This window comes from Daucus carota, chromosome 1, assembly GCF_001625215.2.
Source record: "Daucus carota subsp. sativus chromosome 1, DH1 v3.0, whole genome shotgun sequence".
NCBI lineage: Eukaryota > Viridiplantae > Streptophyta > Magnoliopsida > Apiales > Apiaceae > Daucus > Daucus carota.
Window position 1 is genome coordinate 28,034,073 of NC_030381.2, and position 72,089 is coordinate 28,106,161.

Genomic DNA, 72,089 nt, shown 5'->3' on the forward strand with positions numbered 1-72,089 from the left:
TATGAAGATTTAGACTTAAATAAGATATTAAAATTTTATAAAATGATGACTCTTTACTTACAAATGTAATGTTTAAAAAAAATATTTATGAGTTTGAATCAAATATGAACGATAGATCGTATTGAGTATTCGGGTAGGATTATATTCGGGTAGGATTATATTATGAAAAATGATATGAGACCTAATCTAAGCAGCAATATAGGAGTGCTCATACAGATATACAGATATAAGCTGCTCATTAAGATATAAGCCGAGACACCGGATAGTCCATATCAATTTAAAGCGCTAATGCCAGAACACAACTGCTTTATTGATGTATTTGCATTAATAAAACTTACACGGGGTACATAAAAATGAATATATAATATTCCCATAGCTCAGGAATCATATTCAGGTTTGCCGTAGCAATAGAAAAACTGCAAGCCATATACAACAAATACTGAATATAAATTAAAAATAGGTATAGCTATAAATCATGTTTGTTTATGATGTGTCTTTATGTGAATGAGCCTACTGTCTGATCACTCTGTTTGAACTGAGGACAAAATTCTCTTCTCCAGCAACGGTCGAGTTAAGTCTTCCAGCTGCCCAGCCATTGTTTACTGGACGTGCTGGATCCCCAATAACACGAGTGCCATCCACTTGATCTTCGAATTCAGGAAGACCCTTAGCTTTCCTTTCCTTCCTTACCTTTCTAGCCTCGTCTCTTTCTTTCCTTAGCCAGCTCTCCACAGTTCTCTGCATTTCCAATAACCATTAGAAACACATCAAGTAAATGCAGTCATGTCTCTGAATTGAAATAGTTATACATATGGTCGTGTTGGATTGAGTTATGATCACTTCAGATTATATTTTCAATATTACAGTAATTTTTGAGAAACTATGGTATTGCATTTTAAAGTTAAGTTTCAATGATGCAAGTATTTGAATGGATTGTAGAATGTTTAAAGAGTACACAAGAATCACTGATAGTTCAATTGAACAAATATATGTTCCTCCTAGAGGATAAAAAAAATTATATGCAGCAAAAAAAGGCTCAATAGTCCTGATTCTAATCATTGATGAATCTCATTAAAGAATAACCAAAAACTGTAAGAAACCACCATATTTGAATTGAAACAAAGAGATGACATTACAATATCAAATCAATAATGAACATAGAAAAGACTTACCATTAGTGACAATTTACTGATTTTCTTAACTTCATCCATAGGCATTGCTAACTGCAGCTTCCCATGAGCCACATAAACCTGAAATGAGAATGCCTTAAAATTTATAGAAGGCATATAACTCGAACGCAAGCTTGAGCATAACTGAAAGAATATTGCTTACGATATGAGAAGGCCAACTCTCAAGGCCATCGAATATATGGGTTGCATAGATAATAGTAGCACCGCGCTCTTCACAATCCTTTTTAAGAAAGCTTAGAAGGTCAGCCCTTGCAAGCACATCTAGATCAACTGTAATTTCATCAAGAAGAAGAACCTACACAGATAAGAGTGATGGTGTTATAATGACTTCGTGATAGAGATCTTGAGAGGCACTTCGGTTGAAGTTGTTACCTTAAATGGCTTTAACAATCCCATACATATTTGCACTCTTCTTCTCTGGCCGTCTGATACCTTATGTAATCTCCACGACAAATTAACATCTAACACCTAAAATTCCAAAATAAAGCACCATAAAATAGATGAAAAAGGTACGATAATACCACCTGCAATTGACTGTAAAAGAAAACAAGGGAAATAAATTCATTGATTTTGCAGCAATCATCAGAAAGGAAAAAAATCAAATACACTTCATCTTCTTCTTTGGTATCTACATCTTTACATGGTTAATTGAGTTAATTGATATTAGTGGTAGATTTTGAGGGTGAAGGCCAATTATATCCTTTTCTGATCTGTGGCCAAATAATACCAATTGGATACACATCTTCAATAGAAGATTGTTTGATACACATTTCTGTGCAGCATATTTGGCCTAATATGTGCATATCTCACTGATTCATAATTATTGGGCATGTACACTTACAACGCGCTTAATCACAATCCGAACGTGATGATAAAAACTAGTTTAGAAAAGATCTATGAAGAAATGAGGTAGTATAAATAGGTTATATGTATACATATACATATCACTTTTCTACCTTCCACTGCTGGAGAATAAAGATTTCCAGTTCTCACACTATGGCCCTCACAATTTCAGTTCTTCAGATATATATATATAGGCATTTGCTCAAATACAAACCAAATCTCGCCTACAAACTAAAAACCAGACGCGCAATCACTAAAACAAGCGGCGCAATCACTAAATAATAAACTTATATCAGGACACGGAACTACTAAAATAGATCGATTAATCACTAAATAATAAACTCACATTATACCAGAAAACCTGGATCCCCACCAGCCCCCACCCCCACTCCATGGTTCAAAATCACCATCACCACGAGGACTCCGACCATCACCATGAGCCCCATCACCACCATTCTCGTCCTTTCAACTCTTCAAACACGAATTTATACATTTTTAATTATAATTTTTAATGAATCAATTAATGCCCCCCTATTTGTAATAAATTGACGAGTTCGGTGGTAGTCGGAACCTATGATGGTGGCTGGGAATCGGTGGTGGTGGCGTTGATTGGAAGTTGATGTGTATATACGTATGAATCTGGTATTGGGTGTGTGTAATATTTAGTGATTAATCTGGTGTTTTTAGTGATTTCGTGTCCTGTTGGGTCTGGTTTTTAGTTTGTAGGTGAGAATTGGTTTGTAGTAGAGTAAGACCCTATATATATATATATATATATATATATATATATATATATATATAGGGTTGCACTCCACACAGAACACTTTAAAAAAAGAACAACACAGAACACCATCATAACACTTTATTTTTCATAAAAAATGATTTGTTATGATTATAATTACATAGTTAAGGACTAACTAAACTTAATATGTGAAATCTAACATCCAAATCTATCCAAATTATTAATATGAAATATTATAGAATCTAGAATAGAATCCAAAACAGAATCCAGAATGGAATCATGTATATATTCTTTACATGACTAATATCACATAGAATCATATTATTTTTAATCCATAATTGTTGTTAAACATGCTAGATACTATTATTATTCATAATAAATGGTTAATTAGCTTAAAGTTAGAATTTAATTCAAGTTTTACATGAGATTCTATGTTCGATTCCAAAGTGTTCTTCTTTGTTCTTCTTTTAAGGGTGTTCTGTTTTGAGCAATGCCATATATATATATATATATATATATATATATATATATATATATATATATATATATATATATATATATATATATATATATATATATATATATATATATATATAGGGTCAGGTTCAAGATAGAACCAAGTTATTGTTAGAACTTAGAACTCGCTAAGGACCATTAGATCTAAGTATATTATATGGTTGAGATTGAAATTACAATTAATTACGAAGTACTATATGCATTAAATATGTACATATTTATGACCATTAACTAATCACTTTAAATAAAATGACTTACTTACCATAACTAGTTTTAGTTTTAATTATAATTATTATATATTGCTGCAGTATACTCTATTTTGTAAATAGATTATATCCTATATGTTTTTAATCATATCATACTATTATTGAGGAACATATAATTACAATATACCAATATATTCAATATATCATTTTTTATATATTTAAAAATATATAAGAAATATATCTTTTTATGTCATAAATTCATTCAAACAAAAGAAAATACTATTGCAGTATACATATATAAATTATACTCTTACACTATTGTCGAACTAATACAAAAATAACATAACTATAGTATATATCATTGCAGTATATGTAAGTAATAGATAAAATAATAGATTCAATTCAGAAACACGATATAAGCCAAAATGAAAATAATTAGTGAATTCATTATTTTATCTAAAACTTAAATATACTGCAATGGTATACCATATTATATTTGTAAATTGATTTGATTATTTTATATTTAACTTAGATATACTGCAATGGTATACTATAATTATATCATGTGTGATATATTTCCTGATATAGTGAGATATGATATATAATTTATTACCTAATATAATGTAAAATATAATGTGTGCTTTAATGAGGGAAGATATTAAATGATTTAATATAATTGCCCTTTAGATAATGGCCATAGATTTTAAATAAATCTGACGGATGTCTACGGTCCTAAGTTCTAATTCTAATATAGGTTCTGATTTGAACCTCACCCATATATACACACACACACACACACACACACACATATATATATATATATATAAACATATAGGAGCAGTATGTCAATATTTCATAAAAGTGTCGCATCTAACTGACCTTGAGGATTATCCTAACAACATCAACGAAAAAAACCACCGCAAACTTTTATAGATAAAGTTTACAGATATCCACATGGCATCTAACTGGTGTTAATATATTAATTAAATTCCGCTTTTAGTTTTCTTCTTCTTATGAAAGATTGATATATTATTGTGTCATTATACCAAAAATTTTGTAGGTGTGCTGGGGTTTTCTTTCTTTTTTTATGGGGGCCCGGAGGGTGGGTGGGGAGGATGTTCCCTACCACACTGAAACCAATGATAGAGGTTCCATGAATTTACTCTCATGTAAAAAGATTAAATATTTGAAATTAGAGACACGACCAAAGAGATGCCCTACTAATGGAGAACACTTAAAAGATGAATAAAAAATAATTGGAGCCAAAGTAGAACCATCGAAACTTGGAACATGGAACCTGGGGACCAAAGTTCTGCTTATACATATCACTATTATACACCAAGTTTTTAGAGAAGCAGCATTACACATAAAATTAAAACCAATGCTTTTTTTTTTTAATTTTAATTGGCAGGTACACTAGATTCTAATAACCTGATAAAGTTCAATCATAAAACAACAAAAGATGCCATGCATATGAAGAACACTTAAATTCAAATAAAAAAATTGGAGCTTAAGTAGAGCAATTGGAGCTAGTAACATGGAACTCACGGATCAAAGTTTATGCTTATAGATAACACTATTGTAACCTAAAGTCATGTATGGTTCAAGGCATTATACTCTCCAGAATCAGGAGTATTACCCTATTTATTCTAAATATAAAGGACCAAGATTCCATGTTTCAAGGGCATTATAATCTCTGGACTAATATCTTATTTATTTATTCCAAATTTAAAGGACCGAAATTCCATAGGAGTAGATTCCAATGTTATTTCTTTGGTTCATTTCTATGAAGTGTGATATCTTCTCTCACTAGGCATCATAATCTCAGTATAATGAACCAGGATGATAATTATTTTGTGGTTGACTACAACAATAGAACTTTATATATAATAAGGTAATAATCCGGGGATTATAATCCTTCAAAACAAACATAGACTAAAGCTGGGTAAACTAGATTTTGTAAACCAAATGAAGTTCATGCACATATAAATTTTACACATGGAAAACATAACAAAAAAAATTTCCATTTATATGTGACGACGTGTAAAATTTATAAAAAAATATCCATTTTTAGACCCGTAATCTCAAGTTTTGAAGATTGAATCTAAATTCTATATAAAAGTGTTATTATAAAAAATCATTATATTGGAAATTATTCTACATACCTATATGAGTTCATACCACGTAAACACCAAAACAAGTACTACATAAGACTCAGAAGGTTTAAGTTTGTTTAAAAATCCAGTATGGTCTTTTAAACCAATTCAAATATATTTTAAGTATGTTGTTATTGTGTATTTATTTGTAGTAATTACTTCAGTTACATGCTATTGTAAGATACACCAAAATATTTATTACATCTTTTGAACCCATATTTGAACCAAAACCGTTTTCCTTGTGGAGCAACCCGTTGTTCCTCACTTAAGCTTGTCACTTCATCCTAATTATATTATACGAAAAAGTAAAATATCAACAATAAGGTGCTTGTTAGAACTTAAAAGCTAGTACTATCCATATACCACAACTCAGAATTTTAGGACTACTACATTAGAAAGGTTATAATATGGTTGAAGTTTTGTACTGCAGAACTTGCTTCCAGTTGGGGATATTATATTCATATAACCAACATATCTCATCTAAAAGTAGGGAAACCCGTAACTTTCTCTTTTGGTATCAAACAAGAGTCCACTAACACATTTGGTGCAGCAACTAACACTATATATGACTATATCAGTACTTAGTAATCTGGTTTTGAACATTTTAATGCTATAACATACTACTAAATTTAAACTCAATATGCTGTAAGAGAGAATCAAGAAACATACTATGCAGTACAAAAAATTTAACACCAAAACAGAGTTGTGATAACTAATAACTTGTTTTGCATGGAAGTGAAAACATCATATCATCAAAGTCATCAAACATGGAAAGGGATTGTAGCCCTTACAACCTAAATCAAAGAAGAAATACATCGCATAATACCTTAATAAGTTCATCTCTTCTTTGTGGATCAACCCCAGATACTCCATAAATCATCTTCTCAGCAGAAATATCCATTTGTATTGGAACATCAAATCCAGCAAAAGCAACTTCACGCCTCCACTGTAAAAGAGAATTTGATCAATTAAGTCATTACCTAATTCAAATGTAAAGAGCCTCTTCCAGAATTCAATTTTCACTGCTCAATCTCTACAAAGCAATAAACTGAATATCTACCAGACTTGGCATATCAATACAAAGTGACATTGAGTTTTCAGGTAATCCTATTGAGATGAGAATTTATATTTTTTTCTCGAACAATTTTTGTTCTTGTTTTAATTTGCTAATTACCAAATCTACATCAATTTAGCTTAGAAACCACACCCCATTTGAGAAAACATAGTCTGTATAAGGACTATAAGTTACGGAAATAGATACTAGCACACCTAACTTTTTTTAGCAAATTACTTGTAAGGCTCTCCTCCACCTTCTCATACTTCCAGAGAGCAGGGTGGAGTCTGAGACACGCATTCATCTAAATGTCATAATTCTGGGAACTATTCTTCTTCCCCCGCTAATTGTATATACCCACCTCTAGCATTCAGCAGTCACTAGTATGGGTGGATCTAATTTCATGCTTGGGTTAACACGTCCTATATTCTACTAATATCAAGTACCTTAAAATTTGCAACTCTTTATATACATTGCGGCCGTTTCAATAAGCTTCAACTATTATTTAAGTTTGGTAAATAGATGCTTCACTCTTGGCACAAGGTATATAATCTTGCTTGATTCAAATACAGACCCAAACTGTTCTAATACATCATCATGCATTTCTACAACAAAAACATAGAATTACATCTGATTTATTTTTCTGGCGACAAACAATGAAAGTTCCTATGTATGTTCATTAAAGGTGAGAATAATAACTAACTTTCTAAATACTTTGCATTAGATGACAAAAGATCCCGGGTGAATTCTAAAACTTAAGAAGTTTGCTACACCATATAAGCGAAATAGAATTCACAGCATTACCATCTACTGATAGAAATGTATGAAATTTTTTCGATACAAAAAACAGCGAAATGAGCAAAAAATGTTTAGTACATTACAATTTACAAACCTCTCCACCGAGATAACACAATTGGGCAGATGAAATCAAAGAAGTGTCATGGAACGCGGATCGACCCATGACCCGAACCATATCTTGGTCCACCATATGCTTCCCTCCTAAAATCTTTAATATCGTAGTTTTGCCTAGATTATTATTACAAAATCACACCATTAATCAAAAGAATACAATGAGCGAGATAAAATAGAGAGGGATTAAGAGATTACCGGCGCCATTAGCTCCGACGAGAAGACAGCGATGACCCGGATTGAGAGTCAGAGAGAAATCTTGAATGAGTGGCTTTGAACCGGGTGGTGGGTGGCCGTCGATGCCGGGGTATGTGAAGCGGAGATTGTTGATCACCACCGTCGGTGTGGCTGTTGCATTGTCTTCGCTGCTGGGAATCATATCTTGAATTGATATATAGGAAGGGGGAGAGAGAGAGAGAGATATTTGAAGAGAAGGGGTTGTTTAGTTTGGAGAGATAGAGAGAGATCGGGTTGCTGTAAGAGAGAGAGAGGGAGGGAGATTTGAAGAGATGTGTAGTTTTGTTTGGGTCAGTTGTAATTATATATACTACATAGATGACATGTAGTAGACACGAGTAAAGTAGTTGGTGAGTTATGTTAGAGGGAGATGGCCTTGTTGGAGGAGAATGCGCGAGAGATCGTGTCGCTCTCTGCATCCACAGCCTTAGCTTTTGCTCCCTCCGTCCCATTTAGATGTATACATTTGTATCGGGCACGGAGACTAAGAAAAATATATAAAGTAATGTAAAGTAATAAGAAAGCAAAAGAAAAGTAGGTAAAGTGGTGGGACCCATTAAAAAGTGTATAAAGTAATGTAAAGTAATAAGAAAGAGAAAGAAAAGTAGGTAAAGTGGTGGGACCCATTAATATTTAAGTGATAGATTTAGAAAAGTAGATGAAGTTAGTGGATGAGTGAGATTTTTATATTTATAAAAGTTTACTATTTTAGAAAAGTTTTGAAATGTATAGAATTGAATTGAACATCCCGAAAAGAAAAGTGTATAGAAATCAGAGGGACGGAGGGAGTATACAATTCTAGGACCAGCCCTGGCGGTGCCTTTTCTCCTCAACCCAGGTCAAGTAATCAAACGCAAGTAAAAGGGATGATAAATGAATCTGGCCGGGGGGCGAGCCTGAAAGTACAAAACTACCAAGGTTGTGCAGCAAAATCTTATTTTTTTTAAACATATTTTCAAGATTTAAATTTAAATAAATGTGTTTTGCATCGTTGTGTGTGTTCTAAAATAAATTTAAAATATAATATATAAACACGACATTTTTTATATGTACAGTTCTGTTGTTGAACCTTATTAACACTAGAAGATTCTTAGGGTTCTTAGGCTAATGGTTTTAAGAGGAACATGACTAGGGCCGCGTAAAATCGAACCGTACATATTCGGTCCGGTTCGGTTTGGAATATTTTAAAACTCCGGTTAATTCGGTTTTAACGGGACCAAAAGTTCGGTTCAGTTTGATTTCTGAAAACCATAAGTTCGGTTTAACCGAAATAACCGAAGTTTTTTTTATATATTTTTTTAAATTATATTTATATATAATATTAATAATATTTATATATAATAATAATAATACATAAGTATTAGATACAAATCTTTAAACATATGTTCAAATATTATATTTATATATAATAATAATAATATTTATATGTAAATCTCGGTTTTAACCGAACTAAACTGAAAAACCGAAGTATTTTCGGTTCGGTTCGGTTTGAAACACAACTACGGTTCGGCTCGGTTTCTAAAAATATAAAAATTTGGTTTTCAGTTATTTTGTTCCGGTTCAGTTTTCAATCGAACCGACGGTTTGCTCAACCCTAAACATGGCCCGGTTTCTGTAACCTTTATTATTAAATTTTTATATATTATTAACAAGTAAAATTAAGAGACGAACAAATAGTTGAATTTATATTCCCACCAAAACTCATATCCCTCCCCAAAAAGATCATAAACAGACTCCCCCTTCATTACTGTCACCAACATTGCTCACTTCTTCATTACATACTATTCTTCCTTCTTCAAATCTAGCTATAATTACCCCTAGACTTGGACCTTGATAAGTATTATATACATGTAACTTAACCACTCCAGTAAATTTTGAAACCCTAGCCAACTCTAAAATTTGTTCATCAGAAGTCAACGATTGATACCTTTTATCTAGAGTTACCCCATCTTTCATGTAATAAATTGTATCTTCATCGTCTACAACATCACTAGCCTTACCCCTAATTTTCTCAATTATCATTGTTATAGTATCAACATTATTCCACACCTTCTTAAATTTTCCACAATAATTATACCCAGTGGAAGTCATAAATCCACTTTCATGATGCACTACTGGCCTGTAGGACCTCCTGAATAATAAAAATTAACCAAACGAAATCCAAACATTCAAACACTTATTTGTAAATGTAAATACGAATATAGTTGCGCAACAAAACATGCAACTCAAATCTTGTTTTGGATATATATACGAATATACACTTACCGATTTTTTTTGTGTCATTTATGTCCAGTAGCTCGGGATTTCAAATCATCAAGAAATGCATCTCCACCAGCTCGATCTTTGATAATCCAGTCTTTACGCTCTAATTCAGTAGCTCGATTGATTGATTTTCCCGTTGTCTGAGCTCAATCTTCGATAGCACGCTTTTTCTTAGTAAGTTATAATGCAATCAGGGTGTGGATCGGGACGAGTTACATGAGAATAGGTTGGGTTATTATCGAGTCGGGTTAAACTAATCGGGTCAGGGGATAAGTGACACAAAAATATCTGAGAGTTAACGTTGCCCGTTAAAGTCAAAGACAAGTTTAACGACACTAAAATATTTTTTAAGTTTAATCTCGTGATTTTAAGTCTCCGCATATTTTATTATTTAAATGATTTTTTTTTCACCCGATAGGCCAAGTGAGAGTTTTGGTATTGTATACTATACAATAGTGACATCAAATTCCTTTATCTTACAAATATCCTCCAACATCAAGTCTAAGCAATGTGCAGCGCAATGAGTCCAATATAATGTAGGAATCTGACGACTCAACAAGTCTCCAGCAGCCTTAAAATTAGCTTCATTGTCCGTCACAACCTAGAACATAAAAATTCAGTTTTATAGCAGAAAAACAAGTTTGTAGCAGAAAAAACAGTGCAGTTCATAACTGAAAAACAACAGATTTATAGCTGAAAAACAACAGGTTTATAGCAGAAAAACTGGGCAGTTTATAACAAAAAAACAACATATTTATAGCAGAAAAACAGGGCAGTTTGTGCTGAAAATGTGAGCAGTTTAGAGCAATTTAGGACAGATTAGAGCAGTTTAATGTACCTGAATTACTAGATCTTTCCCTATTGCATTAATTTCTTCCTCAAAAAGATCGGCCAACATTGTTGCATCTTGAACTTGGCTTGAAACATCAACGGAAGATAAGAAGGTTCCTTCTGGACAATTAACAAGAAAGTTAATCAAGTGTCTACCCCACTTATCGGTCCATCCATCCGACATGAATGAACAACCATATTGCTTCCAAGCTTTCTCTTGTTTTTCTTTTAACTTGTCTGTCTCTTTTTTTGCTTTCTCGAGTAATTACATTCTTAACTCATGATAAGTAGGCGGTTTTAAACGCGGTCCAAATTGTCCAATTGACTCAACCATGATTTCATAACTCCTTGATTTGCGGCATTGAATGGTATACCATTTTCATAAAAGAAGTTAGCAATGTGCATTTTCACCGTTTTCTTTTCTTCATCACTCTTTGTACAATTTTCAAGAGTAGTTTGCTTTGCACCTTTAGTATGTCTTTCCTTAATCACTTCTTCGGGAGTTTTCAGAATCATGCTTGCAATACTCTTTGAGGATTTTGAAGCCGGTATTATGAAGGCTATTTTTCTTTTTGAAGTTAAATCCAAACTAAGCATTGTATTGGAAGCTGCAATTGATGCATTGTGCGATAGAATATCACGAATCTCATCATCGTCAATATCAACATCATCATCATCACCCCCGAACACATATTTTTTTTTTACAAAGAATGCATTGTACCACATTCTTATTATTTAAATCCGGCCAAAATCCATATTTTTAGGTCGGATCAGCAGATTTGACCTTCCTTTTGGGGTCATTAGACGGATCATAAACAGCCTCGTTCGATGCCTCAGACATTCTGTAGATTAAACAAGTGTGTGTGTACTGGCATTAAAAAACAGCTACTGCAGATTACTTTGTGTGTATATATAAGTGTGTGTGTGTGTGTGTGTGTGTGTCTGTGTATATACAAGTATGTGCGTGTATCAGTGTGTATCATTGTGTATAAGTGTGTGTATCAGTGTTTATAAGTGTGTATAACAGTGTTTTTGTGTATGTATATAAGTGTGCGTGCATGTAACTGTGTATATATACAAGTGTGTGTGTGTGTGTGTGTGTAAGAGGAGAGGATGCAGATTGCAGAGATTATTTGGAGAGAAGAAGAGATAAAGGGAATCTGAGTTGGAGTCTAAAGAAGCTTCAATCGACTACCAAGACTAATAGCGAATTGGAATCGACTTGTGGCTGCTGGGCTTTCGTTTCTAGGGTTTAAACCAACTGGATGTTATGTTTTAATCAACTGGGTTGTTGGGCTTTTGCGGGGCTGTTGTTTTTCTTAAACTAAGTATTCTAGTCGACCCAACTAGCCGACCCAGTCGACTAGTCGAACACCAGTCGGGCGAAACACTAACATTCTTCTCGTCGACCTCTCCTTAGCGACTGCTCAACTAGTCAAGTGACTCAACAACAATGTGGTATAGTGACGAGATAAATCATTAATCCAAGGTCAGTTACGGTGCTATTAGTTTCATAACTGATATAGGTTGGATTGCTCGATATATCATTGTAATACCTTTTAGATTAAAAAAATGAATATTTTATGTGTTAAGCGATCTGAAAACAAAACGACTATTTGTATCCTGTTTTTTGTTTCCCCATCATATTATAGTTAACAGTTCGGGGGGTTTATCCCGACTTATTTCCAATTTCTGTCTTGTTGAGTGTTTGGTCTTAAAATCATTTTTTTGTAAAAAAAAAAAAAGTATGTTTGGACACAAGAATTTAGATATTTCAAAAATTCATATCTAGAATCACAAAAGAATTATTATGTGATTATTTAATAAATTTATGTACATTCAATATATATAATCATATGTATTCTCCATTTGAATATTGGACAGTTGATAAAGACGATTGATTGATTGATACTCTTTCAAGAGACGTATATAATTCAAGAGACGCATATAATTGATATTTTTTATCTCTCAAAGTGACAACAATCCTAGTAATTTTATATGTAATTATTATTTCCCGGAAATGGTCCCTTTTTAAAATTGCTTTGTTTTGAAGCTTTATTTCACGATAAAACGTTTATTTTTAAATAATTTTTTATACATAATAATTTGCCCTCATAATATTGTTTATTTTTAATACAAGTATACTTTAACTGCACAATCACGACAGATTGAACAAAAAATTGAGGGAAATTTGAAATCAGGAATGAGTTACAGACGACTAGTGCCCAACTCTGGACAACACAAAATCCCTGTAAATGTTTTAGACAGCATTCAAGAAATCAAAAACCTAACAAACCCATCATTTAAAACTCAAACCCCATCATTCTTAGCCACTAATCTCCTCAAATCATATTTTGGAAGGGGCTTAATTGAGGAAGCACGCACACTGTTCGATGAAATGTCTGAGAGAGACGTTGTTGCCTGGACTGCCATGATTTCTGGTTATGCTTCTTGCAATTACTATACCAATGCATGGAATGTGTTTTTGAAAATGTTGAGGGGATGTGGTGATCCCCCGAATGCGTTTACGCTGTCTAGTGTGTTGAAGGTTTGCAAGGGGATGAATTCACTTTCTTCTGGGGCTTTGGTTCATGGGTTGGCTCTTAAACATGGTTTGAATGGTTGTTCTTATGTTGATAACTGTTTGCTGGATATGTATGCTACTTGTGGCTGTAATATGGATGCTGCATGCGCGGTTTTTCAAGATATGGAGGTTAAGATCCCAGTGGCGTGGACTATTTTGATCACTGGGTACACTCATCGGGGTGATGGTCATGGAGCTCTACAAGTTTTTAGACAAATGTGGATGGTAGGTACTCACTATATTGATTTAGAGTTTCTTATACCGTTTTACATGGCTGTCACGCTATAAAGGTCATTTGGTATATAACAAGTTAAAACATCAAGGATCGATGGTACACACCCATAAATTTTAAGGCCCAAAAGGTCATTAAGCCTTCTAGTGAATCACTATGTTATTATGAGTTTCTTATAAATGTTTGCAAATATATATAGTTTGATACCTTGCTCAGTACTCTCTTTCAACTGAACCATTCGGTAGCAGAAAATTCAACCGTGTAAAGGCCAGTTAGTGTTACTTAAGTTATCTTCATTGTCCGTGTCTGGAATAATGATTTGTTTCTTTTTGCCCCTTGAGAGTTAATGTCACAGCCCACAGATGAAGGGCATGATGTAAGAGACTAACAATTGTACTGTGGAATAATTTTTTTCATGGACGGTATACAGCTTTGTGGAGCCAAATTTTCTAATTGTTATAACCATTTAATTAAGTTATCCATAACCAGGATTATAAAGAAGCAAAGGAATCAATATATTTTCATCAAGATTTGCAGACCAACATAATCTCAAAGCCAACTCTCAGAATTTCGGCCCCGTACTAAAAATTAAATTCTAAGCCCTAAATGATGACAAAAACTTATTATTGAAGTAGATAATATATATGCTTTATTAATTTGTTTTACTATTATAACAACAATTATCTGAGTACCAGTCCTGAAAATTGAATTATAAATTATGAATATTAGATATACTACTAAAGTTGGAGTTGATAAATGAAAAACGCACAGTGTCATAGACACACACACACACACACATATATTTTGTATTTAAGAAGTATAATTAATAGAAAATGGACCTATAAGATTTCGGGACCTTGTACAGTGGGGCGCATCGGTTTCGCACACCCACATCATTGGGCCTACATCATTGCATAACCACCTATGTTTCCACCAAAGAAATATGTTGTTTTGTTTTTGTGAATTTGATGGCAATTTTTATATGCACAATTGCACCTTTACTTTGGCAAAATATATGTTTATTCATAATTTGATTAGATGGTATATTTTGTTTTTTATATGTATTTCAGTTCTGATAGTTGTATTTAATAAATTATATGGTTTTGCAACAGGAAAAACTTGAAGCAAGTCCATTTGGCGTTTCTATAGCAGTAAAAGCTTGCACCTCAATTGAATCTTCGACATGTGGCATGCAAATCCATGCTTTAGTACGGAAATGTGGGTTTGATTCCAATATTCCTGTTATGAATTCTATTCTAGATATGTATTGTAGGTGTAATTTGTTTTCTGAAGCACGTCTATGTTTTTATGGAATGATTCAGAGAGACTTAGTTACTTGGAATATTTTTATTGCTGGATATGAAATGTTGCATCCAAATGAGTCCCTGTATATATTCTCACAAATGGGAATAGAGGGGCTTAGTCCCAACAGCTTCACATATTCAAGCATTATAGCGGCATGTGCTAATTTAGCAGTTTTAGGTTGTGGACAGCAAGTTCATGGAGGGATTTTTCAAAGAGGTCTCGAAGGGGATTTACCTCTGGCTAATGCCCTTATAGACATGTATGCCAAGTGTGGAAGCATAATGGATTCATGTAGAATTTTTAGTCAAATGAACCGTAAAGATTTGGTATCATGGACTTCTATGATGATTGGGTATGGGAGCCATGGTTATGGCAAAGAAGCTGTTACTTTGTTTAATGAAATGGTCAAATCAGGTATTCGGCCTGATCGGATTGTATTTGTGGCAGTCATTGGGGCCTGTAGCCATGCTGGCATGGTTGATGAAGGCATGCGTTACTTCAAATCGATGACTGTTGATTACAAAGTTTCCCCCAATCAGGAGGTTTACGGATGTGTAGTTGATTTGCTTGGTCGAAGTGGTAGAGTTGAGGAAGCTTTTAAACTGATAGAAAGTATGCCATTTAAGCCTGACGAATCTGTTTGGGGAGCGCTTTTAGGAGCTTGTAAGGCTCATGGAATTTCAGATCTTAGCAAACGTGCAGCTCAGAGAGTACTAGAGTCGAAGCCTAGTGTTGCAGGAAGTTATGTGATGCTAGCAAATATTTTTGCAGCTCAGGGTGATTGGGGGGATTTTGCAAGAATGAGAAAGTTGATGAGGGGAACCGGAAACAAGAAAGAGGCTGGTAGGAGTTGGGTGGAGCTCAGAGACCAGGTCTATAGCTTTGTTGTTGGAGATGTAATCGGTCCTCATATTGTATTGGCTCGTGAAGTCACTGAATTATTTAGTCAGCATATGCAAGAAACAGCTTGTTTTCGTGATCTCGATTTCTTGTTTTATGACTCCTTATGTGGGCTTCACCCTGTTGTAAGCCACAGTATTGATCCAAAGGCTATTTAAGGAATATTTGTCTAGCCGAATATGTCCATTTCTTAGTCTGTACTCTATAGCCACAGGTTGATAAACAGAAAAATCAAGCTATAGGGAATGTTCCTAGTAGCAATTGGTTTGCTTGACAGCGGGTTTTGACAAGGAACTTAAGTTGAAAAAGCACAGGAGTGCGGTGCTTGCCATACCTCGAAAGGATCCAAGGCTTTTCAAATTTGCTTCAGCAATTGCAAAAATGTGCATGATATGGACAGCATAGACCGCCTCACTACGTTGTTCAGAGAAATAGAAATGGCTGATACCTTTAGTTGATGAACTGCAAAGGTTAAAGTTTATACCAAAGAAAGGCCGAATACAATGCAGCTGGTTCTTGTGTAGAAGCCAAAGTTCATGACTGACACTTAAACATAAGACAGATTACATTTTTCTGCAAAGTTGGGGGCGATTGGTACTTAAATATGAACATGGAAAGTACACTACACTCAATATGTTCAAGTGTGTTAAATTCTCGAATTCATTCTTTAATGGCCTACATGCTGGAATTTTTATTATAACTACTGTACTATTGGGGTCAAGCATGCGTGATTCTAGGGGTTGGATCACCGCAACCCATACCTAATTTCTGGAATAAGTTTTGTTTCTATGGATAAGTTTCCTTGTGGAAGCATTGGTCGATCTCCTATGCTTGTCATAGACTACCTATGATTGGGTGCTCAAGTCTCCTGGACCATCAGGTTAGTCTAGCTCAGATTTAGTATACTGGCAATGTCCATCTAAATGGCTCTGTGGGACCTCTAAGCTTCTACTTGTATCCCTAATATATATTAGAAACTGCATGTACACTATTCATCTTCCAAACTGATGTTAAAATTCTGATAATTTGTCCAACTTAATGCAGTGTAAAATTATGGATAGACAAGTTGTTCGGTAGTTGGCATGTGGTTAGGTTGCCCACCTTAAATACCATTCCGGCGTTCTCACTTGGTGGAGCACAGCCTTCCTGGTACGTGATTTCTGTCTTCTGTGCATACAGTTTTAACGTTAATATCAGAACTATACAGTGGTTAATATTGCAGTATGTTTTAATCTTAGCAGAGCTCCTTGACTCGTGAAGTTAATAACCATTCCCACATTCATGAGGTCTATGGTTAACATAATATATCTTTGGCAATAGTGTCTTACTCCGAGTTATACTATATAGGTACCACGGTTTCAAGTTACATCTATGATCTATTACTGTTTGACAAGCACCTCGGTTCTAGTAGCACGTTCTTCAAAATGTAGAGAAAATCAGGAGAATAAAAACAAAGAAGATATGATACGTTAAGGGACTGATACATATGCAAAAGGTTTGTTTTGTGGGTAGTGAAAGCATAGGAGTAATACATTTCTAAGTAATAATTTTTCTCAAGCCGAGCAAAAGGCTGGAAAGTGAAAACAATTAAGCAAAAGGGATATTCTGAAATATTCAAGTACTTAAATGCATGTATTGGTTTTGTACATATGGCTCGTGTATGGATTTTGATACATGTAAAATACTAAGGAACATATTACCTTATGTTTAAATATGAGGATTACTCGAAACATGGAAATTTATCAACAAATTCACACATCAAGTTCAAGTAGATATATAGCATAAGTTGATTACAGGAGGTTCAAATTCTAAGCAAACCATCCGAAATCATTATTACCAGCTTTTATTTGTAAACATGGATCTCTTTATTTGTTAGTTGCTACTAAATCTCCTTCATATCACCTTCCTCTGTCCCATTAGCTTCTGTCATTCTGTGTTCCATCTTAGGTACTGCCATTTCCTTCAGTTTTTTCCCATATTCCACATCTTGAACTTTAAAAGCTGACACTAACAAGCTCCTATACAGTCCAGATGATATCTTAAAGATTATCTTCCTGGTAGGCGGATTGTCGAGATAGATGTCACTTAATGTTACCCCCATGAAGAGCTCCTTAGTCTTGACACCAGATAGCTATCTTGATCCTGCCTTTTCCAACATAAGCAGTTACCTCAGTTCCGTAAAAAACAGGTAAAAAGTGCAGTAAATTTGATCTGAGTATAAAACTAGTCCAGGCCTTTTTTTTCACAAGTCCAGCAGGGTTTTCACCTAGCACTACTGCTCTAACAATAAATAGCTGAAACCTACAACATTAATTAGGTTGTCAATAATAGCAAATGCGTATTAATTTCACTGCTATGTGCATAGTGGCCGTGTCTGACCACCTCTGGCCTCTAATTACCTCGTCCTTGACATTAATCAGGTTGTTGAGGTTAGCCTATGAGCAATAAATTCAATGGACTGCAATCACCATTGTAAAAGCTTTCGACCAACACCAAGGAAAACTAACCACAAAAGAAGACGGAACAGCGATCTGGAATGATCTGAATACAATTCAAATGGACAGCAGGTTTTAGTAGAAAAACATAGAGGCTTATCGCTTTTGTTACACACAAAATTGCATTTATTGTCGGCCTAAATGATTAGCTCTGCATAACAGCAGTACATTCTTGAAATACAAACAACAATAATAGTAGAATCACAGAAAATTTGATGAACCAAACTGTGCATTTTCATAGGCAATCAGGCCTCCTTCACTTCACCAGTGGGTTCTTCACAACCCTCAATCTCGAAAGCAGACGTAGGGAAGGTCCGGTACAGACCTGTTGGAGTCTTGAAAGTGATCTTCCCAGTAGGAGGATCATCAACATAAATATCACTAAGTTTGATCCACAACAAGAGCTCCTTAGACTTGACACCAGTTAGTTTCTTGATCTTGCCTTTCTCGATAACCGCCGTGACCTCATTAGCATAAGAAGTGAGCTTTCCAATTTTTTCGAAGGTGTGATCAGTTCTTTTCTTCTGTTTGAGCCACACAAAGCCGGTTTCCTTGACATACCCACATTCCTCCATATCTTTGAGGGGCAGAAGGCCATTTGGTAAACCCATTTCTGTGAGAAGAAATTTTGATTTTACTTGACAGATTTCATTTCCATGGTACACTTCTGTTGCACTTGCCTTGATTTCTTCTGTGACTGCAGACATTTTTATCTTTCTTTCTTTTTTGTTGTGGAACTGCAGGTTTGTATGATTAGTTTTATAGTTGACATGAAAGATGTTGCCCTTGAATGTTTAACAAAATTGCAAAAGTGCCACCTGGTTTTATGTTGATCTTTCATTGAATTTTCTGTATAGATAGGGTAATAGGTCATTTCCATTCATTGTAAAAGTTTTCTACAAATGGGGACATTGAAGCCAAAGTTCTGACTGAAATTTCCATCGTAAATGATTGATTTTCCTTCTATTTCTTTGGCTAAATGAACTCTTTTTAACGAAAAAAAAATATTTGTTTTTAATTTCAACTTTCCATATCACCAAAGCGGCCATGGATATTATCAAGATTTCCGATAACAGCAGTTTGCAACTGAACATCAGACGGATGACAGCAACATTATGATGCAAGTCATAACCCTATATTTTACTTTAACACATGCTACGACCAAACAAGTAGACATCCACCTGAACACACGTAAACACACATTAATTCTTCTTCCACTAAATACACGTAAGTATTAAAAAAAAAGAAAAAAAAAAGAGCTATTGACATAAACTCAGAGCAGTTGGTTTAACTAGTTGATTCAAAAATTAGAGTTATATCATATGCAACTATTATTAAAATTTCACGTAATCATCTTAACACGTTATTAGAGAAATTAAAATTTAAAACTAATAGATTGACCTGCGATTTATAATTTATTTATATAAATGTGATATTCTTGGTCATTTCAAAGTGTGACTGCTAAATGACAAAATATTTTTAAAAATTTAATAAAAAACTTAATCATAATAGTTGTAATAAATTGGGTATTTTCAAAACACTTTCTTTGACATAATTTTATTAATTTAACTCTCCTGTTATATTATATACTTCATATGTCCCGCTCATGTCTATACAACTTTTTTATTGCTTTGCACGCATATTAAGATTTTTATAAAATTTGTTTTTGAAATTTTTATTTCTGAAAAAAATTTAAACATTAAAATTTTGTTACTTAAAATTTAAAATAAAATTTATAAAAATTATATTGAGAATTTTGAGATGTGTGCTCAACCCTCTATCCAAATGTACACTTCTCACCACTATACCTTACCATAATCTATTTGAATTAATCAAGTATTGATCGAAAATATATAATGTTAATATTTGTTAAATCTAATTAGGTGAATTGAATAGGTATCAGCAAAATTTCGAATACAACATGATAAAAAAATTAAGTTAATCTCAACATATAAATTATCAATTACTCATCTAACCATTATTCACTTGCCCTCCGATTCTTAAAGTTCACATAAGTTAATTACATATGCTTAGACGAACAAATTTTCTAGTATTACTTTCAACAAGAGAAAAGGTGTAAAACATGTTCTTTGGAGGATTATATATGTTGCACAACATGTTTGCAGAACACCTGTTCAGCTTACAAAACACACATAGTACTTTAAGTACTCCAATATACATAGAACTATAAAACCTAACTTTGTAATCATATTGCACGTATATCTCATGTGCCTAGTTAAATTTTTGAATCTTCAAACACTACATAATATTTAAGAAACAAAGAAACAATACATAAAAAAAAAAGGCTGCCATAGTAATTGGCGGTATCATCATGCGCCTTTCCTCGTTCATAAATATATAGTACATCGCTCGAGTAAAAGAAAATATAATTTTTTACTTCCACAATGAATTTCTAGTTTGAGAATATTTAGCAAAAGCAACTCAAGCAATTCAGAGAGATACTTCAATGGAATCATAAAAAGGGAATCTATTTTGGAATACTTCACTTCCTTTTCTTCTTTCCTCCAGCTTCTGATGTTTCACCTCCTAAAGATTAATCATGAAAAGATTTTAATTAGAATACTTGAGACAAAATTTAAGTAGACGAAAACTTGCAGAGTACATTATATCACCAATATTTAACCGGGTTATATACTACTTCCATTTAAGTGTCTAACTTTATCTCAAGAATAAAGGGCGATCACTCTAAATATATTAATTTTACGTTATTAAAACCAAGAGATATCATTCAATCCATGGTGTGCTAATATCTATGTTAATGGTTCACAACCCAACATATACATATCCCCACCAAGTCTAAGAACCTTGCAATAAAGTTTTTACGTCAACATGTCATCAATATCTATCAACTAAGACAAAAAATTACTTAAGGAGTGCTAATTATTATTTTATAGCTCATGATAGCTTGCAACAAACTCCTTATCTAATACCAGGTCCCACCACTATACTTACTTTTCTTTTTTTGCTTCCTTTTCTTCTTTCCTCCGGCTTCAGATGTTTCACCTTCCTAAACATTAAGCATCACAAGATTCTAATTAGAATACTTAGAGACAAAATTTAAGTAGACGGAAACTTAGAGTACATTATATCATCAATATTTAACCCAGTTATATTATATTTCCATTTAGGTGTCTAACCTTGTCTCAAGAATAAAGGGCAATCACTCCAAATATATTAATTTTACATCATTAAAACCAAAACATATCATTCAATCCATGTTGTGCTAATATCTATGTTAATGGTTCACAACCCAACATATACATATCCCCACCAAGTCTAAGAACCTTGCAATAAAGTTTATATGTCAACATGTCATCAATATCTATCAACTAAGACAAAAAATTACTTAAGAAGTGCTAATTATTATTTTATAGCTCATGATCGCTTGCAACAAACTCCTTATCTATTACCCATTACTGACTCACACTTTTCACCAAAAGTCATAGTCAAACACTTAATTATCTAATGAAAATTCAAGATAGTACAAAAATATATATATATAGTTTAGCATTTGATCATAAAATAGAATGGTCATTAGGAAGCAGGACAAACCTGAATAAAACTGTAAGAAAGTGTCTTCAAATGTTCCACATGGACCAGTAAATCACTCTTTAAATAAGCCGAACTATACATCCCTACAATACGACCTTTCGAGCTGAAGATAGGTGCACCCGAACAACCTGGTTGTCCATGCAAGTTATGCGCTTGAACAAAGATTGTTTCGGGATCAAAATAGTCGATATTCTTAGAATGAACAATATCTCCAAATGGCCTCCTCTCAAAAGCAACGGTACCACTGGTGTAGGATAAAATATCACCATCACTGGAAACGACCATATGCAAATCCTGTCCAACCCGGACCTTTTTAGCAAATTTAGCATACTTCAACTTATTAGGCACCTCAATCTGCAGCAAAGCTATATCCCATTTCCACTCCAATTTGACAACTCTTGCAACATACATTTGAGTAGCTCTCCCACCATTGACTCTAACATTTACCCGATAACCAATAACAGTAGACTCATCAAAAAGATGACTAGCTGTCAAAATTAAACCATTGGAATCGATGAGTGCGCCATGCCCAATACAACTTGATTTCTTATTGTATATCAGAACAACCTTTTCTTCTATTTTCGTCAATTCGTTTAAACTTAGGAACATGATGTTTAAACCTACAAATAAGAGAAATTTGAACATTATATATTATATAGGCATAAACTTAATATATATCAAACTTAATACACAAAAAAGGGATCAATCACACATATCAAACAATCAATTTTGCAATTCAAAACGACATAAACACACTCTTGCCACATACAAGTATATGTATTTTGTAACTAACCATGACTGATTTAAAATTATAGTTGAGCTTAGCATAACCTTTCAACCGTATTTTATGTACTTTTGTACATATTCAAAAGTATACACACATCAAGACTATAAACAATTGAAACCACAGTTAGCAACATCAGCTTGTGTATTAATAATCATTAGGTATAAGTAGATTCATAAAAAATGAGAGCCTTTTACTAATATAAAATATATAACCATTTGAGGGATCTAAGGCCCTGAAATAATCTAGATAAGAATCATTTCAGCTCTATGTCAAATGGGTATAGGCTCTTGATGGGAATTCTCACAAAATGTCAATGCCAACAATTGGCTGGTATTGGAACTTTAACCTGTAAAAAGGGAGGTCGTGTTTATGTGTCAAGGTAGAGTATCAATACAGATCTGACGAATGGAGATGTCCTGCGTTCTTATATGTCAAGGGATTAAACATGTCGTGATTTTATGTAATTGCTTTGCTACCCGTATATACGATTGTAAGTATTCCTTTTTTGCTATCGAGTAATTAAATTGAATAAATATCTGATTCTAGTTGCTTATGTACTAAATTAGCTTGTTAGATAATTAGTCATCCGTTTTCTAGACTTTATTTCTACTTTCTGGTTGATAGGTGTATAGATTTTTTTCCCAAGTTTTTACAAAAAAATTCTGCCATGGAGATGCAACTCCAAGGGCATGATACGTGTTGTGCATTGAATCATTGCTACTTTGCCTATTTGATGTTGCTGGTGAAACAGGTACCATGTCACCATTTCTCAATTATTATGTAAGCAAGTTAGCTGAGTCCCTTTATTTTCTGGATCCACTATCTTCTATAAAACCATAATGCAGCCCCTTCCTAGAAACTCCAAAAGAGAATGTTCTAATTTCCTATCAGAAATAAATTATAAGGTGCATAAAGAAAGAAAAACATCTCCAATACACCTTGGTTTGCAAACAACATAGACATCAGCACTAAAATTCGAGTAAATGAAACCAAATTTCTGCTACTTTGCACAAGAGAGACCAACTCGCATTCATCATGACAAATTATTCTTCTATATTTATGGATTAATGAAAGAGGGTCTAAAATGTATTTTTCTGTCTTTTAAATCCAACTACTGATGTGCCAGTAGAACTTATAACCTCATCAAATCCAAAAAACATCACATATATGGCTTTTATACCTTTAGAATCCAAAAGGCCAGAAAATTACACAAGTTATAGGATAAAATTAGTTCTTACAGTCCAGCTTTTGCGCAATGATCCAGTAGATTGGAAGCACAACTGATCAAACAAAATGAACACATGAAATCTACACATTTCATCAAAAGACTATTACACTTAGTCGGTGACTACAATACAAAAGGAAAATCTGATACAAGTTCAGGAAAAAACCAATCCACTTAGAAATAACTAAAGTCAAACACTTGTGATCAAATAGAGATCATCTTATAGACTTCAGAAACATTAAAAAAAAAAAAAAAAAAACCTCGCAAAGCACAATGTGGGTATATCCTATTCACTCTAAACAACATTTGATTAACACATACATGATCCAAATCGACACATTTCTGCATACTTACACAAATATACAAACATATACAACTTTATATTACTTTCAAGCAGAAGGGTTAAACAATAACATATAAAAAACAAACACCCGCAATCAAAGCTTTAACTAGATGGGTAGCTAAAAATCTGCAGATATAAAAACAATTTAATATATTCAAGATTGGGGCAAACCTTAAGTTAGGGCTTGATCAAGATTGAAGCAAAAGGGTGATTTGGAAAATGGGCTCTGAATATTTCTTGTCAATCACCTAGTATATATGATTTAAGTATATTAGAGGAAAATATTTGGGGTTGATTGTGTTGAGACCATTTTCTAAGGTTGTATGTATATGTTTCTGAGTGAAAAATACGTTGGCAAGCGGCAGCTTGTTTCAAGCTGGGGGTCGGGCGGGGAGGTTGCAGGGGTAATATTGTATTTGTAAAGATTTCTTTTTAATTACTAAAATGGTTTAGACTTTAGAGTGTAAGATCTTATGGAAAAATATTAGTAAATATGTTGTATTGTTTAGAATATTACTAGTAAAGTAGTGTCTGAGATTGTTGTTGTAGATGTATTAAATAATTTTTTTCGGTAAACAATTGTTTTTTAAATCTCACTAAAGATATTATTTTATTATATTATAAATCAAAATAATAAAATATCAAAAAATTACCAAACACTTATTCTACGACAACACTTTTTCTAGGACACAACAATTTTTAACAACGCCCCAAATATATCCTATTAGTTTGAAGTGTGGTTAAAGTTTGTTAGACAATTGGAAAATTGTTTTTATAAAAAAGTGATATTTAATATAAAAAAAAATTTGATATATATATATTTTCAATTATGATATAAAAAAATAATAGTTTGATGAGGTATAATAGTGAAATTTATGATAATTTTTGTCAAAGCTGACAAACTGTTTTTTTCAAAAATATTGGAATCTGCTATTTTTAAAAGCAATTTTTGAATTTAAAATTACTATTACAAAAGTTTTTTTAGATTTATCAAAGCCTTAATTTAGATTGTATTAATCTTTTTAAAACAATTTAGGTTATATTTTATTCGATAGCATAACATTCTAAAATAAAATATTAATTGATTGTTATAAAATGTTAAAAAAAATTTTTGTGAAGTGGTTTGGAACAAAAGAGTCGTTTAAAAATTATAAGATTAGATTACATGGGTCCTAGTCCATAACAATTTTCATTCATGAAACTTTTTAGTTAGCTTGCAATTTTTAGATTGTCTGGATGAATATCCAACCATCAAGATTCAAAACTGCTAATGAACAAAATCATATTTCTTCGGAAATAACTTCATTTAAAGCTCGACTTTTCAGTGCAATGATGCCTTCTAAGACTCGTGATCAGGGGGAATCCGAGTCTACAGAATCTACAACTTGTTTCGCCTGACAAACATCAATCTCCGTCTGACATCAACTTCCACTTAAAGTCTAGACACTGTCAAGAGGGCTGTATATTTCTTAACTGTTCAGATGGCCGGATGTTACTTTCCGAGTCTTTTGCCAGTTCCCCTTTTATTAATTTACTATTTGAAATCAATTAATTTTGTTATAAACTCGTAACATGATCAAAAATTCAGAGGCATAGTCCGGTGTTACAGTTTCAAAAGTGAACAAAATTATTTTTGCCACCACTAATCCAAAACTCCATATCCAGGCCCGTGTGGCCTAGATTACCAATAACTTGTAAGTTGAAAAATGCACATACTCTATAACTTATAAGTGACTTGTAAGCCGAAACAAGTCCCGTCACCACCAAAATTTTAGGTATGTATGATGTATCTAAATTCCAACAGATAATATATGGCATAAAAGACTGACTTGCAAGGAAAAGTAGTAGTTGAAATAGACAACTTGTTTTCCATGAGGACATGAGCTGGTTGACCGAGCTTACGGCAGCATTGTAATTCACCATTCATATTATGACTTCCTCACCATAGAATATATCAGCTATCATCCCATTATTCTAAGAAAAACAGTTAGAACCTTCTTAAACTAAGAGTAAATGTGCAGAAACGCAATATTAATCAACTTCATGCATTACTAGAAATTTTGCATTAAACATCGCCTAAAAACCGATGTCCCGATTTTTTCAGGCGATGTCTTTGTCGGTGATGTCTATTGTACCCATGTTAGACATCGGCTAAGAGGCGATGTCTTAAACAAAGTAGACATCCAAATTTAGATGAGCCGGTTACTTAACATGGTATTAGAGCTTAGTTAGGAGAAGACTCTTGTTTGAGTCCCTCTACCCCATGATATTGGCTTATGTTGTACAACTGAGGGGATTGAAAAGTAGTGAGACTTAAAAGGATATGCCATAGGCAAAAATCTACCAGGTTTTTGCAGTTCAATTTATTACTAAATTTTTTGGATATTTCAATTAAGGTATGAAGCTCGCAACTTCTACAAATGTTCACTAAGCCCTAACTGATGATAAAAACTTCTTAACAAAGTAGATAATATATAAGCTTTATTCAGTTATTTTACTTTTATAACAACAAATATTCGAGTACCAGTCCTGAAAATTAAATTAGAAATTATGAACATTAGACAGACTACTAAAGTTGGAGTTGATAAATGAAAAATGTAGTGTCGTATAATTTGATGGCAATTGTTATATGCACAATTGCATCTCTACTTTGGCAAAATATACGTTTATACATAATTTAATTGGATGGTATATTTTGGTTTTTATATGTTTTTCAGTTCTGATATTTTTATTTAATAAATTATATAGTTGTGCAACAGGAGAAAGTTGAAGCAAGTCCATTTAGCGTTTCTATAGCAGTAAGAGCTTGCACCTCAATCGTATCTTCTACATGTGGCATGCAAATGCATGCCGTGGTACTAAAATGTAAAATGTGGGTTTGATTTCAATATTCCTGTTATGAATTCTATACTAGATATGTATTGTAGGTGTAATTGTTTTCTGAAGCACGTCTATGTATTGTTATGAATTTTTTATGGAAACAAGAAAGAGGCTGGTAGGAGATGGGTGGAGCTCAGAGACCAGGTCTATAGCTTTGTTGTTGGAGATGTAATCAGTCCTCGTATTGTATCGGCTCGTGAAGTCACTGAATTATTCAGTCAGCATATGCAAGAAACAGCTTGTTTTCGTGATCTAGATTTCTTGTTTTATGACTCCTTATGTGGGCTTCACCCTGTTGTAAGCCACAGGTTTGATCCAAAGACTGTTTGAGGAATATTTGCCTAGCCGAATTTGTCCATTTCTTAGTCTGTAGCCACAGGATGATAAACAGAAAAATCAAGCTATAAGGAATGTTCCTAGTAGCAATTGGTTGCTTGACAGCGGGTTTTAATTGACTAGGAACTTAAGTTGAGAAAGCACAGTAGCGCAGCGCTTGCCATACCTCGAAAGGATCCAAGGCTTTTAAAATTTGTTTCAGCAATTGCAAAAATGTTCATGATATGGACAGCATAGACTTTGAAGTACTTATGGAAACTTCAAGGTAAAAGTTAATTTATCGGGTTCGAAAGAGGAATCAGAATCCAAACATTCTGATTAGAGGCCACAACAGAATTGGATTGATGGAAAATGGTCGTGGTTTCACAGCTATGACATTTTGTGCTCTCACACTAGACATTCTTGACTTTGAAGTTAACAGCTTGTCAGTTTCTGTAAGCTCAGATTAGAAACTGCATGTGCACTATTCATCTTCCAAACTGATGGATCAGATTCTGATATTTGGTCTAATTTAGTTCAGTGTAAAAGCATGGATAGACAAGTTCTTCAGTAGTTGGCATGTGGTTAGGTTGCCCACCTTGAATATATACCATTCTGGCGTTCTCACTTGGTGGCGCACAGCCTTCCTGGTACGTGATATCTGTCTTCTGTGCATACAGTTTTAACGTTAATGTCAGAACTATACAGTGGTTAGTGATTAATATTGCAGTAGGTTTTAATCTTATCAGAGCTCCTTGACTCGTGAAGTTAATAACCATTCCCACAGTCATGAGGTCTATGGTTGACACTTGACATAATATATCTTTGGAAATATTCTCTTGCTCCGAGTTATACTATATAAGTAGCACAGTTTCAACTTACAACTATGATCTATTACTGTTTCACAGTTACCTCGGCTCTACTAAAAGAGCTAGCCCCGTGTAATCAGGGACATCCTACCGTGCCTTATCCACCGCGTTCTTTAAAAAAATGTAGAGGAAATTAGAAGAGTTAAAACAAAGAAGATATGATACATCAAGGGAATGATACATATGCAAAAGGTATGTTTGTGGGTAGCTAAAACTTACACATCTTTGAAATATTGAAGTACTTGAATCCATGTACTGGTTTAATACATATGGCTCGTGTATGATTTTCAATACATGTATACATTACTGAGGAACAAATTACCTTACATTAAATATGATGGATTACTCGAAACAAAGAAGTTTATCAACAAATTCACACATCAAGTTCAAGTAGATATATAGCATAATCTGATTACAGGAGGTTCAGATTCTAGGCAAACCATCCGGAATTATTATTACCAGCTTTCATTTGTAAACATGGATCTCTTTATTTGTTAGTTGCTACTCTCCTTTGTAGACATTTTTATCTTTCTTTCTTTTTTGTTGTGGAACTGCAGGTTTGTATGATTAGTTTTATAGTTGACATGAAAGATGTTGCCCTTGAATGTTTAACAAAATTGCAGAAGTGCCACATGGTTTTAACTGAAACTTCAATAATATATGACTCTGATGATTGATTTTTCTTCTATTTTTTGGCTAAATAAACTCTTTCCTAAACGTAGAAATTAAATATTTGTTTTTAATTTCAACTTTAATTTTAAATTTCCAATAATATCAAGATTGTTGTTTGAACTTTTTTTTAACAATTCCATAATAAAACTGATCATAAATGGTGTTCAGATTTTAGGGTCAGTTTGAGAGTGATGTTTGAAGCTGATATGCCAAAGAAATTGTGATAAGTTTTCTTTTATAAATATAACAAATATAGTGACTACAATTACATGTCTTCTAAATGTGTCATTAAAATAATTGGTTAATCCTGCAGATTTATTCTCTGTTGTCCAAGGACACCCGCATTCAACTCTGACTCACTTCCATGATTCGACTCCGGCTCTTGAAGTATTAGAACAGACACTCATTTCTAAGGCAAATACGCCTAAATTGTCAAAAATAAAAAACAAAAACAGATATATTTGAATTATTTAGGAGGGAAAGGAAAAAATTAGAGAGCAAAATTGTCAAAATTAAAAAATAATAATATATTTAAATTATTAAGGAGGGAAAAGAAGAGATTAGAGAGAAAGATATGTTGTAACCGAATTCTTTATCAATAAAAATAATCCTATAAACACTTCCCGGAAAAGGTAAAAACCACCATTTCGAAAAAGGGTTTGTCTAGTGTCCCATTGACACATGATACGCACTAAAATTTCGGGTTAATGCTATATTTCGTCACTCAACTATACCAAAACTTTCAGTTGGTCTACCGAATTAAAAAAGTTTTCATTTAAATAACAAAGCATCTAAAAAATTTCAATCACGAGATTAAGGATAAAAAACATTTCAGCACCGTTAAACATTTATTTGACTTTAACGGAAAACGTTAGTTTTAACGGAATTGAATGTTTTTGCATCCTTGTACTGCGTTGCATGTTCTAAAACCAGCGGGGAAACCAATCAGTTTACTTGCTCGATAGATTCAGTAGTAGACCTCACCCAGAATTGCCCCTGCTTGTGTGTATATATACGTGTTCATGTATGTATAGGCTATTGGATTTTGTTGATGGTTTGGATGGAAAGAAAACAGTCGGAAGGGATTGTGTCCACCGGCGACGGTAAAAAGAAAGAGAGAAGGAGAGGCTGTGTGAGAAGAAAGGGCGGATGAGGTTGGTGTTGTAAATGGCATGCTCCACTTATCGACAACCCCCAGCTACAAGGGTGTATGGAAGCCTCAGCAAATTCCAAACTCCGTCTACTTGAACTTGACATACCTGATTATGAGCCAATTGCTGCAATTGGCATTAAAATTTACTAATTTAGACAATGCAAGATAGCATATTGTTCGACAACATTTTGATAGCAAGTGATAGAGAAGATATTAGTTGTCCTTTTAGTTGGTAGGACAACTGAAAATTTTGATCGAAAACAGTGATGAAATAGAGCACTAAAACGTTAAATTTTTAACGGAATGACCTTTTTGCAAGTTTTAAATGGTACAATTAGTTGACTAAGAATTTTTTTCACTCCGTAGGCTAACTGAAAGTTTTAATCGAGTACAGTGATGAAATAGAGCATTAAATACAAGAAGTCGTGTAAGCAATCAAAACCATCCAAATTCATATTAATATGAATCATGAACAAACCATAGAAAAACCGTTTAAAAAATATGAGATTTGGAAACAGCTTTGATGTTCTAACTGCTTTTAAAATTACTAAATTTTTTAACTTTTTTTCAACAAAAACCTGTTACTCCGTGATAGCCAACATCAATGAACAAAAAACTGTTAAACTGTTCTTACTGTAACAATATCAACCTGACCTTAATAGCTAAAAAACAGCCTCTTAAAAAAAATATGGGGATTTTGAAACAACTTTATTGACAACTTTTCAACAAAAAATTACTGTCAATCGGACCCCTCCACAGCAAGTGAACATTGTCCAGGCATTGGTTGGTGAAAAGCAAAAGATGATACCAAATCAAAAAAAGCAGATATGGATGTAACATCTGATAGTCAGACTTACAAAATGCCAACCCGAATCTAAACATTTCGGCAGGACAGAGGAAAGAGCGGTTTAAATTACAGAACCAAAACCAATAAATGTATATTAGCAACTAGCAAGGCACATGGATCCAACCAATGAGTAGAGAAGTTACAAATGTATTATCTCCCATACCCCCAGGTTTCTTCCGGTAAAGGCCATCTATACAGAAAACAAGGGTACATATGTCAGCAATTGGTAGGAGTGTCACATAAAAGGACATGAGTGCTAGCATCATATCCCTTTTTATCATATATTCAGCAAACCACATAAAATGCACAAATCAAATCTGAAAATAGTTACCTGTTCAATGTTCTGGCGCTCTGAGTATGTAAAAGTACAGAGATTGGAAAAGGTTTAATAAAACCTGCTCTCTTAACCATCACTGTCACGGGTTCCTTGCCCTTGTCCAATAATACACTAGCAAACTACATCATCATCAAAATAGAAAGTAAAACCCAAACAAGCAATGACATTACGATGATGTAAATAAAATACAACACTATTAGAAAGGCCAAAGCTGACAATTAATAAACTAAACTAAAGCTGTTGGTCATAACCATAATTATCTAATTTAATAGAAGAGTTAATAGGTGTTGAGGGGGTGGGGGGTTGAAAAGCCTCTTCCATATTTCTTCCGATTTTAGTATATTTTCATGTCCACATGTTTTCCTCCAAAATCTCCTTTCCAAACAAACTTAGAGTTGCCATATAGGATTTGGTCCACGTATAGTAGAAATTGCTTATTCATAATAGTGAAAGATGAATAATACCTCCAGAGAACTTTCAACATGCTTTCCATCAATCTGAATTACAACATCATCGGTGCATATTCCAGCATCAGAAGCAGGCGATCTCAATTCTACCTGGTAATGGTCAAAACACTCATATGCTAAACAAGTAGGAAATCATGATCGATCATGAAACGACCTGAGCACACTTTTAATCAGTGATATATATTAAAAGCAAGGGATGCATATAAACCATAGGAAATTATACCTACACGAGAAACACTTTAATTGGATTTATTTTGTAGTGGAGGAACTAGGGAAAGGTGATAACACACTCACCTTTCTTGTAGGAACTATGGACATCACAATTGTTTAAAGCTTTAAAAGTGTTGAAGTTTAGTTGACATTTGCAGTTAAGAATTGATTTAGTTTCCTTTATTATGGGAATGATGTCAGGGAACTGATTATAATCACTTTCAGATTAAGTGCTGATTTGATTGCTAGTTTATATGGATACTTGTCTGTCCAGAATAAGGCTATATATTCTTAGACTTGTCCTGTACTTGAGTATGCTGAATAATACAGTAATATAATCTATCAAGTTTTTCCTTCCTTTTATTCTTTCTCACATAAAGTAAAACAGATACTTTTATTATTCTGCAACTAATAATGTAAAATATATACAAAATTAATTTAATTATTTCTTGTTTGCATCAATAATTGCCTCTTGGCATGATGTAGATCTCTATTTTATTTGTGATTAGTATCTTTTATCGTAAAGATTCGAATTGTAGTGATCAAGTTCGTGTATATTATCATGATTCAACCATAAATTTTTCGGGTTAAATGGCTTAAACATAATCAAACTCTGGTTGAACTTCCAAGTAGTGCCGGCCACACGAGCGGTTCGAGCTGTGTCTTGCTAATTCAAAATGAAATGTACTTGCAGTGGGCAGAGGACAGAGGTGCTGCTTTTGGTTTGGTAGTAGCCATGCCAATTCGACTAGGTTCGTGTTGTGCCTAACCCGACCCAGTTCATGCCGTGTTTTGACCGATTTTGTCAATGGTTCGGATCGTGCCGAATTGCCCGTTTGGCCGGCTCTACTTGTAAGTGGGTCGTTAAACTGAAAAAACTTGCATTCGACAATTAATTAAAAGTAGCATTCTAGTGACTATACTAAAGGGGTGTATTCGTCTCATGTCAAGAATGATACAAAAAAGATATTTCTCAGGCCAAACTATATACACACAGATAAGAACAGGTGTTTTCTCCATGGTTTTGTTTCCTAATCAAATAAATTAATAGTATCAGTTTCCACTGCTCCCACTAATTCTACGGGTTTATCTTCAAAGATATGCGAAGTTATTTCGATCTGGCTAGAAACTTACTAACTTATTGTAGTTGTATATTGAACCTATGTATAACTTGTTAAAACTTGTAAGAGCTAATTTTACCAAAAGTAAATTCCTTTCTGCTGAAAAGAACAGTTTCATAGTTGCAACATACTAGAATACTTTCTAGGTCCATCAAAACCATTGTAATTTTGAGTTGAATATCTCTTGTCTGCATTTAATGAAATTTTTAAGTCCTGCCCCGAATTTAAACTTTACTTACCTGCCTTAATTTTGACTTTGATTTGCCTACAAACTTACTTTTCACAAGTGAAGAGAATACAGCTAGGTCTACAACTCTTTCTATTCCATCATGTAACATACACATAAATACATACAAACAGAGAAATTAGACACAAAAGAAAAATGATGTTCAAATATATATAGGGTCAGGTTCCAGATAGAACCTCTTAATCTTAGAACCTTAGAATCTCATTACCAACCGTCGAATTAAAGATAATCAAATGAATAAGATAAAATGTTAGGTTTTGTATATACATTAAATGACAATATTGAATTCCATGATCAATGCAAACTTTCTAAAATTATATAATTCAACCACATATCTTTATATCTTGTATTGCTGTAGAATATTTGTATAAAGATGATAAATAAAATTCACTAATTGAAAAAAAATACTTCCCTTGTACTGCAGCAGAATATTGGTATAAAGATCCTACGTATAATATAATATATTTATTTATAAAAATACTTCTTATAAATATGTATACTTTGAAACATATCAGGTTTTTTAAAAAAATTAATTATAATAAGTGTTTTATTTAAATATCCTAATAATATTATGCATGGGTATTCAGATGTATATCTGTAGCAGTATTCTAGCTTTTGTCATACTAGTAGATGCTTTATTTAAATACTTCCCTTGTACTGCTACAAAATATTTGTATAAAGACCCTACATGCAATTTACTTATTAAAAATACTCCCTCTGGTCCTTATTATAAGTCACTAAGACTTTTTGCACACAATTCTAGGTGCTTTGACCACACACTTAAAATTATTTTTTTTTAAATTTTCTCTTTCTGAATTAAAATATATATCGCATATTTTAATTCAGAAAAAAAATGAAAAATAATAATTTTAATTAGGTGGTCAAAGCACCTAGAATTGTGTGCAAAAAATCTTGGTGTCTTATAATAAGGACCAGATGGAGTAGTACTTCTTATGAACATGTATACTTTGAAACAATATTAGAGTTATAAAACAACAATTATAATGAGTGTTTATTTAAATATCCTAATAATATTATGCATGAGTATTCAAATGTATATTTCAAATTATATTAAAAATACTTTTAAACACGCATATTCTGCAGCAGTATTCTAGCTTTTGCAATACTAGTAGATGTTTTATTCTAAATATTTTGCTTGAATACATTTATGTCAAATTTCATGGAAAAGTTTATTAACGTATGTGCTGCAATGTTTATTATTGCTAATGGGCATGATATTAGCAATCATTGTGATTAGAAATTGTTTTAATAAGTTTCCATGTAAAAAATGATATACTAGTATTACTAAATTTGATAGATCTAGACCTTTAACTAGATTAAATCTAATGAATATAATAGTTCTAAGTTCTAATTATAATGTTGGTTCTAATTTGAACCTAACCCTATATATATGTGTGCGGGCGCGCGCTCGCGCGAAATAAAAATGAACACATTGTAGCTTATCCCTAAAACATGGAACCATGGGTGTATTTGACACTATAAAGAATATGGTCCTAAGTAGGGCTGAGCAAAAAACCGAAAAAAACCCGAACCGAAACCGAAACCGGCAAAAACCGGTAAAAACCGAGCCGAAACAAACCGAGCCGAAACCGAAACCGAAAACTAAAAAACCGAACCGAGTTCATGGGTTTGGTTCCGGTTATTAGTAAAAACCGAACCGGAAAAAACCGAACCGATAATTTAAATAATATAAATATTTATAATATTATATATATATATATATATATATATAATTTATAAGAAATTTTTTATTTAAATATATATATGATATTTATAATTTGGGCCAGTGTTAATTGATTGTTGCATAAAATATACAGTCCACTGTCCAGTGACTCCGGTCTAGACTCCACAATCCATATACTGATACAGAAGCTGTCCTGATGATTTAAAATGAAACATTGGATCTATTGCTATGCTTTTGTGCTGGATATTTATAAGCATGTGTTTTAAGATGTGTAATTAGTTATCTCAACGACTTAACTTCACTGGTTTAGGAGATGATAATCTCTCCCTTTCAGATTAGCAGCAGTCCATTTTGACTTCTTTTGTTTGTTACAAAATTGATCAAACAGGTCACAGGTGCATCAAAAGTGTGTAATTGTTCCCCAACTAGTAACTGCAGAGTCTGCAGTGGTATTAATGTAAATCCACTGTTTATTAATTATGTTTCTAGATTGCGCGGTTCAATTTGTCTCCATATTATTTGTCAATTTTGTAGTTGTCGGTTTTGTAACCGAAACCGATCCGATTATAACCGAACCGGCTTTTTTAAACCGAAACCGGAACCGAATCCGAACCGGCAGTTGCGGTTTTCGATTTTAAAAACCGAGGATATACGGTTGCGGTTCCGGTTTTATCCCGAAACCGAGCCGAACCGGCCCATGCTCTCCCCTAGTCCTAAGATCTTCTAGTCGCTTGGGTATTTAGGACTTGAAGTGAGAGAAGAAACACTAAATGAGTATGGATCCTTACAACAAATCTACAATTTTAAAGGTCGACAACTGCATCTTCATGGTGCTTTCATTTAAGCAATATAGCCACTACTTCGTTTAAACTAGTTTTGAAATTATAAAAAGAGATAAAGGAACACTTAAGAGATATGGGAACACTAACCTTTCTAACTAACACACCAACTAAGTTAGGGGAGATATGAATTAACTTTTCCAACTGACCAAGCTCTATATTTTTTAAGTCTGATAACTCAAGTCCAAGCCATGGTCGAGGGACCTCCCTGCACATCCCAAGAAACAATATCTAAGAACTAATCAATAGAAAAAACACATTCTTCAAAAATGAATAATTTAAAGACTTAAATAAAATAAAAAAAGAAGAAAAGCAGACATGTTACTGCCACAACATGCATAAAATGAGAGCAATTAAATTAAACCAATAACCTCAACATCCAGCGGACAAGCAAATACGAGCCTAGTCAAGAAATTTAACATACAAATTTCATATCTCAATGTACTAAAAGGGCTCATTCCTTCCTTTTTCAGGCAAGGACAATCTTTCCATCAGGATTTGATCCAGCAATATTGGAAGTAAGAAGCACTTTTAACGTCTACAAAAATATAATCCACAAAATACCCTCTTGCATTGGAAGTCCGATTCGATTTCACCTACTTGATTATATTAGTAGGCTGTGTTACTCCGACTCACCTACTCCGGCGACCGTACCCGTGTCGACACGACACGACACGGGATACGAGCTCCGTACAGGCTCTAAGCAGCCCTAAAAGCCAAAACTTGGCACCACTACAGTCCCCACTAGCCCCCACCCCGTCCCTATATAGGCCCACCTCGGGCTCCATCCCCGGCCCCAAAACCCTTCCCAATCTACTTAATTGCATTGGTTAGTATTTAGTTTGTATTAGAGTGGGACCCCATATATATGTGGGTGGAATACTCCCAGCCATATGACCATACTCTTGATTTCATACATGGAAACTAAGAATCCATTATGTTTGTCAAAAATTTGCAAAAATGTCATTAGTTTACAAGAGATGTCATCAGGTGCAATACAAGGGAATGATACCCATATAATATGTTAAGAGGAGCAAACATCTTCATACGAATTCATATGTATTTTCAGAAGGTAGGCATTCCATAATCTAGAATATAGCATAAGTGTGAAAAGCATATGCTTGCAAAATAATATGATAGAACATATCCTAAAAAACAAAAGCCAAACATGACAAATTTGCACCTAAAGTTTTTAGGCCAATACCTAAAGTTCACCAAGTGCTCCAAGCATTTTAAGGCGATATTGATGGGCAAAAACGGAGTGCGAGCTAAACTGTGAAAGTTCAGTCCAATGACGCATCCACTGTAATTAATAAGTGGTCCTCCTATACCATTCTGGAAAAATAAATAGTTAATCAGACTGGACAGTGTCCCACTTCGTACAAAGTCTAGAAATAACATATGACAAATTATAGACATATGAACTTGTACTGATGCATGCAACTTATTCCACTTATGTTTACAAGGACCCCTCAAAATCCTCACTAAAATTAGCTTATAAATGTTTCCAGTCAACTCTCAGATTTATATCGATATATTATATTGCACCGATACTGTAAGGAAATATAATACATGCAGAACTTCATAGAGATTGCACTTGCACCATTATTGGTAGGCATGAGCATGGTGTGGTTTGGTTCGGTTTGGACTAAAAACAGCACCATAACCATATTAATTCGGTTTTTAAAATTGAAAACCAAAACCAAACCATATATAAATGGTTCGGTTCAGTTTTTAAAATTCGGTTTCGATTTTAAATGTTGCGGTTTCGGTCTTAAAACCAATTTTATAAAATATTTTTTAATATATTTATTTAGCTAATTTTAAAGAAGAATATCTCTAGCCTCTTGCGGGTGTACTCATCTAATCATCTTCATTATGACCCTAGCAGTTGATCTAATTATCTAATTATGTTTATAGGACATTATATCAGATTTTGCCATAATATAAAAAGCTCATACGACCATAATGTTAGAATATTTTGACTAAAGAGAAATCTGGGGTCACTTACTAAGAGGTTACAGCTATATCCTTCCATTCTCATTCAGGAAGCCGTATCTTGGATTAAGCATTGAATAGATTTTAGTAAATGAATGAATGGATAAATTGAGCAAGAAAGGAATAGACTAATTACACATGCAGCTATTTTTGTGCTGCAGACATTATTCATATAATATTATTTATATAAATATAAATATAAAATAATATTTATTATAATTATTATTGTGGTTCGGTTCGGTTTGTATTCAGTTTTAGAAAACTTAAAACCAAACCAAAACCACATTATTGGTGCGGTTTTTATTTGTTTCGGTTTTTAATTGGTGCGGTTTTATTTGGTACGGTTTTATGCGGTTTTGTATGGTTTCAGTTTCGGATTATGGTTCGATTTTGCTCATCCCTGATTATTGGTAACTGCTATACGCTTAGTATAGAGCATATCAGAAGCTTTATGAAGTTGCAACTATAGAGTTCTTCGTTGAACTGATTCAGTTTATGTTGCTCAGACACGTGCATTGTCCAGCTGAGCTTGAAAGAATTAAGAATTTACGGATATTTTGTACTTCGATATATCTAAAACAAAGACGAGTTTAGATTCTACACCTTTTTCCCTGTAAATACGACTATTCAAAATTTCAAACACACGTTTTAAATACCTCAAGCACTTTGTATCTCTTTAATCAAGTTAAAACACCTCCGAACTTTTCAATACTTTAAATTCTCTTATTCTCCTACTGTTGAAATCTGTATGATATTTAAAAGGTGGCTATTCTTCGTTACAAGTTCAATGGAGTCCAAAACACTAAACTCCTCATTTCTTTTTTACTTACCATATCCCCCAGGGGGATAAAATGAATATAAGAATTAAAAAAACTTAGCAGTAAAGCACTAACTGTCACTATGGTTCAGGTAATCATTTAACCTTAAACTACCCAGAAAAAGCTTTTCATTTCTCCACATAAAACATGTGATTTTTCAATAAAAACTACTCCATTGTTCATATACAATAATTTTCAGGAGACACTTACATGTAGAAAACAACAGTAAACGCAACATCAGTTCTCGTAATTTTAGTAAATTAAAATTAAAACACGTAATACAAATGAAAATCGTACATCAAAACAACCATTTACTCATGTCGCTAATGTATGCATATCTAATCAAACACAACATAGGAAAGTGAGGGGATTGTTGTTACCTTGGTGATTTCACTATGCGCCATAAAAAGATCTTTACAATCTAACTCAGAGTCTCCCGTACTGGACCAAGGAGAAACGCCTAATTAATAATAAGGTTGCATCAAAAAGAAATATGAAATTGCAACTGCGCATAGTCAACAGATCTTCCGTTACACAAGATCGCAATCATGGTGGAAAATGTATATTTAGTAGAACAAAGAAACAAGTATACGCATTGCTAAATAAAGACATGCTACATTCTACAGTTGAACCTCGATTAAGTAATAATCGATAAAGTAATATCCTCACTAAAATAATATTTTTTTCTGGCCCCAACATAATGTACATAGTGTATTTTTACTCTCGATAAAGTAATAAACTCGATAAAGTAATATTTTTCGTTGGTCCCAACGTTATTACTTTAAAGAGGTTTAACGTACCTAAACATGTCAATGTGATATCCCTAAAAGCAAAAATGAGCACTTGAGTTGAGGCCCAAAGAGCATGAAGTTCCAAACAGAAAAAAGACTTACATAATCTTGCCAGGCGCTGCCATAATGTGGTAGCGGTCATCATAATAACGACCCAAAGCAATAACAGCCATTCCTGGACGGAGCTCAATCAATCCCTGGTTTGCAATTGTATCGCGGTGACGTGCAAGATGAAATGACATATCACCAAAGCGGGCATGGCGCTCCATATATTTATCAAGATTTCCAATAACAGCAGTTTTCAATTGAACATCAGACTTGATACGGATGGCAGCAACATTATAATGCAAGTCATAACCCAATATTTCACCCTCACACATGCTACGACCAAGCAAGTAGACATCCACCTGAAAACTGGACCATTATTTCAGTTCAAAAGCATTTTTTACATAAATTCTGCCTCCAATAGATACACGCAAGTATACGGAAAAACCGGTTATAAAAGATAAGAGCTATTGACATTAATTTAGAGCAGTTGGTTAACTAGGTAGGTAAGATCAATATGGAATATAATGAAGGGGATGAAATAAATTGGTGACCTTTACTTGTAAGGGTTTATTGGTTTAGCTTTTGTATGGAGTCATTTCTGTTATTAATTCATCAACTATTTAAATCACTCAATAAGCTAATCACATTTTCTATAAAGGGAAGCATATTTAAAATGTATTAGGGTTATTTTATTTCAAGCTAATTACACTTGGGTCACAAATTTGCATACCACATCACACAATTTGCATACTCATTTGACCACAATCAACAATCAAACAAGCATAAGCCTAAAATTACTTTACAACTTCATGTATTAATTCGTGAAAGGGAATGCGGTAAATTAGTCCCTCACCTATACTTCAGATGAAATGACCCCACTAGTTTCATCAACTCTGAAACTTAGCTTAATCCTGGTTGAATTTTTTACCCAAAACTATGGCATGGAGACTTAACAATTTAAAAAAAAAAAAAAAAAGATAACTAAAGAATAACATTTGACTGTGTCATTGTATTATAATAAAAAAAAAATTGTGTCAAACTATGGATTTTACATGAAACTCAAATTGAGTCTGAATTTAACAATTGGTGAAAGCAATTACAAGCGATTGTTACATTGAAAGGTTGTGGGGTTTAATCAGAAAACCAAGCAAAGATAATGGGTAATTTGCCATTCCTTATTTATGAAGGGGGGAGGCATACATATGCAGACATGTCTTTTTCTCCACAATAGAGGAATAGACGATTGGACATTTGAACTTGATATGGATATGAAAGACCCGATCAGAATAGGATAGAAGGATAGATCTCTAAAAATTAAGTTTAGACTATTCCTAATCCTATCCACAAAGCCACTAGAAAACAAGGCCACTTATGATAACAAGCAAGTACAAAGCCAGAGTTGTACAGTCCTATGTTAGTATTTATATCTATAGTTGTATTGCTTCTTCCAGCAGGAAAAGACACACCTACAAATATAAAAAGCCCAATAAACACACCTTGAGAATTAATTAAAGTACTACAGTATCCAAATAATTAACCTTTACAACTTGTAGCCTAGTTAAAGGCGCAGTACAAAAAAGCAAGACCAGTAAATATAGTAATAGTAATAGTAATAGTAATACATCCTACTTGTCGAACCCTATTTGAAGAGTAAAGTACAAACAAGATGGTTCCTAGACGAAGAAATATAAACTCAAGGAAGCCCATACTATAGAATTCTAGTTCTATTCCGTATCAAAACAAGGCACCATCCACTTGGCACCCTACAATAGTATGTAGTGGCTTTCCGCCGCTAAGACGACTTAAAACTAAGGATAACATCTAGGACCCAATCCAGATCCATAAATTCATACTATTACATGGGATATATCTTCACAATTTTGGTACAAACGATCTGAGACAAACACAGGTTTACTCTGTGATGGATCCATACTTTCACTTTTACATTACAGATATTCAAAGATAAGTGATTGTTTTTTTATTTGCGTGCTACGAAGATGTATCATCAACGTTCTTGGGTTGGAAAAGGAAAAATAAATTAATACATGACCTATGTTACTCCGACTCTTCTATTTAGGTTGCCGCACCCGTGTCGGACACTTGGACACTCGGACACGACACTTATTTCGTGTCGGATCCTTTGACTAAAATGTGGACACTTTGACCAATTTAAAAATCAAATATGAGTAGAACTTACAATTGAAAAGAAATATGTGAGAAAAAAGAAAGAAGCAAGACTGAGATTTAAGTACAAAAGACCCTTAATTTGCAAAATCCCTTACAAAATCATGTCTAATATGAGTTTTATTGTTACTTTTTGTTAAGATGTCTAACTTACCATACTTGTTTATTAGTATATTACGATGTGTCCCCGTACCCGTGTCCAAAAATAGGACAGTGTCCCCGTGTCCCCAATTTCCATAGTTCTCAAGTCCGACACTCGGATATGTGTCGTGTCCGACACTCCGTACCCGGGTCCGAGTAACATAGGACATGACAACTAATAGCTATGTTATTGAATAAATATTTATTTTGTGCTCTTTCCTTTAAGTGAAAAAAAATGTACATGTGGATCCCGTTATCAATACCAATCGACTCCAAGGATCTAGATCAGATTTTTGTGAATACTGTCCAACTCCAATCTGTTACCGTCTCTATATTTGATTAGTAACAGGGTGAATGGTCTTAGAAAGGATTGTTCTTGTGATGGGCCAAGAGACTGAGAACACAGTGCTTAGCAAGCATACACTCAAACTGTAATCAGTGTTTCCATAAATGAAATTGTAATGGGGCCCACACACACTTGGCAAAACTCTATTTTCTCAAATACCCATCAATTAAAGTTTATAACTTCAAGCAAAAGATAGACGTTCAAGACAAAAAAAAATACTAGTAGTATTAGTAAAAAGGATATAGAATTTTCAACCTTTATATCATCAGCCACACTATCTTGTATAGTTGGAGATCTAAGAAGGGATGCAGAAGTCAAGATGGTACCCAAAAATCCACCATCTGCAGCATACGAGCTAATGATAGTCCCAGAACATATAAATAGCCGCTGCGAACCTGAAATCCAACAACAATCAGAGGGAAAAGAATGTCGAATTAACACGAAAAAGAAATCATTAGTCTGCATAATAATAACAATAACGATAATGATTACAATGATACCAGTGTAGGAGATGAGAGCAACAACAAAAGGTGAAGCATCAAGAGCAGCACGCTTTGTTTTCCAATCCAAATGCTTGTTTTCAAGATAATCATCGAATTTCCCAAAGTGATGCAGTTTCTGAGTGGATATAGCTAGAATAATAATAATAAATAATTTAATTGAGCTTAATTTAGGTTTTAACAAGTAGAATTGAAGAGGTGAGTGAAATACACATATAGACAAAGAAAAAACACCTGATTCAATACTGTCGAATGATCTCCGCCATGGTTTGTACAACGTCTTTGGTTTCGACCAAAACCTGGCCTTCAGCTTCTTACGTCGCATCGCCGCAAATAAATTATGAATTTTATCTGTGTTTGTATTTGGTTTGCTTTGGTTAGGTTTTACGAACACTTACTTCTAGGGGGGGAAAAACCCGAAAAACCCGCGAACCCGACCCCGATCAACCCAACCGTTCGAAACCGCAATATTAACTTCATTTATCTTTAACCCGAATAAGTTGGGTTGGGTCAAGTTTTAACAAATTTCAACTCTTATCCAACCCAACCCTACCCGTTACATTATATATAAATTATAAATTATATATAATAATAAATGAATTTTTAATGTTGATAAATAATTAAAAATATAAATTTTGACTAAAGTTAATATATATAAGTTAAGGGCTTATTTGCACTAAAATTGAAAATAACAGATATTTAGCTGGACCTCATCTTTGTAGCAAAAATCAGTAGTCCGGATCAGCCTTTGCCTTTGTTAACAGGATATACATGGAAGGTAAAAAGTATATGCTATTTACTTCAAATTTTAAATATGTATTCAATTAATACTTAATCAACATGTAAAACAGGTTGGTGATCAGTATCCTTTTATTGATCCAAAGAAGCTGAGTTAGCCAAAAATCATGAAATTATCAATCAGAACACACATATTTTAACCGACCCAAATAAAAAATATAGGGTATTCTAGCTGACTCACCCAAATCAAACCAAACTAAATTCTAACCGATCCAAACCAATAAAATTTAGACTGAAGTTTAATTGGATTAGAAATTATTGAAACCGAATAGTGGGTTAGGTTAGGGTTTCGGGTAAAATCGACCCAACCCAACCTATGAACACCCTTACTTACTTCAATGTTAAGTTGTTAACATCTATAAAAACGACACAGGCATGTCTATAAAAAAAAAACCCTACACTGAAATGTCCGGATCCGCTCGAATTCGTATTTGTATTTGTATTTGAATTTCAAACTTTTCAAAAGAGCATGTCAAAAAAAACTTTTCAAAAGAGAATATTGGATCCGAGAGATATTATCCGAATATGGATACTATCAGGACTTGAAACCAATTTTCAATCAGATTTTTTATATTTATATTAAAAGGTCAAAAAGTTTTAAAAAATAGGAAAAATTATAAACTTATTTTTAAAGATTGAATAAAAAATTATACGATCATCAAAAATTATTTATATTTCGAGGTATCTATAATAGACCTAAATGATCGATTTGAGACCGTTTTGAGTTTGATGACAAAATTGATATATTGAATCCACCTTGGTGATCCACTTTGCCCTCCAATTCTCAAAGTTCCCAGAAATTAATCAACTTACAACTAGTGTGTAAAAAGAGGGAATCGGATCTAATCAGTAATGTCGCGGAACAAGGATTAATCATAGATTAATTAAATTGATTGAAATTTAATCAAAGATTTAATCAGTTCGACGAGTATGAAACATGGATTAATCGGTGAAGATTAATCCATAAATAAATAATGTCTGGATTGAAGAAATTTATTAATTTAAAAAGTTATTAATTTATTGATAAATTAATAATTATTAATTTAAAGAGTTTTTAACCGATTATACTATACATACCAAACAAAAAAGTATATTGTATATAAACTAATATACCAAACAAAAAGACAAATTAGTGTATGCCTTTTAGAATTACATTGCAGCGAACTTAGGACTCAACTTAAATTAGTAACTACCATGTTCATATGTATTGGAAATCAATAACGATTTTTAAAGTATTGTAAAACAAAATGAATAAATGTGTTCAATATATTCTTAAACAAGTTTGGCATATATAAATTACCTGAATATGTTAGAGTATTCAAACATATCTCACCTAAAAGGTGTTACGAAATCTAAAAGGAAAACAAACAACTATTCAATACTATTTCAATAGAGTGTAATATATTTTTGGGAAATCTACAAAACTACCTACCTTTTCTTCTATTGTTTTCAAAAATACTACCTTCAAGAATTATTTTTAAAAATACCTTTTCATAAATTTTTTTTTTCAAAAATACTGTTTGCAACTTTTGCAACCTCATTTGCAACTACAGGCGGCGCCAGCCGTGTTGCAACCTCTTTTGCAACTTCATATGCAGCTGAATTCCTGATTTCAAGTTCCAGTTTTCAAATGTCATTTTGGACCTCATTTTCGGAATCGATATATATATATATATATATCGATTCCGAAAATGAGGTCGAAAATGACATTTGAAAACTGGAACTTGAAATTAGGATTTGTAATTGCATATATGGTTGCATATAGTTGTATTCAGTTGCATATGGTTGCATTTAGTTGATTCTATTGTAATCTAATGGCCCCGCCAGGGGCACACCATACATCTGTTGTTACTTACAGTTTTCAGTTGCATTTAGTTGCAATTGAGGTTGCAAATGAAGTTGCAAAAGTTGCAACTGCAGTTGCAACCTCATTTGCAACTTTTGCAACCTCATTTACAACTATATATAGTTTTCAGTTGCATTTAGTTGCAACCGAGGTTGCAACTTCATTTGCAACCTCATTTGCAACTTTTGCAACTTACAGTTTTCAGTTGAACTAGTTGCAATTGCAGTTGCAACAGTTGCAACTTTCCATTTTTATTTGCAACTTTTGCAACCTCATTTGCAACTTTTGCAACCTCATTTGCAACTTTTACGGCTGCGCCGCCCAAGGTTGCAAATGAGGTTGCAAAAGTTGCAAATCGTATTTTTGAAAAAAAAAAAATTTATGAAAAGGTATTTTTAAAAACAATGAAAAAGATGGTAGTATTTTTAAAAAAATAATTTTACAGATGGGTATTTTTAAAAAGATCCCTATATTTTTTTTCAGTTTCTAAAAATTATTAATTTATGATCTTCTTGGGAACGAAAATTATAAAGTGATCTCCCAAAAAATAATTATCTTACTATTTTATCAATTTTTTCAATTTTTTACATTGACCCAAAGTCAGGACCGAGCAAATTTATTATTTTAGAGAGTTTATTAATTTATCAAGCATTAATTTAAAAAGTTTCTGCCGTAACAAAGGGTCTTTTAAACGTAGTCTGTGATGGGAAAAAGTCTCTTTATAAGCCTATATTTTTATTGGGAGAAAAACAATTTTGAAAAAAACATTATATATAAATATTTTTCTTAATATTTTAAATTATGAATGAAAAATCAAAATGACTATTATTTTGAAATTAAGGAAGTATTAACTACTGTCAATCAAATTTTTAATTGATTTTTCTCGATTGTTCGTATTTTATAATAAATATTCAAGATTTTACGTGATTATTTTGTATATATAAACTTCAACTTTGATTTCATTGCTTTCTTCTTCTTCTAGATTAATCTTTATATGTGTGAGATTTATTTATTTATTTATACTTTTTCCATTTTTAAAATTCCGCTTTTATAATTTTTAGTAGATACGTCAAGGTTTTTGGGCTATATAGTTAAAAACATTATTTTTAATCTTTTTTGAATTAGAAAACAGATTTTAAAATCATTTTGGATTTTGAGAAGTCCCCGAGAGTTCTTTGGCATATTTTAAAATCCTTTTGAATTTTGCTGTCTACCTAAGAAAAGCTGGGGGCTTGCAAGTTGCAACTTTTATGACGGCCAAGGAAATAGGATAATATTTTATACTCCCTAGATCCTTCGTCCCTATTATCTTTTTACAGTTTTTTTTCATTAAGACGCATTTTAAAACTAAGTTATGAAAATATATTTTGTAGGACTAGAATATATGCCAAACTCTCATCCCCATTCTCTATCTCTTTAACCAAGAGGATATTATTCTGTTTTGATATTATTTTCTTACCTTTCAATGGAGCTTTTGAATTCAAATGATTGTGCTATTTCCATACTACATCATTCACTGTAGGAAACTAGGCTTCTTAACTTTGAAACCAGAAAATAAGCGTCTTACACAGGCGTATAATTTCGTTCCGTCTAAGTCATTAACATGTTCAACTGTTGGGCATCTAAGGCAGTCGTTAATGGCAGATATGCATATAAGACAGGCGTCACGTGTGCATACAACTGAGAGGCTGAGTGCTAAAAATGGGGACTACAAATACAACACCATCTTAGTAGTGTCTGGTGGGAATATATATCACCCGATACCCGCTGCAGGAACAGGTAAATGGGGGCAGTACTAAATAGTAAATAGGGTCATTTGGGCAATTTTTCACAGATATACTCATGTTAATAAGTTCAATATTTTCTACCAACAGTTGACTCTCATTTCTCTCATACAACTTTGAGCATTCTCGTATGCCCTGTGCATATCCACAATGTTGGTCCCGAGACTCGATTTGCGTTTCATTTTTTCAACAAGATTTATAGTTCAAAACATAAATATACACTGCAAAGTAATATACACTGCAAATCATGCTGGGGCCCGATCCCAGGCTCCAACCATGGGGCAAGACATGAATTCATTAAGCTTTTCTGATACAAAGTAATATACACTGCAAATCCGGCTGGGGGCAAGTACCCCCACTGCCTCCAGCCTAACTCCATCCCTGGGTAAAGGCATATATATCAACTTTTTTCATATTGTACTCTGTTCTTATTATTCAGTTCTTATAATGAAATTCATTAAAGGCAAGACAAATGCAAGGTCAAGAAACCATGGAAGAGCAGATGCAATACCTTGAGAGGAGTCCCTACTGAATTTCCATCACAACTAATAATAACATCGTCACAACATAGACCACCACGCCCAGCAGAAGACTCTTGTTTTAACTGTTTGACACTGGAAAGCCATGAAACCAAGCAAATAATAGCATATAGATAGAGTCTGCACTTTGAAACAAATACTCCCTCCGTCCCCTTTTACATGTCTCTTTTAAGAAAATTACGCATCTTAAGAAAGTTTTATTTCCTGGTCTCCCCTAATAATTGTAGTTTTTCAAATTAAGTTGCGTGTATATGTATATTAGTCAAAGATTGGAAATTGTAGTCAAGGGTATACTTTGGAAAAATATTTAAAAAGTACTTTTGAAAAGAGAAAGAGGGACAAGTATTTTGGCACAAATTATTTTTTCATAAGGGACATGTAAAAGGGTAAGGAGGGGGTGACATTTATCCATAAAAGACAAACTAATGCTCTACATTAAAACCTTTTTCAATAAGTAAACAACACTAATGAAAATAGAGAACTTCACAAAAATATATACTTCCTCCACTTCATGATACATGCATGATTACCCTTTTAATGTTGAACTCTCTTGAAAGATGATTTCTTAGCATTCCGAGAGCATATATTCCATTAGCACTAGGGGCACACTGCATATTACGTTATTCAAGATTGCTACATGAGAATCCAGCCAGACATCCCTGAAGCAATAAGTCACTCACTGAATTTATGATCGAGATTGCTTTGTCATGTGTTCTTTATCTGCAAAATAAAGTAACCTGTTTCAACAAACAACACATGGCTTCTAAACTTTATGCAGCAATATATTTACAAAACAATACGTCATGTACATTATTTTATTTTGGTACGGTGAACTTTTAGGATAACTTAGTGATGAAAAGACAACAGAGAAGCTACTGTTATTTGAAAATATGGACTAAATTGTCAAAAGAAAAGAAAAAAATAAGTCGCATGATCACGGACTCAAATTCTAAAACCAAGCAAGCCTCAATAGGACAACTTTCTGTCACATGCGCTGAGAACCCAGTCACTTGTAATTATATTCCAATTAAAAAAAAGAGTAAAATTATTATATTTTCCTTCATAAGCCCTTCACACTTTGCCCCATTAACCATTTGAACAAGTAATGTGAAAAGATCTTTAGGCGGTTTCATCTTCCTACCTCTTGTTTGGATTTTCCTTTTCTTCTTAATCTGCAAAATGAAGCAACATGGTTCAACAACCCACATGTGGCTTCTAAAATTTATGTAGCACTATCTTTGCAAAATATTATGTCGTGTATATTATTTTAATTTGGTACGGTGAATTTTTCGGATAACGTAGTGATGATAAAACAAGAAAGAAGATACCGTTGTTCGAAAATATGGACAAGATTGTTAAAAGAAGAAAGAATAAGTCAAATGATCATAGACTCGAATTTCAAAACCAAGCAAGCCTCTCCAGGACAAATTTTTGTTACATGCGTTCAGAACCCAGCCACTTATAATTACACAAGAGCGACAAGGTTTTCGAAAGGAAGTTAACCACTCACGTACATTCAATTACAATTTACATCACCCCTCCCACAAACCAAAAGAAGAATTGGAAACATTGGTAGCTCACTACAAGTCATAGTCGATTATATACCTACCTATTGGATATTTAAGATATTATGAACAAAATTTTCGTTTAGCTTCTGATCTTGTCTGTAAATGAGTTTGTATTAGTTAAGTATATAGGTTGAGTAGGGTACAGCACGAGATGTGTGGTTATCAAAAGGTGATAGCAGACAGTAGAAGATATTTGCATGACAATTATGCATAGAACATATCATACAAAACATATCTAATACCTTCACAGTGGTAGTAGTGATGGGGTTACAAGGCAGGGCAAAGGAAGAAGAAAGGTTTGAAAACATTTATTCATCAAATACAAATAAATTGACCACCATAACTCTCCAAGACGCTTTTAAGAAAGATGCTTTTACGAAACGTAAGCATATAAACTAGTAATGGAAGGTATATTTCACATGTAAATTTCCTTTAGAGTAATTGGTAAATATTATATTATAAACACTTATACTTGATTGAAAAAAAGACTTTGTAAAATAACGGGGTCGAGCAGAAACTTTTGAAACCTCAAACCAAGCAGACAACTTGTAAAAAAAACAAATAAAATTACCAATTTAACCTACATACTTACATGTATATAACATATCTGTTTGTCATCATTGAAGCAGTGACCTATATTTCTGAGCATACATGTGGTTTTCCAATACGATCACATTTTTTGTTCTGCGAAGAAGCTTATTCAACTAAATGGGTAATGTTACCAGAAACAACTAGGATGATGGCAAGTATTCAAATTTCCATGTCATCGAATTCATGTGTGTTCACAGAGAAAAGAAGATTATGTATACATTACAAAGTTTCATATAAAAAACTAGCAGATGAATTCCAAAAAAATTCTACCAAATAAAATAAATCCTATCAAAAAAAAACCAAAAGTCAGGAGGTAGAAAAATCAAACCAACTTGGCAACTATTGGGTACTAATAATATAATAACAATCAAAAGGTAGAGCAGTTTTCCCTTGACATAAAGGAGATAACAAATACAAGCAACTATGCTTACAGTTTCAAGTGAAACCCTTGCTTTGAGCCATTTCCTAACAGACCAAAAAGTCCAATGGCATCCCTGCATGATACATACAGCATACAAAAGGCGGATATCATTACAAAATTCAACTCAATGCATGTAAAACAAAGAGAAAGGTTGTGTATTCCGTACCTTTCTCCTTTTTACACAAGCATGAATTCTCATATTCTTAACCTACGAAAAGGGCAAAAGGGGTTAGAGGGGACTTTTAAGTTAAATGAGCTTAAACATTTCAGATCAACTTAAGAAAATGCAGCAGAAAAGTAAGAGTACATATTGGATGTGAATGCATTAGTGTTAGACATTGCTCCTTATTGCTAGTGTAGATTTTGGCAAAACTTTCAAATACTATTCTTTCAAATACTACAAAATTTTAAACAGATATGATAATTGTTGATGAAACAATCTTAAAGCGCATATTCTAAGCAACAGGAAGGCTACTGTACTCTTCCAGGACTAGTCTCAAAAAAGAATAAAAAATTATAAGCATGGAATATGAATATTAAATAAATAGCCTAGGTTTCCCCAACTCAGGTACATGTGTAGGTCACGGGTGTGGACCCAAGTATTGGACTAGACAATATTTTGAATTTATGCTTAAAGTGAAGTGTCCGATGTCATCTGTCTCGGTCACTAAAATTGTACACAAGTCATGAAGCTTTAACTAGTGTTCCTGAAACTTCCTGATTCCCCTTGCTTTTGTTTGCATCTCCTTAGTTTGCACAATTTTCTGCAAATATCAAATGTCTTTTACAGAATATTTAGGATATTGTACTTGTTAAATTCTGTTTCAAGCACTTGTCCATGAAGGCATAAATTCAGCACTTCAGGGACAAACAAGTCCTCGAATTCCGCACTTTGGTAATTCCATAAAAGTACATAATTGCCAAAGATATTAGGCATGCTTTAGCTCGCAAGAAAATAAGGCTCATCGTAATCATCTCCCGTAGGTGTTCATAAAGCCAAATTCCCCTTCAAATTATCTCTATGTCCATATCTGTTTTACTAGCAGGACCACAGATGATGTGATATTTCCAAACCATGAAGTAATTGCATAGGCCCTATCCTCCATCTAGGTCCGAGGTTAATTCCCTCAATCGGTGGGAGACCTCATGAAGACATGCATAAATAGAACTAACCACCAGTATAGTCAAAAGAACTAAAGGAGTTTACAAGAAGAAGAATCAAGCCTGTTCAATTATAACTCCTTTGGTTACATGAGGGAATGTTCCAGTAGTTCATCCAGCTTCTCTAACTTTGCAGTGTAAAGATTAGCAACACCCATTCCAAGATAAGGGCCTTGGAACTTGCCTGTGAGACATAACAAACGACATTAGATGAAAATCAAGTTTCTAGTATCACCGATAGGAAACATATTATATGGAATATAAGTTTCTAGTATCACCTATTTTCTTCAGATCCTCCAAACACTTCAATGCAATATTTATCAGCAGAAATGCATTGAATCGGCTCAAGGCAAAGCTTACTCCAATGACTTCTCCATAACAATTGATGACGGGTCCTCCAACAACAATCTCACAAAAACCCGTGTCAATACAGAAGTTATATATGCATATGGTACAATTAATTGACTTGGTCCTACCATCATTGCACAGAACTACATGCAAAAGCAGGTGGTGCACTATCTATTCAGCTGTCTCTGAGAATCGAACAGGTACCTACCTCAGTCACTGTGCACGACGTCCAGAAAAGCTCTTTGCAATCATGATGAAAATCATCACAACTGAATCATTTTGAAAACAGGAAACATGCATAAGAAGAAGAAGAAAGCCCTCGAAAAATGCGGCACTAGACATAAGTTTTTGTAGAGAGTCTAATTTTACCAAAATAAGACACTTAGTCAAAGATTTAATAGTATAAGATGAAACACAATTCTATGTTTGGTATAATACATCTATAACTGATGAACACCTGAAAAACCCAGGAGCAGCCATTATATCAAAAGGTGCCTCGAAGTCAGAACTAATGCTATGACAAGTTTACTAGGAAATAGATTATACCGAGTTGAAACTGTTTCTTCGTCTCCATGCAATAGCGAAATTGCACCGCCTAGCATAGATGTGTTAGAATCTATTGCTATACTATCACCATCGCATCCCATTTTAGCAGTTGAGAGAAGTGGATCAGACTTGACGCTGATAATTGCGATGCTGTAATAGAAGTCGTATGTCAAAACTTTCCCCTCTCGTATAATTTACCGCTGGATAGACATACATCAATCTGAAATGACATAATCATTTGAAACTGGGTGTATTATATGTACCAAAAGAAAAGGTAATATGGCTAGGGAAAAAGGTTCGAATTTGACACATTTAATGCAATAAAAACTGTATGAATGTACCAAAAAACTCAGTGTTTATATCACTTAACACCCCTTATTCTATCTGCTTAGCTGTGGTTTCTCTAGAGGCTACTGTTTCCTCATTCACTTGGTGCACAAGGGTATGTGCAGAACTCCTCTCCGCACTTATTTTTTTGTTCCATCTGTTTTATTTCAGCAAATTGTAGACACACATACGACATCATGCTTATCTTATTTTCCACGGGACACTTCCAAAGCTGTTTGGATAACGATTCTCTCAGGAATTCCATAATAGTCGCTATTAAAATCGCTGTAGCTAATTATGTTTAGTCACTATATTTTCTAGTTACAAGTACCTAGGGTATCTCAGGCAATTGGTCATTTTTACCTTTATTAGGAAAGAAGGCAGATCGACTACTGCCTATGAAAAGCAGTACTTGATGTGCTTTCATTTTATGCATGTGATAAAATTCCCCTGGATTCTCTTAACAGTAAAGATGTTGGTTTCCTCTATAAACTTACTAATCTCCCTCAAAAAATAACTCCAGAGACTTGAAAACAAAAAACATGTGAAAAACAATATCATTAACAGATTCTCAGCAAGTACTAACGATGCTTAGAGTTGACTACAACCATTACCCCTATTTGAACAAGCAATTGAGGTTTAAACTATGCAACACTAAACATGGAATAGAGCATTTCTTAATTCTTTTGAATACTGAATAGTAGTGATTCAATTAGATATGATGCAAGCATTCTATTTAGTCAATTAGTGTGGGTACATCCATGAGTTGCGATGGTATTATTTTTTAAGTCTGTCTTTAACAACAAGCACATTAATACCTACCAATCTTTAACGCGTCTCCTTCTAGTTGGCGAGCATCAGAAGGAACAATGTCTCCTAGTTTGATGCTCACTATATCACCAGGAACCAACACACTGCATCTTCTTCTTTCCATTTTCCATCGCGTAAAACCTGGGGCACGGAGATCAAATTAAAGTGGCAATAAAAATGATGGTAAACCAGAATCATGATTCATGACAGAACGGTTATTTACTTTTGCCTTTGGAGCCAACCGAGCCATAAGAGCAGCAGCTGCGTTTCCAGCATTGTTTTCTTCGATAAAACTAATAGTAGAATTGATTATCAATAGAATCAGGATGCCAAAAAAGTCATGATAATCTCGACCCTTGTTCTGGACAAAACATGCTTATCTAAGTGAGAATCAAATTGTCCGAACTCAATAATCTAGCCTAAGTTCAACTTGTTGCATGTGATGTTTAACATATACATACATACATATATATATATATATATATATATATATATATATATATATTGTAAAGGCCAGATTCATACCCCTCCATGTGCAAGACCAATCGCCATTATAGCTGCACCTTCCATTCCAACACCCATGACAATGGATTCCACATAAAATCCCAGAAACTTCAATACTTTACTTTCCTTTAGACAAAAAAAACACGAGCCAAATCAATCAGCAAAACGCAAGCATACACGTCAAAAACACACAAATGTAACACCAAACAGAGTAGATTGACAACCTTTTTCTCCTCGAGTTTGTTATATCCAAACAATTCTAGATTTCTAGTCATTTAGTAACCTCGTCAGACGTCAGACCCTCTCGCGTACATTTTAGGTGCTGGAAAACCTCTTCCAGTGGTGCATTTTCCTGCGAAAAACACATAATTAGAATGCACGAGAGAGGGAAATGGATGATGATTTAATTTCTCTGTCAGCAAGTCTGCATGTACCAGATCAAATCCTTCTTCAACAATATCAGCAAGCGAAGTCTCCTTTCCACTCATTTCGTTATTAACCTGCAACTGAAACTATATTTTCCTAACAAATTCAACAAACACATTCGAATCCATGGTTTCATATGTGAGATAAATGATGTACCTTATATGAAGATTACACAAGTCAACTTCTACAACATATAATGCAAACTGATAAATACTTGCCTTGCAAGTGTATTGGTTTTCATAAAAGTTTGGCAAGTCACAAGTATATATACACATAACACAACACAACGCAAAGACTGGGCAAGTGACAGGTAAACTACACCAGACAAACAAACACTAAATACACCTAAGTTATGTACAAAAGTAATTAAAATTTTATACATATTCATACAATTAACGTATACAAATTTAAAGTCGAATAAAAAAGTTCAGTATTCATTAGTCACTCGAAATCCTGGCAAGTAGTAATACAGTAATCCTAATAAAAGAAATGATGCTTGTTATTAAAACATTGATTAATACTTTAACAAATGGTGAAAGAATACAAAAGTTGGCTGATGAGACAACGGGTGATTGATTTATGTGCTACTCAGAGTGTGTAGTTCTGGTTCTTGTTGTCAATATCTAGGCCTCTTAACTTGGCAAAGATTCCACCTTTCCTTTAAGAGTATGAAGCTCTCTAAGTCTGCAAAATTGGAAATGGCAGACATAATTAGTCTGAATAAGTCTGCACTAAAATTTACCGTGAAAAAGTTAGTTTCATATGCTGCCCAGAAGAATATAGCAGTCATTAAGGCCATGTAAGAACCAAGAACAACACCAGTTGCGAAAATTTCTTTAAGCTTCCAACTGTCAGGCAATGGAGAAGGTTTTACTCTGTCTTTCGATATAGTCATGATCGTGCTTCATAGGAAGAAACAATAACTCGGTTAAAAAGCACTAGAGTTTTTTTCAAAAAATAAGTAGTTTTAACCCATGCTTTTCACATGAATACTCAAGAACCAAGACGAATAATTACCATCGTTGATAATAGCAATGACAAGCACCATGAAAGGGGGAAAGTCAAATTCCAGAAAACAGTCAGCAACACAAAGCGGAGCCTAGTACAAAAAGGGTTGTCTGTTTTTCTTGTAACTTCACAATACGAATGGTGATCGAGACAGCATATATCTGCAGAAAGTAGCAGTGTTAGTTAAGGATTTATTATTTTTCACAGCCTGATAAGAAAGTTGGGATAATTTAGATGATTGGCTCCTAAAATACTGCACCGTGTAGTTCTTCATTCTTTGAAATATTGAGCGGCTTGTGAATCCTGCACTGATAATTACACTCAATCCAGGTTCTGTGAGCACTATATCAGAGGCACTACGAGCTGCATCCGTTGAATCTGCCACAGCGATTCCAATGTCTGCCTTCTTCAAGGCCAGTGCATCATTAACGCCATCACCAGTCATCCCACAAATGTGCTTTAATTCTTGCAGCCTCTTTACAATCTCATATTTATGATCTTCAAGAACATATTATAGTAAGGCATCAGAAAGGCGCAGGATACGTGTATCAGTAAACTTATAACAAAATTGCCATGTCCAACACATACCAAGAAAGACGCCAGCAAAACCATCAGCTTTCTCAATGAGTTCGTCTATAGGTAGAGATGAAGAATCCCCATTACCATTCTTAGACAGCAAAGCTGATGAAGGGTACATATTTGTTCCCATTCCAAGTCTTCTACCCGTTTCTTTGCCAATTGCCAGTTGGTCTCCTGTAAAACATTTCAACGATAAGCAAACGTCATAAAGACCTGTTATGTCGCCTTTAACTTACAGGTATGTCTATTACACCTGTTATCATCTTGACACTGACACCAAGTTCCAGAGCTCTTCTAATTGTTTCAGCAGTATCGTGACTAGGTGGATCAGAAAGAGGAAGAAGTGCAATGAACTCCCAAGGCCCACCAGAACTGTCTTTGTTGTTATCAGGCACTTCCTGCACAAAAAGCAACCGTAAACAACCCATGAGTTCATCTACATAACCATGTGCATCAAAGGTACCTAAGAGACTGCTTATCACAACAATAAAGGGACCTAAACAGTAATCTATGAGATCTTAACCATTTAACTGACGAGCAACTCCAAGGGATCGAAGTCCACATTCTGCAAAATTATCAATTACTAAATGTACCCTCTTTTCAATATTGGATTTGTTATGTGCAAGGTCAAGAATCTACAAAACATAACGCCAAAAGAAGAAATAAAATGCATTCTATGAAATTTCTGTGATCCATATAGATTGCAGAAGCTTGTTTTACCTGCTCCGGTGCACCTTTACTAACTCTATGCATAGTACCAGCTTTGTCGATGTATGTAAGTGCTGTTCTTTTGTCAGTTGGATTGAATGGCAAAAAATGGACCTCAGTTATCCCAGCTCGTGCCTTTGATAAAACAAGAATGCAAATAAGAATTATCTGACTTGCATGAGAACAATGCCAAGCCGCCAAGGTGCTTAGAAACACAGATAAAATACCTCCTTAGAGCAAGTCCAATGGTGAGCTATATCTTGTTCTATATCTATATTATAGCTCAAAATCAAAAAATTTCAACTCCAATGGTGTGCTAAACTTGGTGCTAAAATAGCATATTGCTATAGTTGGTGCTATATTTAGCACAAACTATAGCAATAGCTATAATTGCCACCTCATCAAAAAGTAAAAAAGTGGTGGGAAATGAATAATAAATAGATTTATATCTCAACCTATTCAAGTACATGAATGCACATATATTCATTTGGCACAAGATATAGCACCAACCATTGGAGTTGTGATATTATTTTAGCACCAAAAACCACTTTTTGGTGCTATATAATAGCAATAGCTACACTTATTTTTAGCTCACCATTGGACTTGCTCTTAGGGTCTTGCAACATTGCAACAATAGCAGCATCAACTGCATCTTGATTCTCTAACCTCGATGCTCTTGCAGCCATTAGTACTGCATCGTCCTTGTCCACTCCCTTAGCAAACACCTGCAATGACAAAGACGGCATCAATAAAAGTGGATGTGTAACATAAATATACAAAATCATATTATAGGTAGTCGGAAGTAATAACCTCAATCATATTTTTATCAACAGTGAGCTTGTTAAGGTTCAATGTGCCAGTTTTGTCGCTGCACAGAAAATCCATTCCAGCCATTTCCTCGATAGCTGTCATACGTTTTGTAATGGCACCCTATGGAGGAAGAAAATACATATTTTCAGGTACACCAAATAAAAGAAAACCTAAAAAATGATCAGATTTGTGCAGACCTGCTGAGACAGACGATGTGAACCGATAGCCATGGTGACAGAAAGAATAGTAGGCATTGCAATAGGAATCCCACCAATGAGAAGCACCAGAAGGTTATCTATACCAACCTTACATTCCCTTCTTGAAGTCCATATATTACAATGATTTCAATCACCATTCCGACAGCAATTGAGCAAATACAAAAAATTCTAATCGACGTTAATACCTGGAAACCGTACAATGGAAATTCCTTTGATGCTACGGAAAAAACACTTGAATAGTATAATTACGTCTTACCATCTGGAAATGACCAACATGTGTGGTATTTTCCACAAGATGAGCAGCCTTTCCGAAGAAAGTATGTAGTCCAGTTGCAATTATAACTAGATCAATTTCACCTTGCTTATAAGAACAGTGATTATAAATCCTCAGGAGATTAATACATTATCAATATTCAGAGAAAAGTATTATTATAATCAAAAGTCTCTTTCATCATAAGCTAATACAAGGATATACATATATATATAGGCTGTTTACAAACCCAAACAGATGGGTAAAATAGGTAAGATCCCAACTAACTAATAAAGATTCCAGCTGCAACTACTAAAAACTATATAAGATTGTTATCACTAACACATGAGTGAAGTGTTTTGGCATGAATTCCAAAACATTGATCATTAACGGCCAAATAATATATCCCAATTATTTGTCCACGACAATTAAACAAAGGCATTCCACTTGCTCCTCCTCTGCCATCACCATGAACATTATTCACCATAACAAAGTATACGGAACTCGACAAGCGACGAAAGCAACTCAGATCATCAACATAAAGAATGTGTCTTGCACTTGCATCCAATTCACCTTTGTCCGATTCATCTTTGTCCGATTCACCTTCTTCCGATTCATCTTCTTCCGATTCATCTTCTTCCGATTCTCTTCCATTTCTTTTTTTTAATTGGACCAAGTATTGCCTCAAAGACTGAGTCAGCTCACCATGCGCTCGACATGGAAAAGAAATATGTCCTACTGGAAAAGAGAAGTCTAAGAAGGCTGGATGACCAATGGGATATATCTCTTCACCTATTTTTAGTTCATCGGTGCAAATTTGGGCATATGGAAATCCGGTTTCAGGTATCGGGTCTATTTGAAGAATAGCAAGACCTAAATTTGGATGGAATGAATAAAGAGAAGCTGCATATGTGTTGCCCTTGTTGATTTTCACTTGTAATCTACTAATTGGGTTTCCCTCGATATCTTGCAGCATATGTGACAAGGTTAAAACATGTCCTTGTGGTGATATGAATACACCTCCCCCTTCGCAATCAAACCCACCTTCTTCACCTTCTGCCCAAACTTCTACATTAACCACTACATTTTTCATTTTCATGTAAAAACGTTTTTTTTGCTTCTCCGAAAGTTTCCCATTAACTACGTGACATTCAAATGATTCTGCCATTTCCTGCTACGTTGAAAAAACTACGTTCCTGTAACAGAAGGTGTTTGTTGACTTGAGGAGACCATATATAACAACAGTAGAGAATATATTGTAGAACACAAAGAGCAATATGTATATATTGTAAGCTTATAGAACACAATGGATTAAACAAATTAGAAATTAGATCAGTTGTATATTTATAGGATAAAGAGTAAACGGCTCTACTTCAGTTACCAATAAAATAAAAGTTTGCAACCGCTACAAACACATAAGCAAACAAAATAAGGCAACTGCTATGAAATACACAGATAAGATATATGGATAACTATAATCACATACGCAAGTACAAAATCAGGGCAAACAAACATCAGGGATACCTTGTTTACTAGAAATTAGGGATCGCGAGATCGTGGCTTCGAGTTGAGGGAGATTTTCAGGGCTTCGATTGCGGGTCAAACTTAGAATTGTGACTTATTTAAGCTTCAATCCAGGGATTCAAATTCGCAGCAACGCGAGTTCAGATTTCAGAAGACTAACGAGTAACTTACTGGAGTCTGGAGCTGGAGCTGGACTTAAGAAGCTGGACTCGTATTTATTTGTGTTTGGGCTTTAAAATAGACTTAATTACTAAAAAAACTATACAACTATCATGTTTTTTTCAATTTAAGCATAATAGTATATTTATTGCGGGATAATGCAAGTAACTTTAAAAAATTATTTTTAGAAAACTCAATCCCACTAATCCATAATCATGGTTAAGTTAAAATTGAAATGTATGCCACATATATTGTCAAGTTATAAATTAATTAGTATATGAATTTTATTACTTTTTTTACTATCGAGTTAAAAGGTCAAAATCCTAATTCATATTTTACACGAATATAGAGCGAGTTATAATTTATGTTTGAAGGCACAAGACAATGTTAGCATGATTTTTATGAAACACCCATAGCCTACTGGCTACATGTGTGTGATTGTATTGATAATTTTCCATGTGATTTATGATATTTGTATCGAATTTATAAATTATATTATGACGAACCTTGATAATTCAAATAAAAATTGCCCGCAAGGGTTGGTTCAACTGTTTAAAGAGGGGACTTGTATCCTTTTGGTCACAGGTTCGACTTCCGAAGGGAGCAGAATTTGTGATTATGCCTCTTGGACCCGAACCTGTCACTTAAGTGCAGTTTGCAGGCTATTATGTGAACTCGTGGGTTTACCCAGTGCGCCCTGCGGAAAAAAAATTATGCCTCTTGGACCAGATCTTGCCACTTAAGTGCAGTTTGCAGGCTATTATGTGAACTCGTGGGTTTACCCAGTGCGCCCTACGGAAAAAAAAACTGATTGTTTGGTGTGTGTACAATGAATTATGTAAATATTTAAAATAAAATTATAAAAAAATAATATTTTAGTAAAGTTGTGTATAACATTCATTTAACCATGGTTAGAAATATTTTCAAATTGGGTTCTCTCAAATACGTTTTCTATTAGTTAGTTGCATTTTTTTGCAACAAAATTAGATTTATGGTTAAAATGAAAAAATCACAATAGTTTAATAGTTTTTTCGGTAATTAAGTCTTTAAAATATGTCGGGCTTGGAATTTGGATACCGCTGCTTCAGAGTACAGAGTATATAGACTCATCATAGTTACAGTATACTAGTATGTTGCCCGCTCCACATGAGCGTTGGAAAATAATGTTTTTGAAAAAAATATTCTTGATTAAATTTGTATTTGATTATAGTTGAGATTTTTTGATTTTGGATGAAAATTATTTTAATTTTTTTTCTATTTCTTGTTCTCATCTAAAATAAATTTTAAAATAAAAAATATCTGATAATAGAGCTAATCTCATTAGTCCAATTTTTGGTACGATTAGAGGTGACAATCGTTTCGTTTCGTGTATTTTTGTGTTTTGTGTACTCGAAGGTGAAGCTTGTATCCGCCCGTTATTGGTTTCGTGTACTTGATTTGAAACCCGTATACGATCCGAAACGTTTTGTGTTTTTTTCGTGTACTTTCGGTGTATATTATATATAAATATATTAATATAATTTTAATCAAAAATAGTTTTAATATAAATTTCCCTGTATAATTTTACACAATTATATATATATATATATATGTGTGTATATATAATATATATTATAACATATATATAATAAAAATTATGTAGAAATATTTCGTTTACTTTCGTGTACCCGAAATCAGGTTTTATCCGGGTTTAAACTTGAATTTTTTCGGATTTCGAGCCGGACCGAATTTTGTTGAAAAATAGTAGGTTTGCTTAAAATCTTCAGACCGTGCCAGGACAGATCGGATTTTTCAAATTTTTTTCAGATCGGATTTCAGATTTTTTGAACATCTCTGGTCCAAACAAATACAAAACCAATATAATCAGTTAATAAAACCTAATTAACAATATCACTATGTTTACCAAGCTAATTACAATATAAAATCAAAATAAAACGAAGCTAATTGAATTTATAAATCATAATTACAAGATAAGTATATAAACCACATATGAGAGTAAAGATCGATGATAAACTTAGAATAAGAATAAAAGATCAGCAGTCGTGCAGTGAGGTGATACGTATTTTAGGGCAACGGAGGATGACATGTATGAGAGGGCAAAGGTGTTACGTATTTTTTTTTTATTTTTTGATTTTCATCTTAATGGTTTGTTAATTCTAGGAATATTTATAAAAATATTAATTTTTTAAAAATAATTTACAAAAACATTTTCAAGTTGAATGTTTTTTAAAATGTTCTCTTTTTTTTGCAAATCATTTACCAAAATACGACTAGCGACTTCTGGAACCTCATTTGCCATATCAATTTACAATTGTTGCAAATGGGATCGCATAAGTTGCAAGTCGTATTTGTTGCCAATGAAATTTCTCATTTGCAATTGCGGTGTTGCAAATTAGTCGAGGTAAAAGAAATTTCATATAGGTACTATTATCTTGTGCCTTGATGAGTATATTAAGAACTACAAAATTAACTGACAAACATCAATATTGCAGGAAACGACGAAGTCTAAGAAGTATCCTCCAATTGGTGATAGTGGTTGTAGAAATCAATAAACGGAGCAATTTTTCAATAAGGGAAAAAGAAAAGAAGAAAACTAGCACAACTTTTAATTTTGAAATATACTTATATGTAGTTTGTAATATCGTGTTGGTATATGATAATAATAAACCGGGCAAACTAGTTAACTCTAGTCAGGTGCCGGTTGAAATGGATGAAATTAATCCAGAGAACAATTCAGAAGTGTGTGAACAAGATATTGATGAAGAATTGTGTGAACGAGACACTGATGAAAAAATGGCTGATGTTGATACAAAAAAGTTCAGGATTCAAATGTAAGATATGATTATTCGCAACTTTTTCTAATTAAGTTAAAATTGTTGTAAACAATTATGTTGTAAACTATTGTTGATGGCTGAAAAAGACCATACATTGAGAAACCTGACGAGCAAAATGAATTTGGATCTCCTTTGCTTATAGCAGAAGAGTAGAAGATACAGTTTGAAATGGAGTAATTATATAGTTTTTATATTTAAAAGATGGGTCCTGTTCCTTGACAACCGCGTGTTAGATAAGGGTTATCTAACACACTGTACGGGGGCCGTTAGATTTATATTTCAAAGGCCCAGATCCAATCTGAGATTTTAATGTATCTGCTATAAAAAACCGCGGATAGGGAAAACTCCCTTCCGCGGTAAATAACCGCGGATAGGGAGTTTTCCCTTCCGCGGAAAATAACCGCGGATACATTAAAAACCCAAAATTGGATCTGAACCCTTGAAATATAAATCTAACGGCCCCCGTACAGTGTGTTAGATAACCCTTATCTAACACGCGGTTGCTGTGGAACAGGACCCTTAAAAGATTTAGTTAATAATTCACTTTACTACTGCATAAATTGTCGACAAAGAAGATTATAGAAGTGGCAATCGTTTCGTTTCAATACTTTCGTTTCGTGTTTCATGTACTCGAAAATGAAACCCATATCCGCGCGTTGTTAATTTCGTGTACCTGATTTGAAACCCGTATCCGATCCGAAACGTTTCGTGTATTTTTCGTGTACATTATATATAAATATATTTAATATAATTTTAATCAAAAAATAGTTTTAATATACATTTTCCTATATAATTTTACTAAACATGAATGATATATTTATTCTCGCATACAATTATCTATAAACTTGTTAATGTATCTATAATATATATATATATATATATATATCTACATATACATATAAATATATATTTATTTAGCACAAATATATATATTTAATGTATTATAACATATATATAATAAAATTTATGCACAAATATTTCGTGTACCCAAAATGAAAACCCATATCTGACACGAAATCTATCGTGTAATTTCGTGTTCGTGTACTTTCGTGTATCAAAAATTAAAACTCGTATTTATTTTTTTCTTATCGTTTTATTTCGTGTTAGCGTGTTACGTGTCAAATTGTCAGGCCTTCAAGATTCTACAAAATTGAATGTATGTGAGGATCAAATGGTGTTTCCTTATACACACAAACATATCGTGAGTTGCGGTACAACTGTGTCATCTAAGGCATCGGTGATTTTATATATGGTGACGGAGCGGTTATTATTCATAACTGTTTAATCATCGTCAGCACAGTTACTGCACAAGGGAGAACAGACCATCACGAAAAGCTATAGTTGCAAGAAAATTGCAAACACCAACATACTCTTCTTCTCAGTTTGTTAATCTGCATGTCTGCATCATTATACCCAACAACATTAAATTTGTTTAAATTAGGATAGAATAAGCCAAAATTAATTATACAACTTAGATTTTTGAATATTCTTTCAATTACATTTAGTTAGACAATGGGCGCAAACACAAACATTATGCATGATATGAGGTCTTGAAGTCTTGAGACGTTTAAGCACAATAAAGCCTCAATCATACTCCGATATTTTGTGATATCTACATTATTATGTAATTAATCTGAAAACAGCTTGCTAATCGGGTGACCCAAATTGGTGGTATTTAGTGATACCTATGTTATGTTATTACCTAATTAATCTGAACAGCTTACTAGCTAGGTGATCCGAACGGAAGCCTACATTATTATGTACTGTCGAGTCGTCCGATGAGAAATAGAGAAAATAACCAAATGAAAAAGAAAGAAAGAGAGATTTATGTGAAGGATTTTTGAACACAACATTATATGAAGAATTTATGTGAAAACTTGGGATTAAGCATTTTCCTTTTATCTTTTTTTTTTCCTCTCATTAAAAAGTCGTGGAACACAATCATAAGGAAAGTTCACTCACCCATTGCTTTGTATGCAAATCACAATCCTGGACAGGTACAACTTCTCTGTTGTAACACTATAAATCTTAAGAAGTAGCTTCAAGGGAATGTTACGTGATCGGTTCAAACAGTCGCTCCATCCTGCAAATGAAGGTATATTTGTTCTAGGGATGTTCATTTCCCATATATTGACCATCAGTAGATATACGGTTTCCTAAAGTGATTTAGAAAATTAGGGGTTGTAGCCTTGCATGGACCATAGAGTCGTTATATACAAGAGCATCTCCAGCAGTGTCTTAGTGTCTTCCTAATAAATATTATAAAATATTGAAACCTAGTGATTTAGGACAAGATTTTGTATTTCAATTCCAACAATGATCCTTATAATTCATTCCTTATTATTATTATAATAATAAATTTGGAAAGAGATTGATAAAAGATGGAAGGAAGAGAGAGAAAATAAGTTACAATAAGAGAGAGAAATGATTTTTTTATTAAAGAAATCAAATAAGGCATGGCTAGTGGTGCCTTATTAATAAGGCATGGAAGGAGGATCCTAGTGATTTAAGGCACTTCTAAGACACTGCTGGAACACTAATTTATGTCACATTCCTTATAATTGGACTTAGGACATGATATAGGAAAGCTGCTGGAGTTGCTCTAAGTTTAGACACTTTGCCCTCTACATAACTAGTGTTCCGTCTATTTTTTAAGAGGAGCTGGGCTGAGACCCTAAAGTGTATAAGAAAGAATAACTCTTATGCCAACCTTTAATTTTTGGCCATCATCATGCAAAACTCTTAAAATATGGGTATATAAAGTGCAATTTAGACTAAATATATCAATTTAAGCGTAATATGATTACCAGGTATACAAAAAATAAGACATATTACGATTTAAGCGTAATATGATTCTGCATCTTGATTCATTACATGCACCATGAGCCAAATGAACCAGGAAACACAACTAACAAATAAATACTAGAGACAAAAGGATGTCAATAGAGAAATGTGTTCAAGCTTTTTCCATGTCATGGAGTGTATATGTAACTGGCTTGACAAACTGCTCATCAAAAATCTAAGATAACCCATCTCAACTTTTATCTGAAAGACAAAGACATGCATAAAAAAGACAGTCAAGAAGTTGAATAGACACTAGAATTTTAAAAAAAAACTGCTGTTTGCGATTTGCAAGATATGATGTACTTGATTAAATATACACTCTTACCTTTTCTCTCCCTAGCTAGTTTATCTTCTAATTCGGAAAAGTCAAAGTCGCCAACATATGGGTCATGCCACCTGCAAAAAGGGGGGGAAAACATGGACCATTATCAAATTTGTCTAGAAAAGATTATAATGTGGGTCTTCTTTGCTATTTTAGCAAAAGTAGTATTTAGTTGGACGGAAAAACTTTTTAATGGATAATAATCTCCATAAAACAAAATCTTTCAATGGAGAAAACAATTGTAGATTAGCTTTGTATGGTTCCTCATATGCAAAGTTAAAGGAGAAAAGGATGAACACGATGAAAGAGAAGATGGATGTTTGGACAGAAAATAGGATGAAAAATAGGGAGGAAAGTACAGCATGCATTCTGTTAAGAAAATGTTTACAATTTTTTTTCCTAACCTTGACAAACCAAACAAAGGAAAAGCTACTTTGTGTACAATATGTTTTCCACAAACCAAAGACATTAAAAAAGGGCTTATTTATAAGGATTCTCACTTTTCTTTTGACTATGTTCTTAATACCCGACTTTAGGATAACTTCCTCTCCAGTAAAGGAAGAATCAATTGGTACTCCCTCAGGAGATATTGCCTAAAAAAGTCAACTCTTTCTTACCTGTTCATCTTTGGGCTAGTGCCAACTGTCACAGTCAGCTTTAGTTGACCAATTCTTGGCCTTAGCACAATCAGCTCAACAGGCTTCCCTTCTTGGTTCCATAGAACTTCAGTCAGCTATAAATAGCACAAATTAGTATTATTTCACAAAAAAAAAAAAGATTAAATGCCCAATAAACATAGGACAATGAAGTAAGTTTTTTTTGTTCTATAATTTCAAGGTTGAGGGTGTCCCATAACCCTTCTAATCAAAACAAGTAAATTTTCTCTGTCACCTAAATTTGGGCTTTCCAGGTTGAGGAGACTCCCCTCTCCCCCTACACTTCACATCAAGAAAAAGAAGATGATAAAAAAAAAAGTGCACCATCACTAGCAATCTCCCTCTACTTGTATTTGATAGCGAAAGGTATATACCAATTATAATCTCTGTTACACGGACTCGACTTGAAGTGCGCAACATGGATGCTAGTCAAAGTGTCGGACAGATTGGCAATATTATGAAATTTTAACTTGTTCTTGGCCTAAAGTAGATGTCCGAGTGTCCATGCGCGTGTCAGAGTAGTGAGTGTCAGACATATGTATTTATGCAAAAACAAAGATTCAGTATATACAAATAATGTGTTACTTCACACACATCTCTTTTACTTCTTTAGCAGTCACATTTTAAATGAAGTAAGCTAACTTGTAATAGGGGAACTAAACTAAAACCCACCCTATTGAATAATATTTTATACCATATAATCATGTTCCATGCCCTCCATAACACAGTCAAAACCATATTTGCTCAGAGTAGCATATTTACTCATAGTATCATACACGACTTGCCCTAAATCCAAATTTCCTTTTTCCCTCTCGCTTGGAAGATTCATGGAGATCAAAAGAAGAGTTAAAAAAATAACAAGTTCAAAATCAATTTAATTAACGAACTCCAGTTGCAAAGCTCTGGACTGTTTTGACACCATACATTATTTAATTGTTCCCTCTCTCTTTAACCAAGAGGATATTATTCTATACTGATTTTATTTTCTTGCCTCTCAAATGTAGCTTTTGAATTCAAATGATTGTGGTACCTCCATACTATATCATTCACTCTAAGAACTAGGCTTATTTAACTTTTGAACCAGGAAAATAGCGTCTTACATAGGCGTAAACATCATATACACGTCTTACATAGGTGTATAATTTTGTTCCGCCCAAGTCATTAACGTGTTTAACTATTGAGCATGCAAGGCAGTCTTCAATGGCAGATATGCATATAAGACAGGCGTCACGTGTGCATATTCATACGCCTATAGGTTTGGCGTCTCAAACTGGATACATTTTACATGGAGCATCTGAAAATATTATGCCAAAGGTTGAACACATCTTGTGATTTTTTGTTTTGTTGCAATGAATACGTTTTAATAACCATCACCAACACTCTGCTGGTAACATCAGAGAAACAAAAAAATCAACCAAGGTGAAGACAAACTTTTCATCTAAAACAATAGACATCCACGACGGCATGACCAACCTAAGTAATCAAAGTCGAGGGTGTGTGCCAATTTCACTCTCAATTTCGAGCATTTGAATCTCATTTTTCAACTCAGTGCTCAAATTACTGGTATAAGAGCATGTTTTGATAAAAGGGATTATATGACTGAGAGGCTGAGTGCAGAGTGCTAAACATCAGAAGTCCAAATACGCCTTCATCTAAGTAGTATCTGGTGGGAAAATATATCACCCGCTGCAGGAACAGGTAAATGGGGGCAGTATGTTGCACTAAAATACTAAATAGGGTCATTTGGAAACTTTTCAGACATACTGATGTTAATAAGTTCAATAGTTTTAACCAACAGTTGACTCTCATTTCTCTCAAACAACCTTGAATTTTCTCATATGCCCTATGCATATCTACTATGTCGGTCACAAGACTCAATTTTTGTTTCATTTTTTTCAACAAGATTTAAATTTCTTACATCAGTAAAGGCATATTTATCGAAAAATTTCATATTGTACTCTGTTCTTATTATTCAGTTCTTTTAATGAAATTCATTAAAGAAAAGACAAATGCAAGATTAAGAAACCATGGAAGAGCAGATGCAATACCTCGAGAGGACTCCCTACTGAATTTCCATCACAACTAATAATAACATCGTCGCAACATAGACCATCACGACCAGCAGGAGATTCTTGTTTTAACTGTTTGACATTGGAAAGCTCATGCAGGTAAAGCCATAAAACCAAGAAAATAATAGCATATAGATAGAGTCTGCACTTTAAAACAAATACTCCCTCCGTCCCCTTTTACATGTCTCTTTTAAGAAAATTACGCATCTTAAGACAATTAGTTGAGTTTTTTGTTTCCTTGTCTCCCCTATTGATTGCAGTGCATTAAATTAAGTTGTGTATATATGTATATTAGTCGAAGACTGGAAATTGTAGTCAAGGGTATACTTTGGGAAAAATATTCAAAAAATACTTTTGAAAAGAGAAAGGGACAAATATTTTGGCACAAATTTATTTTTTATAAGGGACGTGTAAAAGGGTAAGGAGGGGGTGACATTTATATATAAAAGACAAACCAATGCTCAACATTAGAACCTTTTTAAATAAGTAAACAACAATTATGATAATAGAAAACTTCATATCAATATATATTTACTCCACTTTATGATACATGCATGATTACCCTTTTAACGTTGCACTCTCTTGAAAGATGTTTTCTTAGCATTCTAAGAGCATATATTCCATTAGCACTAGGGGCACAGAGCATATTACGTTGTTCAAGATTGCTACATGAGAATCCAGCCAAAAATCCTTGAACCAATAAGTCACTCACTGAATTAATGATCGAGATTGCTTTGTCATGTGTTCTGTCATCATCCGCATTTGGTATTATATAACCTCCACGAATTCCAGACACAACACAACATGCTGACATTATGAAATAAACTACAATATTTGTTCAGCCGAAATGCTATTTGGCTTTCAAACTAATGACACGAGAATTTTATGTAAGGAGTAGATGCCACGAAAGAAAAATTGAGAGTACGGATAATAAATCAAAGTGTTTTCTATTGGCGATGGTACATACGTCCACCGTGTTTTTTCAAATTGCAAATTCTTCCCCAGTTGATCAGTCGCATCTCATTAATGGCTCCTGCCCCAAAAGGATACTATGAAGCTATAACCCGAATTCAAATATAGAACATTAAGAAGAAACCCACTAAACCTTACGATGACACCAGTTACGAGACCTATTATCCAAGGTGAATCTGATGCAAGTTTTTTATATTATTATTAAATATGATTATTCATTAAATTATAAGGTCTAAAATATTCTGGAGAACAGAGATTTGTTAATTACATATATCTTAGTAGGTAAGTAACAGTATTAGTTAATAATTATAGGAATTGTTTCCTTTTATCTATGATTTTGCTAGGTCTCCAAGTTACTAGTTTTTCAATATAAACAATTGTAATATTTTTTACTTTTATCAAATAGAATTGATACACATGAAGATTTAATTGCACATCTGAAGTATGAGCTGGAAATCATTACTAGAGCAAATATTAAAGTTATCAAAGGACACGAGTGCTAAATTGCAAAAAATGCAACGGACTTGTAAATTTAATATTTAGAGGAAATTAGTGAAAAGCAAAACTCTGGAGTTAAATCCAGAACACTTTTGAAATCGTAAAAATTTGTTGACCATAAGCCTGATGAGTTTGTTTGTGGAGTCATAAAGGATGTTGAAACTGAGCCACGGATGGAGCAAGGTCACTTTGTTCGAAAAGAAAAAATTTAAGATAAAGTAGATTCAGTTGATCATATAGATATATCGATTCCATAATGGTTTTACAAAGCCAACATGATCATATTTTTCAATCGCTTCCACAAATTCATGTCCAACTCATATAGAGACCCATTCAACGATTGTTGATTCTTAACGTTCGCCGCAAAGTTTTTGAATTTTCTTGATGTAAACCATAAAACAATGAAACTAATAATTATTTCAACTATATTAATTATATAAAAGGATGTTTTTGTAATTATTAATTATATTATATAGTTGAGAATATTCTAGAAAATTAGATATGTGGTGGTAAATAAATAATAGGTAGTAGTTAGTGATAAAGCAATTATTTCGTTTTATCTATAAATTTACTTGGTCTCCAAGGTACTAGTTTTTCTATAATAACAATTGTAAGCATGTTCTTTTTTTATTGGACAGGGTTGAATTATATGAATCAAATTAGAGGATGTATTGTTTGATTGAGTGTTGCATGGTTCATGGGCCAGACTATGGAATAGCTATGAAGCATGAGTGCGGGTGCGGAGATACGTGGTGCGGGAATACGGGAATTCGGCAAAAAAATGTAATATATGGGGATTCGGGTGCGGGGGGATACGGCAAAAAAAATATTAAAAAAAAATATATATTATATTTATATATATAGTTAATCAACAAAACAAAGAAGGATTTTCAAAAAAAAAAACAAAACAAAACAAAGAAGGAGCATTCAAATCAAATCAAATAGTCAAATAATTCACATTTACAATACATAATTATAATATTTACTTGCCACAACCAATCAGCCAAACAATTAAAAACTACAAGGCAGCAGAACAAACAACCCAGGTAGGCACCCAACATCTGTACATACAATACATACCAGCTACAGTACACCAATACAACAACGAAATCACAACAACTAAGACTTGTATATGCATATACATATATACATACACATACAGCTCATATGTGGAAGACGATAGAAAGAGAAGACCGCAAGATGAATAAAGAGAAGAGAAGAGAGAAGAGCGGATGATGGCAAAACGACACTGCGGCTGAATTATCATGGCTGAATCGCGGCGCTTCTCTCCTTATTTGGCCTTTGAATTAGGGGAAACTTTTTTCAAAATTACAAATACTGCCCTTCCCGCACCCCCTTTGCTGCACCCCCGTGAATCCCCAACCCGTCACCCGATACAACGGGATACGCCAAGCGGCGCACTCAGTGCGCACCCGACCGCACCGCCGCACCAGCACTGCACCCGGTGCGCAGCAGCTGGATGCCGCACCCATGCTTCCTAGTGGAATAGTGATCCAGTTCCCTTGTTACAGAACACGATTCCACCTTTAGCTTTAGCGATCCACCTTTAACTTCGGCGATATAAGAAAGGAAGATAACTTGACACTATTTTGATTAAAATTATTTTTTAAAAACATACTTTAGTAAAAGAAATAAGAAAAGGAGTTGGGAAGATGATAAAAAGATACACGAGACATGCTTTAGTTAAAAAACATATTTACATCCCCTTGTAAATACGTATTGAAGGTCCTTATTAACCATAAATTTTCATTTTTAGATTAACTTACTTCTTTATTTTCAGGTAAAATAAATATTTTAATTATAAAAACCATACCTAGACTATATATTGTTTATTAAAAATCACTAAAAAGTGATCCTCATATTGACCCGCGAACCGGATTCACATGTCATCGTACCCAATTCGAAAAAACTAACATTTTATGTCCCTGATCCGATACCACGTACCCGAACCACCCACCCGTGAACCACGCAACACTGGTTTGATTCCATGGAGCATAATCACTTCCAACAAACTCCTATATCTACAAACCGACCCTCAATTTCAGGTGCAAAGATTCTAATAAGAGGCAT

General features: G+C 33.7%; 7 protein-coding genes across 17 annotated transcripts in view; 1 reads left to right on the plus strand and 6 right to left on the minus strand.

The window, feature by feature from the left end:
* Positions 1–289: 289 nt before the first annotated feature.
* Positions 290–8,282, minus strand: LOC108209404 (ABC transporter I family member 20). Its single transcript, XM_017380283.2, has 7 exons — positions 7,815–8,282; positions 7,600–7,733; positions 6,480–6,599; positions 1,563–1,658; positions 1,333–1,485; positions 1,173–1,250; positions 290–738 (listed from the first exon to the last, which is right to left on the minus strand). Exons 1-7 carry the CDS (start codon positions 7,993–7,995, stop codon positions 511–513), a joined length of 990 nt encoding a protein of 329 aa, XP_017235772.1. The 5' UTR covers positions 7,996–8,282; the 3' UTR covers positions 290–510.
* A 4,684-nt stretch (positions 8,283–12,966) lies between these two features.
* On the plus strand, positions 12,967–19,279 carry LOC108205301 (putative pentatricopeptide repeat-containing protein At1g56570). 7 transcript variants are annotated; one of them, XM_017375207.2, is made up of 4 exons: positions 12,967–13,755; positions 14,875–16,847; positions 17,012–18,155; positions 18,388–19,279. In XM_017375207.2, exons 1-2 carry the CDS (start codon positions 13,150–13,152, stop codon positions 16,123–16,125), a joined length of 1,857 nt encoding a protein of 618 aa, XP_017230696.2. In that variant the 5' UTR covers positions 12,967–13,149; the 3' UTR covers positions 16,126–16,847; positions 17,012–18,155; positions 18,388–19,279. The 7 variants fall into 7 exon arrangements, with proteins under 7 accessions (XP_017230696.2, XP_017230695.2, XP_063950889.1 ...); XM_017375206.2 differs by having other exon boundaries at positions 17,012–17,116; positions 17,209–19,279; XM_064094819.1 differs by having other exon boundaries at positions 17,012–17,116; positions 17,315–19,279.
* Positions 18,496–19,209, minus strand: LOC108205303 (uncharacterized). Its single transcript, XM_017375212.2, has one exon. It carries the CDS (start codon positions 19,167–19,169, stop codon positions 18,708–18,710), a length of 462 nt encoding a protein of 153 aa, XP_017230701.1. The 5' UTR covers positions 19,170–19,209; the 3' UTR covers positions 18,496–18,707.
* Positions 19,280–20,731: 1,452 nt separating the features above from the next.
* LOC108205302 (uncharacterized) lies at positions 20,732–24,804 on the minus strand. The gene is made up of 4 exons (XM_017375211.2): positions 24,562–24,804; positions 22,036–22,655; positions 21,436–21,490; positions 20,732–21,009 (listed from the first exon to the last, which is right to left on the minus strand). Exons 2-4 carry the CDS (start codon positions 22,642–22,644, stop codon positions 20,966–20,968), a joined length of 708 nt encoding a protein of 235 aa, XP_017230700.1. The 5' UTR covers positions 22,645–22,655; positions 24,562–24,804; the 3' UTR covers positions 20,732–20,965.
* A 6,152-nt stretch (positions 24,805–30,956) lies between these two features.
* Positions 30,957–43,320, minus strand: LOC108205309 (uncharacterized). 2 transcript variants are annotated; one of them, XM_017375222.2, is made up of 10 exons: positions 43,113–43,318; positions 42,879–43,010; positions 42,634–42,773; positions 39,762–40,066; positions 39,249–39,309; positions 37,257–37,387; positions 36,143–36,260; positions 31,928–32,020; positions 31,458–31,582; positions 30,957–31,316 (listed from the first exon to the last, which is right to left on the minus strand). In XM_017375222.2, exons 1-10 carry the CDS (start codon positions 43,201–43,203, stop codon positions 31,277–31,279), a joined length of 1,236 nt encoding a protein of 411 aa, XP_017230711.1. In that variant the 5' UTR covers positions 43,204–43,318; the 3' UTR covers positions 30,957–31,276. The 2 variants fall into 2 exon arrangements, with proteins under 2 accessions (XP_017230711.1, XP_063934885.1); XM_064078815.1 differs by lacking the exons at positions 36,143–36,260; positions 37,257–37,387 and having other exon boundaries at positions 43,113–43,320.
* Positions 43,321–48,256: 4,936 nt separating this feature from the next.
* Positions 48,257–58,022, minus strand: LOC108204293 (plasma membrane ATPase 2). Its single transcript, XM_064078818.1, is given in 20 exon segments — positions 48,257–48,565; positions 48,987–49,017; positions 50,436–50,498; positions 50,592–51,770; positions 51,865–52,203; positions 52,481–52,630; positions 53,630–53,758; positions 53,841–53,910; positions 54,143–54,247; positions 54,346–54,473; positions 54,556–55,449; positions 55,565–55,716; positions 55,815–56,308; positions 56,388–56,528; positions 56,658–56,769; positions 56,855–56,970; positions 57,438–57,567; positions 57,653–57,772; positions 57,850–57,974; positions 57,977–58,022. Coding segments are annotated over 9 exon segments (1,359 nt in total). The 5' UTR covers positions 58,008–58,022; the 3' UTR covers positions 48,257–48,565; positions 48,987–49,017; positions 50,436–50,498; positions 50,592–51,770; positions 51,865–52,203; positions 52,481–52,630; positions 53,630–53,758; positions 53,841–53,910; positions 54,143–54,247; positions 54,346–54,473; positions 54,556–55,449; positions 55,565–55,626.
* Positions 58,023–65,418: 7,396 nt separating this feature from the next.
* Positions 65,419–72,089, minus strand: part of LOC108204573 (putative protease Do-like 14) — a 15,153-nt gene continuing 8,482 nt past the window's right edge. For 2 of the 4 annotated variants that reach the window (XM_017374086.2, XM_017374084.2), the window contains exons 13-16: positions 68,508–68,600; positions 66,421–66,536; positions 65,807–65,877; positions 65,419–65,682 (exon numbers count right to left, since the gene is read on the minus strand). In XM_017374086.2, coding sequence (XP_017229575.1) covers positions 65,672–65,682; positions 65,807–65,877; positions 66,421–66,536; positions 68,508–68,600 — 291 coding nt within the window. In that variant the 3' untranslated portion in view covers positions 65,419–65,671. The remainder of the gene's footprint in view (positions 65,683–65,806; positions 65,878–66,420; positions 66,537–68,507; positions 68,601–72,089) is intronic. The other 2 variants (XM_017374087.2, XM_064078824.1) reach the window with 1 other exon arrangement.

What these genes read in the sequence shown, in the direction of transcription:
- LOC108205303 (XM_017375212.2), bottom strand. Translation starts at nt 19,169, where the DNA reads ATGTCTGCAGTCACAGAAGAAATCAAGGCAAGTGCAACAGAAGTGTAC.
- LOC108205309 (XM_017375222.2), bottom strand. Translation starts at nt 43,203, where the DNA reads ATGCGACGTAAGAAGCTGAAGGCCAGGTTTTGGTCGAAACCAAAGACG. An exon ending in CGCATAGTGAAATCACCAAG is followed by an intron (nt 37,388 to 39,248) that starts GTAACAACAATC and finishes TTATTTTTCCAG; the next exon opens with AATGGTATAGGAGGACCACT. An exon ending in AGCGCCAGAACATTGAACAG is followed by an intron (nt 31,317 to 31,457) that starts GTAACTATTTTC and finishes TTTTCTGTATAG; the next exon opens with ATGGCCTTTACCGGAAGAAA.
- LOC108209404 (XM_017380283.2), bottom strand. Translation starts at nt 7,995, where the DNA reads ATGATTCCCAGCAGCGAAGACAATGCAACAGCCACACCGACGGTGGTG. An exon ending in CGTCGGAGCTAATGGCGCCG is followed by an intron (nt 7,734 to 7,814) that starts GTAATCTCTTAA and finishes ATAATAATCTAG; the next exon opens with GCAAAACTACGATATTAAAG. An exon ending in GAAGAGATGAACTTATTAAG is followed by an intron (nt 1,659 to 6,479) that starts GTATTATGCGAT and finishes TTGGAATTTTAG; the next exon opens with GTGTTAGATGTTAATTTGTC.
- LOC108205301 (XM_017375204.2), top strand. Translation starts at nt 13,150, where the DNA reads ATGAGTTACAGACGACTAGTGCCCAACTCTGGACAACACAAAATCCCT. An exon ending in TTTTTAGACAAATGTGGATG is followed by an intron (nt 13,756 to 14,874) that starts GTAGGTACTCAC and finishes GTTTTGCAACAG; the next exon opens with GAAAAACTTGAAGCAAGTCC.
- LOC108205302 (XM_017375211.2), bottom strand. Translation starts at nt 22,644, where the DNA reads ATGTTCCTAAGTTTAAACGAATTGACGAAAATAGAAGAAAAGGTTGTT. An exon ending in TTTCTTACAGTTTTATTCAG is followed by an intron (nt 21,491 to 22,035) that starts GTTTGTCCTGCT and finishes CTTAATGTTTAG; the next exon opens with GAAGGTGAAACATCTGAAGC. An exon ending in AAGGAAGCAAAAAAAGAAAA is followed by an intron (nt 21,010 to 21,435) that starts GTAAGTATAGTG and finishes ATTAATCTTTAG; the next exon opens with GAGGTGAAACATCAGAAGCT.